The 72,089-nt window shown below is 34.2% G+C and overlaps 1 protein-coding gene and 1 long non-coding RNA gene across 2 annotated transcripts in view; one reads left to right on the forward strand and one right to left on the reverse strand.

Moving 5' to 3' along the window:
- The first annotated feature begins 20,523 nt into the window (after window positions 1-20,523).
- LOC123669977 lies at window positions 20,524-32,722 on the forward strand. The gene is made up of 3 exons (XR_006745838.1): window positions 20,524-20,609; window positions 30,122-30,124; window positions 32,712-32,722. It is a non-coding gene; the product is annotated as an uncharacterized LOC123669977 (long non-coding RNA).
- A 30,369-nt stretch (window positions 32,723-63,091) lies between these two features.
- LOC123670086 (serpin-Z2B-like) overlaps window positions 63,092-72,089 on the reverse strand; it is a 9,581-nt gene continuing 583 nt past the window's right edge. The window contains exons 2-8 of the mRNA XM_045603595.1: window positions 68,149-68,292; window positions 67,090-67,284; window positions 66,059-66,157; window positions 65,162-65,302; window positions 64,413-64,625; window positions 64,174-64,330; window positions 63,092-63,338 (exon numbers count right to left, since the gene is read on the reverse strand). Coding sequence (XP_045459551.1) covers window positions 63,181-63,338; window positions 64,174-64,330; window positions 64,413-64,625; window positions 65,162-65,302; window positions 66,059-66,157; window positions 67,090-67,284; window positions 68,149-68,292 — 1,107 coding nt within the window. The 3' untranslated portion in view covers window positions 63,092-63,180. The remainder of the gene's footprint in view (window positions 63,339-64,173; window positions 64,331-64,412; window positions 64,626-65,161; window positions 65,303-66,058; window positions 66,158-67,089; window positions 67,285-68,148; window positions 68,293-72,089) is intronic.

Raw genomic sequence — 72,089 nt, forward strand, 5'->3', positions numbered from 1 at the left:
GTTGTTCCCGGTATTTGTTCAAAATCTGATTGTACACGCAGCTTCACTCGTGATGGCGATTCATTTCATGAAGCTCGTAAAGATAAAATACGAATGCCTTATCGCTTAGTTCTATTTAATGATTACGAGTAGTATATATTAACAAGCTTTGTAGAAGATTCTGGACATGAAAAATATAGAAGCGACAATTTTATTTTGCAAGGCACGTCAATGTCTGTAGGGTCAGCCAGTTGGAAATAATAACACTAACTCAAAAGTTAATAACAACGCATTAACATACTCAGTTTGTCCTTAGCACACACACACACTAAGTTCAAATGCAATCTGTTTTCTCGTAAATATTTGACCATCATCAAAGCTCTAACGAAATAAACTCAAGCAACTCATTTCTAAAATTAAATAAACAAACAAGTGGACACAGAGATCGTTTATATACACAGTTTTACCCCTCGGTCAACTATTTGCATTGGAAATTCATAATAATCTCATTACGGGATGCCCTTTGATTGCCGTGACCCGACCGGTCAAACTGGCTTATTGATTTTTGTTATTTACCAATTGTGACAAAGTATCTGATCGCATTTTTTACGCTTTTGTGTTTATTTTGTCAATCAAAAATAGGGTGTTATGAAAGTGGGATATGTGCTCAAATATTTTTAAGAAATATTTATTTGCGCACGCTTGACTTGGGTAAGAAGCTGGTGAATGCGTGACGAGAGCTATACGTGTGATCGGGCGAGGCGAATGGAAGTTGAGAGGGAGATATAAATTAGTGAAGATAGAAAGGGAGAGAGTTAAGTTTCGTAAGTTTTACTTCAGTCGCGTGGTCTAAATGTAAAGCACAGTCTTTTTATTTTTTAAACTTTTTGTTTTAAAACGAAACACCTCTTCTCCTACACTGAGAAAAAGGTGCCTATGCCTATGTGGAATAACATGTAGGGTAAACAAAAATACGTAAGAATTTTGTGCTAATATGTTAAATAGTTTCATACCATTTCTCTTAACTCTAATCTGTTGTATAAATAATTATCTGTATGTGTACGTATGTTTAGAAAACAAGAATTGTAAATTTTTTAAATACGTCTTTTTGTTGTCCATGCGTTATGGAATCGTTCATGACATTATTTAAATATTAATAATAATTATCAAAAACAAAGATAAACTCGAACACAGCAATGCTTAAAACGATGACTCAGTATTTTTAATATTTGTGTAACAAATATAAAAATAATGACTTATTTAAAAATATTATAATTCTCTCTTCACGTCATCAGTATGTACTTACATTATTATACAATATTATAATAATTTCTATAAAATATGTTTTCAATTTTTTTTTTTTTTGACATAATGATTTACATGTAAAACGTGGTCACAATAGTGACGAAACACCGAGAACTCAGAACGCCCGTCAATATTTTTTTTACACACACAGTCGTCTGTTACTACGGTAAGCAACTTAATGATTGTGTTATGGGCTTATGGGTAACATACGACTGTTACAGCAAATTTTTTTTTGACAAATTAACTGAAATAATACACACACAACCCGCGGAGCAGAAAGCAGGGCCACTACAAACTGCGTCAACGGGCTAGTCAAACAACAACATACTTGTTAAATATCCCATTTTAAATGCAATTTATATACAAACTAGCGACCCGCCCCGGCTTCACACGGGTGCAATGCTGATACTAAATATACTACAGAATTTCTTTATTTATAGTGTGAAGCTAGCTTATAGCATGGTTATTACATAGATCAAGTAAAAAAAGGTAGATAACGCACCTAGAATAGAAAACTGAAGCCACTTTTTTAAAGATGTGTGAGTGAGTGAAGTGTTGACACGTTTTAAAAAAAGTCCCTAAAATTTTTATTAAACAATTAATTTAATATAGGTAAAATGGGTATGTGAAAATAAAAACCTGTTTATAGTTTTAAATAAATTTACTAAAAATAAAACAAAAAATCGGTAGAAAAATATATTCGTAAGATAATCGTATGAATGGACACTTCCTTTCCCCTCTGTTTATCTCTTTTCAGTTTGCAGTCGGTTTTTTTTAACTATTTTTCTTAAACCTAGAATCCTTTATGTTGTATAAGTTTTTTAAATTTTTGTCACTTAGAACTCAGAGTCATCGTCATTGTTTGCATTTTACTAATATGATGTAGTCTTATGTTCAAATATTTTTCAATCACTAATCGTATTAAATTGACTTTGTGCGCATGGCCAGCATAATCGTGGTCATTTTCTCAGTCTTACAGCCGCTACCCATTCACCTCTTATTAAAATATTCGTTGGAAACCTAAAACCATGAAATTTGATAGTAAAATATGGGTACCTAGTATCCCCAGGGTTGGACGGGGTCTTCCCGGCACTTCTAAAGTGGGGAAGTAACCGACTGATCCAGAGGCTTACCACTGTTTTGGCGGCCTGTTTAGCTCACAGCTACGTGCCGAGGCAGTGGAGGGAGGTAAAGGTAATCTTTATCCCCAAACCGGGAAAAAGTGACTACTCTGAACCCAAATCCCACAGACCTATAAGTCTTACATCTTTTCTGCTGAAGACTCTGGAAAGGCTGTGCGAACGGGATCTGAGAGAAAACGCCCTAGCTACAGTACGCCTACATCCAAACCAACACGCGTACAGCCAAGGTAAATCAACAGAGTCAGCTCTACATGCAGTGGTCAGTAAAATAGAAGAGGCCATTGAAAACAAAGCTATGTGTCTTGGCACCTTCATCGACATAGAAGGAGCCTTTGACAAGACTAACTTCAACAGCATCTCGTCGGCCCTAGTTAAGCACGGGGTACACCCGATGATGATTGACTGGATAGGTAACATGCTCAGAAAAAGAGTCATCAAACTTACATCAACTGAGGCACAACATGCACTGGTAGCCAGAGGATGTCCACAAGGAGGGGTGCTTTCCCCACTACTGTGGAACCTAGTGGTAAACGACCTTATAACCAGACTGAACCAGCACAACTACTTCACGATCGGGTACGCTGATGATATCGCTATTCTAATCAGCGGCAGTGTCAGCAGTACCGTGTGCAATGTCACACAGCAGGCGCTACGAATTGTGGAGAGATGGTGCATAGATAACGAACTCACCGTCAATCCTGGAGAGACGGAACAGGTAATGTTCACTAACAAACGGCAATTGGGGAGCTACAAACCCCCTAGACTGTTCGGTACGGAGCTACAGTTCAGCTCGGAGGTAAAGTATCTAGAAATTATTCTAGATAGCAAACTGAACTGAAGCAAGCATCTCAACAGCAAAATTGACAAGGCTACAATAGCCTTCTGGCAGTGCCGTAGAATGATAGGTAAGAAATGGGGTCTATCCCCAAAAGTCACTCTGTGGCTGTACCAGTCCGTCATCAGGCCAATTATCAGCTACGGTGCTGTGGTTTGGTGGCCGAGAACCAGACTAATCACCGGTGAAGCAAAATTACAACGACTTCAAAGGCTGGCTTGCATGGCGACTACGGGCTGCATGAGGACTACTCCGACAGCCGCCCTGGAAGCCCTACTGAACCTGCCGCCGCTGCACTTGTTTATCCAACAGGAGGCGGGAGCGGCTGCGGTAAGACTCAGGAAGCTAAACCTTTGGAGGAACGTAAAGGTAGCACATACAGGAATACTTGGCGAACTGGCAAACAGGGAACCGCTCGTCGAAGCGGTTACCGACAGGATACCCAAACAGTACGTATTCGACAAAAAATACAGAATACAATTACACGAAGACCCAGGTGAAGGCCTCAACCCTAGAGAGTTAAGAATCTTCACAGACGGGTCGAAAACATCAACAGGTACAGGTTCTGGGGTCTACTCAGAAGACCTGAATATCCACATCTCATCGCCATTAGGAATCCACAACACCGTCTTCCAGGCGGAATGTATGGGAATCATAATGGCAGCAACAGCGATCAAGTCTAGAGAGGTACAGGGTTTTCCAATCCGTATACTTTCCTATAGCAGATCGGTCCTGCAAGCCCTACAGAGCGACATTATGACATCAGGGCTAATATACGAGTGCCATCGAGCTCTGACGAAGGTAAGTGAAACAAACACCATTACCCTTCAATGGATAAAGGGACACAGTGGATCGCGAGGCAATGACGCGGCCGACCGACTGGCGAGGAATGGATCGGAGATGAGGGTCCACGGACCCGAACCCATTCTGCCTCTGCCATTCGGATGGCTGCGCAGCCAGCTGCGACACAACACCAAGGTAATGCACCAAGAATATTGGACAAACCTAACTACCTGCAGGCAGACCAAGGAAGCTCTTCCGACGATCAACCCAGGATTGTCCCGCAAACTTCGCGGTTATGGAAGAGCCCAGCTCCGACTACTGGTCGGGGCGCTTACGGGACATGACTTGCTTAACAAGCACTTACACAATCTAGGTGTTACAGACAGCCCCCTGTGCAGAGCGTGCCTGGAGGCAGAGGAAACGGCCTCACATATCCTGCTGGAATGCGGTGGTGTGGCGAACTACAGGGCACTACACCTTGGGACACCGAGGTTGCTCCAGGAAGTCGTCGGCAACGTGAAGGGTCTGCTAGGCTTCCTCAAGGAGCTTGGCTGGCACGAATAGTGCCCACCAGCCGATCACGCAAAAAAGGCGCATCAAGACGTCGAGTTGCGGAAAATAGCCCGTGTACAACATACATACAACATACATACATGGGTACCTAGTTTACTCAAAAATTGTAAAAAGTTAAAACATAAAACAAACGAGTTAATAATTCATAAATATATTTTGATTTTTTTATTTTCAATTTATGTAACATAAAATAACACGAGAAAAAAAACAATAACTATGTCTACTTTTTACTTAATTATTTTTCTGATTGCGTACAATTTACTTACCCACATTTTGGGGTATTGAAAAAAAGAACTACTGGCAACACTCCCGTGGTACGTCATTTCGTGACATTGAAATTATAAGTTCCGAATAACCTCAATATTATTTTGGAATAACAATAAATTTAAAGTTTTATATGTACTTACGTGTGAAACGATATTCCTTCAGATTTTTTGTTTACTTTGGTATTGTTTTTGCACCATTTAATCACACAAGCCGGCATTTTATAAGCAAAGTTACTATATGAAGCCTCGTGACATACTAACGAAAATGAGCGTAGTTTGATGCATATGTGTGCGTGAGCGCGTGTATTTACTTGAAGGAGCCGAGTTTTGTGGCTTCACTAACAACAAAGGCCGCGCATTATCTACTTTTTTTAATATATCTATGGGTTATTAACATAATAACAACAACATTCAAATATGCGTCGTTAGATTACGCGTTGTTACAGAATGCGTTGAAGAAATAAAGGTTCACTGCTCGTTCCCCGTAGGTGATAGCGTGATAATAGTAGCCTATATGTTGACCCGACTTCTTAATAATATTCGTGCCAAATTTAAAGTAAATCCATGCGGTACTTTTTGAGTTTATCCCGGACATACATACAGACAAACAAACAAAAATTCTAAAAACCATATTTTTGGCTTCGGTATCGATTGTAGATCACACCCCAAGTATTCTTTTAAAAAAATATTCAATGTACAGTTTTGACTTTCCTACCATTTTATTATATGTAAATATATAATACATAGAACATTGCACCCCGTCCCCTTCTCGAAACGAAATAAATTTTTCTATCTCCAATAGAGATGGTTCGTTTGTCGTCTCAGAGACAAAGCCGCTTTGCTTGTCTCAACCAACGATAAATCCATTGGTGTCCGGTGCAGCTTATACCTTTAAGAAGCAAACAAAAATTGCTTTTAAATAAATAACATATAAATCACGCTACTTATGTGTTATAAGTTCTATATTTGTATGGGATTTAAATACAAAATTGTATGTTTTTACATTTATGGTATTTATTATTGATATATGTATTATATGTATGATGTGTTTTAGACTAATAAGTATTTCTAGTAACTTCAGTACCCCCAATACCCGTGCTTATCATTTAATTGTATAATAATTGTGTTTGCCCTCAAACGAAAAAAACGACTTCAATTACATCGATAGTTAATATTTTCGAGGGTTTCCCTCGATTTCCTGGAAATCCATCACCAGATCCTGGTTTCCTTATCATGGTAACACACTTAGGATATCTTCTTTCCAACAATTTTTTTTAATCAAAATCGGTTCATAAGCGACAAAGTTATCCCCGAACATACATATATACGGTCGAATTGAGTACCTTCTCCTTTTTTTTCGGTTAAAAATGCGTCGATTTAAATGAAAGGTAGAAATGATATGTATGACTATATTATACCTTAGCTTGAACTTTGGGAAAAACTACATAAGATGTGAAAACACAGAATAAAAAAATACAGGTCTTAGAAGACAAAGAACGTGTAAATTAGTACATTAAATATAGAAACAACCAGATTAAAAAAAAAAATTACAAACATCTTCAGTCAATAGTAAAAAATCCATCGAATAATTCTATTACTTTCGTGTGATCAAAAATAATGTTAAATTATTATTATGCAGTAGGGTGCGATCAATACAAGGGCAATGTCTGAAGGGACTAAGCACCCGTCAATACGGAGTTGAATTATGTGTGTAAGTTTACTTCCAAACTAAAATGCAAATAATCAATAATATTAAGAAAAAATAATGTAATAAAATATTTAAATAGTGTTTTAAGTCTTTAAAATATATAATTTTGAGTTTCGTTAGATAAAGAAATGTTTAATTTTATGTATTTTTTTTTATTATAAAAGTTTTGTTATTTTTTCTTGAAAAAAATTGATTTTTAAAATCGCGTAAAAATAAATGAAGATTTTTTCGAATATGATATATTAGTTTGAGACATGTTTTTTTTATTTTAAGAATTTTTATTGCTTTATATACGTACATTTCTGTAGACTAAGGGTCTGTTTCACCAGTTGCGAATAACGCTGTTTGACGGATGGTACGAATTTGCAAGGTCGAATACCTTTAAATAAATTTTAATATAAACGTAATTTTAAGTCATTTTAAGTTCATATAGAAAATAAACAATAATAATAAATATAACACACACACACACACACACATATATATATATATATATATCTTAATATATATAAATCTCGTGTCACAATGTTTGTCCTCAACGGACTCCTAAACTACTTAACCAATTTTAATCAAATTTGAACACCGTGTGCAGTTTGATCCAACTTAAAAGATAGGCTATATTTTATTTTGATATATTATGTTATTATTCAGAAAAGAATAAGGTGATACGAAGTTCGCCAGGTCAGCTAGTATATATATATATATATACACCAAGACTCAGGCGGAAATCGAACCCGCTACCCTCTTTTAGTTTTTTGCTCACAGTTTGTAGCGGGCAAGGACACTACAAACTGTGCCAACGGGCTAGTCATCATCAGAAAAACAGATTAACTTCAAATTATAAATTTATCTAAAAATAATTACGAAACAAACCAAATAGGTAAAAACTCTGAGAATTTAGTACGCTTTAAAATCACCGCGTTAAATTGTGTAACCGCACGTCCCGGGCTGGACGAGATTGTTGTTTTTTGCAACACGCGTGTTGTAAATCCATTGCGCTAACGCAACGCAACGCATCGCAAATCGTGTTCAATGTCCCGTCACTAACGTTGCGACTAACGTATTTGTCGTTGCCCGAAATGGATAGTGCCCTCTCGTTAATTAAGGTTTCCATCTACGAAGTGTAGCGCTACATCCATAGACATAGGGCCTGTTACACTGGTCTTAGATACGTTTTATCCTGCACATAAGTTACGAATAGATTTTAACAGCAATAGGTAAAACAGAACGCTAGGATCTGTTTCGCCTCAAGTAACTACATTTTTTTATTTATATCACTAGATCGGCAAACAAGCGTACGGCTCACTTGATGGTAAGCGATGGGTAGCATATAGACGCCTGCAACACCAGAAGCATCGCAAGCGCGTTGCCGACCCTATCCCCAATTCCCCCAAGAGCTCTGGTCACCTTACTCACCAACATTAGCACAACACTGTCTAAGAGCAGCATTATTTAGCTATGACCTTCTGTAAGGTCAAGGTACTACTCGGGCTGCTCCATATTATAAGCAGGAAATTTCTTTCTGTACCCTACCTCAGTTTTACAATCGCGAATAGAAATATGCCACAAATATCATAGAATTCCATGATGAAAGAGAATAATATTATATCAAAAGCTTTTATCCGTTAGATACCATAATCTTTTGAAATGTGTAATTGGCCCACAATGTTGTAAATAGTTTTGTTGTTGTTTTTGCATTTTTGTAACCATTATGTATTCACAACAAACAATCGTATGAAAACAAATAAAGTAAACTAAGTTATCTTAATATGTAATATATTGTTATATTCAAAAAGTTTGATTAAAGAAATATGGTTTATTATTTCTATACATACTTCAGCTGAAATAACTTCTTATCGAATTAATACAAATTACTTAAAAATCGACTATTTCTATTGTGTTTGGTTCTACATGGCCATATGTAGTTAGAAACATTTATTAGTTTAAGCCTTAATTATCAGTACATTAGGCTATATTTTTAAAATCGTTACCATGCACCATTTCGTCACATATAGGTTCACGAGTTACTTATTTATTTTATTGTGAATAATTTATAGTTACAAAATTGCTTCTTTAGATTAATGTTAAGGTTTCTAAGTTACTCAAAATCCACAATAATTACCATAAAATTATACAGTTGACGATGATGAGTATTAGGTTCCATATTTGAGTATACAAGCTAAATTAAGTTAGAAAATTTACTAAATCTATCGGGTTTGCTGCATTATGCATCCAGAAGTATCAACCATTATTCGCTTATACAGCTTTGAACTTCTAGACTTCATGCAAACAGAACATTGTAAATAGCAGTAACACAAAATACAGTATAAATTTAATTTCTTAAAAGTCATATCTGTAAACAAAGTCGAAGAAGTCACAAAACATTTATCTTCTGCCACCTGTTTAGCATCTAGAGTCGGGAGAGCATGAGTCAGGCGATAAATAAGGGTAGCAAAACTTATTATAATTATAGCGGGGTGTCCGTTCACTCGCGCTTTCATTATACCCTCATAGCGTGTTCATTGTATCACGATATCAGGTGGTACTTTTATTATATTTGACTATCAAAAATCAGAATCTAATTGAAGCGGGAGAAAATTCATAGATACTAGTTTTAAAATGTCTTTTTTATTCTATATGACTAGTTGAGCTTCGTGGTTTTCGTAGCCTAATTTTCGACCCCTCGGAAAATTTGGGATAAAGAGTAGTTTATCTCTTATTTTGGATCTCTGAAGATTTGCATATTGAGTTACGATATTATCAGATCAGTAGTTTTATGTGCAAGAGTTACATACATCTATCCATCCGTCCATCCATTCGTTCCTCCATCCTAAGAAACTCGAGTTTATAATTGTAATAGGATCAAAATCGATAATGAATTAAAATAATCAAAATTTCTTTTTATACACAGAAAAAAAAAATCCACGTCGCAAGTCACGCCATCGATATCATCAACGGTATCACTATTCTTCATTTGAGCGCAGTTAGAAGTGATACTCGCTAAAATTCCTTCTTATAATGCTACTAGCAATGGAAACAGATCCGTCGGCACAGTATTCGCACGTGCCCCTAACGACTCGAACTGTTTGATTTAAAGACGCAACAATTGTGTTTACGAGCGACTCCTATACCTCGCGTTACGAGATAAAACTTGTCCCATTCTTAATGGGTCTTTGTTTATTGAACATTCGATTACTTGATTAGATTCTGATTCATTGATTTGTAGACTACCTCTTTGTACTTAATTTGTGACTGTTATTTATTTCTTTTATTTGTTGTTTAATGAAACAAATTAGTGTGAATAATCATTTCATGGTGCTTGTTACTAGGAAATAGTACGTTTATTTATTTATATAAATTAAATATAAATTACTATATACTATTACAATACTAGAACCAAATGAACATTTTCTATAACTACTAACATTATCTATTAAATATTGTTAATAATGCGTTTAAGTGACTATATTATATTTCAATAAATTATATTCCAGTATATTTTGTTATTTAAGTTCTTGTAATAAGGATCAAAATAGACTGTTGACATTGTTGTTGTAAGAATTAATAAAAATTAAACGACCAAGATTTGAACCCTGGGTAACGCCTGAGTTCGAAATAAACTGAATGGAGTGATATTCATCTATCATGACATATATTCGTTTTATTAATTTCAAGGAAATTTCTATTCCATTCGAATAAATATACAAAGATAATAAAAATTCTTGTTGAGAACTAAATTGTACAAAAGATGGTATGTATTTATTATTCTTCTTGTTTTTCTCTATGGTATTCATGTATATAACCATGCGTATAGGTGTCTGTATATGTACATTTTCCAGAGAGAATTTTTATAAATTACGAGCAAAAATATATTCGTCTTATAATGAAACGTTATAAATAATTTAAAACTTCCAAACAAAATTCATAGGCGCGAAAATGCGTTTCGAGAAATGTATTTTTAACCGACTTCCAAAAAAGGAGGAGGTTCTCAATTCGACTGTATTTTTTTTTTTTTTTTTTTTTTTTTTTTTATGTATGTTACATCAGAACTTTTGACCAGGTAGACCGATTTCGACAAATTTTGTTTTAATCGAAAGGTGGTGTGTGCCGATTGGTCCCATTTAAATTTATTTGAGATCTAACAACTACTTTTCGAATTATATCTAATAATGCGTTTTTACTTGACGCTTTTTTCGTCGACCTACGTTGTATTATACCACATAACTTTCTACTGGGTGTACCGATTTTGATAATTCTTTTTTTGTTGGAAAGGGGATAAGGATTGATAAGGGGAAGTTTGGTACCATGATAAGGAAACCAGGATCTGATGATGGGATCCCAGAGAAATCGAGAGAAACTCTTGAAAATCCGCAATAACTTTTTACTGGGTGTATCGATTTTGATAATTTTTACTTTAATCGAAAGCTGATGTTTATCATGTGGTCACATATAAATTTTATCGAGATCTGATAACTACTTTTTGATTAATCTTTGATAATGCGTATTTACTTGACATTATTTTCGTCACCTTACGTTGTATTATACCTCATAACTTTTTACTGGGTGCACCGATTTTGACGTTTCTTATATAAATTAAAAGCTACTATTCGTCACGTGGTCCCATTCAAATTTAATTGAGATTTGATTAGTAATTTGTGAGTTATATCTAATATTGCGTATTTACTTGACGGTTTTTTCGTCACCCTACGTTGTATTATACGTTATATCTTTTTACTGGGTGCACTGATTTTGATCTTTTTTGTATAAATCAAAAGCTAATACTTGTCATGTCGTCCGTTTTAAATATGATTGAGATATAATGAGCAATTTTTGAGTAATCTTTGATGACACGTATTTACATGACGATGTTAAGACGACTGTGGTCATGTTCAATACTTTGCCACAACGCCATCTATCAAAATGTAATGAAATTACTTCGTTCACTATCGATCAAATTACAATATTCCACTAGAGTAGAGAGTAGCAGTTTATTCGTTATAAATATATTTGAGCTTTTAATTTTTGAGTTATCGCTAATACTGGGTATTTACTTGGCTATTTTACGTCGACCAGCGTTATATTAACCTCATTACTATTTTACTGGGTGGACCGATATCGATGATTCTTTTTTTAATCGATAGGTGGTGCTTGTCATGTGGTCCCATTTAAATATAATTGAGATTTGAGTCGAACTTTTTGAGCTATATCTGATATGGCGTATTTACTTGACTGTTTTTGGAGTTTTCTCCTTAAGAATCGATTTTCATTTAAGGCCCCGGAATGAAAAAATTGAACAGTAAAATCTACTGAACGAATGACCTTGTTAGAGATGGCGTTCAGACGTTTTCTATTAACGCAATTAGGTTCCGATAGATGGCGTTATTGCATTCATTTATTTACAATTTGATATAGTAATAATATATTTCTTAGACTAGTAAGCCTTTTTGTGCCTATTTAGACAGTTGATCTGAAGGGGTAAACTCCAGTCGTGCATCGGAGCTGTGTGAAAACATGAACATTACATATTTTTAATAAAAAAGACATAAACCGTAATTCAATATAAATCCGCTTCAACTAAAAAACCCGCCGTAATAAGCGATGTCAGCGCTTCGCGCGAATCGACGACGGGCCTTTTATGAAATTTCTGCCTACAATCGCTAACAAAATGTTAGAAGTAACAGTAGAACATTATATAATTCTACAATTTTAGAATGTCGCGTTATATGGAATACGAACAAAGTATTACTATTTTTTCGTCGATCTACGTTGTATTACTCTTCGATGTAATTGAAGTCGGTTTTTTTTTCGTTTGCGAGCAAACACAATTATTTTTCCGTTAACATTAAGGCCATTAAAAGTTAAACTTAGTGAAAAATAAGGAAATAAGGCGCCTTAATAAACCAGTGTTTAACAAACAATTGAAAAACGCAATACCTCTCGAGATATTCCAATAAAATATGTATTAAGACCGCGGACACCGAGATTAGCAGCCAAAGGAAATATCGTATATTAGAGGTAGGCTTTACGACCTGTGAAAGCGATGCTGTAAACTTTACGAGGATAATTATACTTGACTGGGGTGTTAGAAATTACTTTAAAAATATTTATGTAGGTGTTGTTTTAAAGCTTTTATAAGACTTTGTTGAATTTTGGTTTAGAGAATAACTTTTTCTCATAAATACACTTTTGTTTAATCCATACGAATATTATAAATCTGAAGAGTTTGTTTGTTTGTTTGAACGCGCTAATCTCAGGAACTACTGGTCCGATTTGAAAAATTATTTGCGTGTTAGATAGCCTATTTATTGAGAAAGGCTATAGGCTATATATCATCACGCTAAGATCAATAGGAGCGGAGCACTAATGAAGTATGTTTCAAAATCGGGTTTTTTTTTCAAGTAACTATTCTACGCGGATGACGTCGCGTGCAGTATCTAGTGTAGAATATAAATCATTCATATTTTATTATATATTTATTTACTTTCTATTTTTTCAAATACTGAAAATAGAACTTTAAAATTTATGTTCAAAAGTACCATTTAATCTAGTCAACCATACAATAACTAAAACTATATTTCTCACAGGCTTAGTCTCGCTTCCAGTGATTGCCGAGCTCATCTCTAGGTGTGCGGGAAGCAAAGAATTTAATCTACAATGAAAGAAGTCGGAGGTTCTTTGTGCGTGTCACCTACCGACGACCCTCGGAACGTAGTGTGATCTTTTACAAGCAGTGAGGAAGATATAGGCTTCGTTTGATGTGACATTTGTGATTTACTTATTTTAATAGTTTATATTTTAAAATCGTTTTTATTGACTTCGGTTAAAGAAAGTCTTTACTATTAATTTTGTTAAAAGTCATGCCTATGATAAACTAACTTTTTTATAAGGGAAACAATTTATTACTTTATCAAGACAATGTCATATCATATGAATAAAAGTACCCTATACTAATTATTATACAATCTAAAATCATAGTACAAGAATCGCCTTATTCAAATTAAACAGCTGATGCTGAAGAAAAAAAAAAAAAGACAAAACTAATTTTTTCCATCCAAGTCTGTTAAAAATGTCATATCCAATTTTTTTTTAACGATCCAAGGCATCTTTCCTTACAATTCAATATCATCCCTTTGTTGCCGGTTTTCGCTTTAATAAATGCGACGGATCCCAATTTTGGTTCAAATAATATTGCCACCTCAAAGCTCAACGCCTCATCTTCTCCGTTGGGTATTTAGACTCATTGAGGTTTCAAAATGGTTTTTTTTACAAAAAGGTTCATTTTATAATTCCATTTCGTTGATCCATTTTTTCGCCCTTCAATCAAATTTTATTAGTTTGTAAGTAGATTTAAAATTATGCTACTATATTTATTTATTTTGTCGCTGAAAGCGCACACATTCACAGCTTGCAGCCCAGGCTTGTTGGTATAACAATATATTTTGTCATTAATGTATGTATGTGGAAACCCTTGTAATAGACTTTACCGTTTCTTCAATCGTTTGAGAGAACATAGAACAAAATAGACCAGCCAATAGGAGTTATCCTTAGACGAGTTGTCGACAACGACAACAATTGCGTTGCGAAGATGAGCTGAAACTTACTGCAGGACCCAAATGGTGGCTCAAGACAGGTAGCAATGGAAACTACTGGAGGAGGCCTTTGCCAAAAGGCACACTGAGTTGAGAGACATCCTATAGCCAAACGAATAAAAAAATACAGTTATAAAGATTAATCTCACCCAGTTTAATGCGCTAAATAAATAAATAAATAAATAATAAATAAATGATAAATAAATAAACAATGAATAAATAAATAATAAATAAATAAATAAATAAGACGAGTTTTAAATAATCTCGTCTCCTTCTTTCTGTGATATCAAAATTTTAAAATTTAAAAAGAAAAAATATGCCCTACAGTATCTCTCTTTTCACAGACTGTAAAAGCAATTTATCAGAGTTATGCCTTCATAATATTCTAATTAGGAAAAGTAATTTTACTTGAACAGCTTAATTAAAAATATCGCGTTCTCTCGATCGTTTTCCTAAATATTTTTGTTTAGCTCTCAATGACTTATTAAATTCTTGTTCGCTTCGACGGAATTACAGCTAAGATGTACGAATAATTTGACTATTAAAACATTATCAGTTGCTTATTTTTTTCGTACTAAAAATTCATACGATTTAACTTCCTTTAATTTTCTTACTTTACAGATTAATCCATAACTATGACTCATTCACTTTTTTAAGTGAAACTTCTTTGGAATTGTTGTGATTTGATTCTCGACGAAACTAAAATGCGTTACGATAAAGAAACACCTAAATGTATAGGAGAGAATAATAAATTACTGCTCAAAACGCCTAAGTGAGACGTTTTGTGTGGCGCTTACGACCGAATCACGAGACCGCGTAGATAGAACAAATCGCACCGGCCTATCGTTCTACGATTTTTCAGAAGTTTCACGTCTACCATGTGTCAATTACATTCACACACTTTTGTGTTATCTGGGGGCACGGTAGTGCCCCCGCCAAGACGAGCCAAAAAAAAAAAAAAAAAAAACGAAAAGCACTACCTATCTTTTCTCGAAGTGCTTCGTCGTTTTTTTGAACCCCCATAACTTGGGTTTGGATTATACTAGATAAACAAAATTCTCGGAATATAATGTCAATAGTAAACTTATTAAACATATAAAGTTTCAATTACATAGTTCTTATACGTTAGATTTTATTGATACCTAAAAAACCCCGATTTCGTCACTCACTGATGATCATCAAAATTCTTAGAGTACTTCCTGAAGTCCCAGAAAGCTGAAATTTGGTATGTAAGCTAGTATTAGTACACAAACAAGAAAAAAATTCTAAAACTTGGAACTTTTACCCCCCAACCCCTTAAACTAGGGGATGGAAGTTTGTATGAGACTTCCGCAAATTTTGATGCTAGAGGTCTGAAAATTGATATACGGACTCCTAGTTACGGACGTTACTACCGGCTGCCGATGTTGTAGATGACGACTTTCCTGTCTCATTTATATATATATATATATTTTCTCTTTTTATTTTTATTTGTATTATATGTACGAGTATATCAATTATTCTTCTTCTTTTTATTTTTTCTTTAATAGAACTATTGTATAACAGAAAAGTAATAAACAGTGAATAAATTTTTCACCTTACGCCCTCGTGAAGGTAGCGAAACGGCCAAGCCACATATTTTGACTAAGGTGTAGAGTTTGTGAAGTTAGGGCTTGTAGAGTTAGGACGTGTAGAGTTAGAAGCTTGGCTCTACATGAGATCTGATAACTTTTTGACAGTGCGAGTTATATGATCTCGTCTTGGCAACATTTTACATGAAAATGTTTTTAGTGGGATAAATCATTGAAAATTAATTAGAAAATAATCCCGAGTGGAAAGTGTTATTATTTATGTTTTAATATTTTTGTAATTATTACTATATAATTGAAACATGTCACGTCATAACGTAATATAAACACTGGCTATAGGCACTAGCTCTTTAAAATATTATACATCTTGTGATCTAGAGTAAGTTTTGCTTTTGTTAACTGGGTTGGGTTTTATACAACTAGGCTGGTCAAAAAGCGTACGAGTCACGTGTGGTAAGCGATTACCGTAGCCTATAGACGCCTGCGACACCAGTAGCATCGCAAGCGCGTTGATCCTCCCCAGAAGCACTGTATGAAAGTAGTATTATTTAGCTGTCATCTTCTGTATGGTCGAAGTCCTTCCCCAGTCAGGCTACTCCAGATTCTAAGCAGGATATTTCCTGCCAGTTATATATAATAATAATAATAATAATAATATTTTTATTTACATGAAGATTACATTATGAGGAAAATAAGTTATAAGTAATTTTTACACAAAGTTTTACACAAAGTTTGACAACACGATTAGCGAAGGACTGGTGCTCAAAAAAGGTATAAAATACCTGTACTATAAGTCACCAGGTCCTCCCCCCCCCAAAGTTAAGAATACAGGATCATGTGCTCAACTTGTCCAAATGGAGACAAGCCTCGCAGATGAAGGTATATGTAAACTTGTTTTACCAATCTATAGTAATTGCAAATATATATACAATCTATGTGTAATTAAAAATGAATGAAGACAATTATTTTTATTTCAATAGAATTAACACAAATAAAAATGATTTTTCGTTTTTCAAGTCCAAGAAGTCTTGAAACACTTGATACAAAACCCTTTTCTCGTAGTAAACGAAATGAAACGTCTTTAATAGCATATTAAAATTCACTGTCGGAGGCGATGAAATCTGAAATTTCACTTTGATTGTTTAAACAACCTCACTCCGGGCCTTGCCTTTGTTTAATTCGGGGGGTCTCGGATTCTTATTTACGATCCTTGTTTTTGAATGAATTGTTTATTCTCTAGAACTACATTGACTACTAACTACGTCGATTTGTTGTGGACTATCTAGAAAGTATTGTACTGAAAATGTTAATTAAAATTAATTATACGATAGAAAATAATATGTTCTTTATTGTAAATCACATTAAAATAATTTATAATTACTAAGTAATTTAAGTAAAATAAAAATAAAAATAGTAATGTCACAAGTCATGTAATGTGACAGTCAGTTTTATCTTCCAGGCAACCTTTCGATAGAAGAGAATATGTGAGAATATAAAATAAGAAGAAAATAATGTAAATAAAGCACAAAATACACATCATATTATATATGAATACTAAACATTATAAAAAATAATTTATTTTATTTAGTAAAATTACTATCGCATATGGCCATAATAAAAAAATCCTTCGTCTTCAATTATAATAAGGACAAAAAAAATATGACGTTCGTAAGACACAATTTTGTACAATTTTTTTTAAGTTACTATTTATAATTTTCTTTAAGTTTTAATTACTCTTTTAACAAATGTCTTTAAATAAATGATTTAAAATTTTATAAAAAAGTCAAGCCAGAAGGGCAAAATAAAACAGATTAGCCGACCATGGCCGTCCCATGGCGTGTATTAATCGTCTCGATTAGCCCCATGGACCGAGACCAGACAGGTGAACTATGGAGAAGATTACCAGCACAATCGACCGGTTACGCTGTGATTCAGGAAAATTACTTATATCAAGAATTTGTAACAATATCGATATCACATCTATAAATAGATTATATTTTGTGGGAACTTTATTAAAAATGTATTGGTATATATGTACCTATATACTTGTATTATTATTGTATAAGCCCTGGGTTGCACAGTAAATTTGCTAACAAAACTGATAAATAGAAAAAAAAACGAGCGTGCTTTAGACTAGTAATAATTATTATTATAAAGTTACACATTCTTGACCATTATAACCCGCTAAACCTCCTGACCTCATGGGTTATAAAATCGTAGATTAAGAACATTACGAGTACTTATCTGATAAGTTTACGAAGGTTTTTAATTACCAGCTGCAGCTCAAATCATATATTTTTACAGATCATCGAGAAAACTCCAAGAACGTGCAATCTTTAATATAATTTTTTTAATAGTACATCAAGATTTTGGTCATATTACATGTAGTTCAATATTACATTTTTTTATCGCAACGTTGTAAGACTTCCCGAGGGAAGGCATAAAAATTCTATCTTCTTCAATAAAATCGACTTGATATAAACAACGCACATGTTTTTAAGATAGGAAAATATTTTATAAGTTATAAATAAATAACTGGGTTTTAATTAATTTCAAAGTAACAAAATGGATACTCAATGTGTCAATGTGTGTCTACATTATTTAAAGTTTTTTTTTTAAATGGGAATTCGATATTAATTAGAAAAATTTGAAATCAATTGATGACCACTCTTTGATTTGTCTGTTAGCAAGCGGTTAGCTTTGACTACGAACGTTACCAGCAACTGGCATAACAACACGAGTGTCTTACTCCTACTGGTTATCTTATGGATCGCAGGATAACTTACGAATTATTATATAGTTGTGACTTTCTGTAAGTACATTTTTAGTCGGGATGCTCCCGATTTTAAACAATATGCTGCTTCATTTCTAATGGTAGTTAAAACAAAAAAAAAAAAATATCGTTTGTAATTTACAATCAATAATTTTTAATATTGTTTCATAAATTAAAACTAGTTAAAAATTTTTGAAATCGTATTAGTGATATAATCTAATCCTGTTTTGGATATCGTCTTAGGATGCAAATTGAAAGTATCGTTTCAAAGATTAACAATCGCCACTTGCTACTTCTCACGGAGTTTATAAATGCAGATGGGATACAGTTTCATCTAGGCTGACGTACATTAGCGGACCTTCACACGGATAATTGGTATTTCTCATATTTCTTAATGTTCGTAAAATTTTAATATAATAATTAAGAAAAGCAAATTTTTTATTAAGATATACCTAGTTAATTTCTTGTTTCTTTACTTTTTGTCGCACGTAAAGTTATCTTTGTATCGTTGTATTATTACAATAGTAAAATTATTTTGATCAAAAATATTATTATCAAATCTTCGTAAATTTAAAAATATGTATTTTTAGTTGAGAAGTGGCAGAATGAAAATGCATCGAAAATTTTAAATCAAATTGTATTAAATCAAAATAAATGATAATAATAATTCTTTATTTGTCTTCACAAATATCAGATGAAGAAAAATACAAATTTAACTCAAACAAAAAATAACAATTAATATGTAATCAAGTTAAAATAAAATATAAATAAATGAAATCAAACAAAATGAAACCATAATAAATGAAATCGCATCAATATTAAAAACACACGAAGTAATTTCTTATTCTTTTTTAAACAATTTAATGTTAGTTTTGGAATATAAGTATGTATAGATAATTTTGTATAAAAGTCATGCTATCTGTCCGTATGTGAGGGTGTACTTACGGTATTAATTATTCATCGGATCGGGCGAATAAACCAATTTCACGCTTCTTTGCTCGCGAATCATAGCCGCCGTTGCGGCTTATATAGCCTGATGCTCGCCTTTGATTTTTGTATATTTAGTTTACACTATTTTCTTCAAAAATAAGTTAATATTATCAGTTCCATTGAAAAATTATTAAATAAAATTGTTCATTAATAAAATATTTTAGTTAACGTATTTGTACATTGTTTTCTAATGTTTACGCGAATTTCAATCATTATAAAGAAACAACTTTTTCTGGAGGACTGTCCTCCCGTGACCATGGTTGCTGTAAAGTATCTGAAACGTCGGTAATGTAAAAAACTTAATAAACCGCGATAATTCAAAGAATGCTGGCAGCATTTCCCCGTTGAATCGCTACGACGATTCTCCGGGTAAAAAATGCACCAGCCTTCTTGTCACCGGTACGGGTAATAAGGCGACGAGTTAAAACTTTAAAACAATCCTTAGCACTATTACTCCAAAGTCCAAGTGTTTCGAATATAAACGGAAAAAAACTAAAAAAAAAATTAAAATATATTACGATAGCAATACATATATATAAACAAATTATAGTATCACTATTTTAATGTTAAAGTGATCATTTATGTTATTAATAAAAACCCATATCTCTCTAACACGCTGTACAATGATAACTGAACGTAGCCGTAAGCCCAAACCGCGCGATCAAATTTGCCGCGTCACCGCGCGCGGGTTGTGCTTTTAGCTGCGACTGTCTGCGTGTGTACTAACACATGTTTGAAAACAAACGTGTAATTAAAAAAATACATTCATGTGTATCATGTGTGTTGATTGTTTATATGTACTAATATACATAAATAATGAGTAGAATTTCTATGATGTTATTTATGTTGATATTGAAAAGCTGTGGAATTAGGTAAGATAGGATTTTATCCTAATAACAAGTATATTTCTTTAATTACGTTAATTTCATAAAAATATCTTTCAACAGATATATTGCTAGAAATTTCTATACTAATAAATATAAAATAAGCAAGCGAAAACTACTGAACCATAAGATGCAGCGTGTTTCGAAAAAGGTTTTAGTATATCATATGTTGGTGATTACTTATCGTGTAAGAAAATATGGACAGACAGAAGTCGTTATTCCTAAATATAAATGCAGAAATAATATAAAATAGAACCCAAATTTCACACACACACGATTGTGGATAAAAATTTAACGATAATTACTTTCAAAGATGTGTTTTATTTTTATAATATTACTGCTTGTTTGTATTTTTTTTTCTTTTTATTACTAAATTATATAATAATAATATATTAAAAAAAAACACGAATTGCTGAAGATGTTGCTAACAACAAAACACCAGAAAGATTAGGAACAATTTTTGCCAATAAACATATTTTTATACTTTGAAGATATCGGAAAATCGGAAAATTTCATATAATGTAACGATTATTTCAACACGTGCACTTGTTTGGCAGATCGCAAGATCGAACAATGTCTGATTGGTCAACTAGTAATAATATAAATTCTAATGATATTAATCACTTAACTTTTTTTTATATCACTAGGTTGGCAAACAAGATTACCGTAGCTTATAGACGCCTGCAACACCAGAAGCATCGCAGGTGCATTGCCGACCCAATCCACAATCCGCCCCCAGGAACTCTGGTCACCTTACTCACCAACAGGAACACAATACTGCTTGAAAAGAAGTATTATTTAGCTGTGGTCTTCTGTAAGGTCGAGGTACTACCCCAGTCGGGCTGCTCCATATTTTGAGCAGGAAATTCCTGCTGTGCCCTACTTCAGTTAACTTGTTTCCTTTGTGTTCTTTCTTAAAAACGCATGGTCATTTCCCCGATTCTTCGCCACTATTCCCGCCTGAACTCACGTTATTAATGATTCATAAAGAGACCAAGACATACAAAGAGTTTGATAAAATTTATACCGATCTCTCGATATAAATTTCATTTCAGTGATTGTCAAGACGGGTCTCCTGAGCAAACGGAGAGAATCCGAATTAACATATATATTAATTGAATATATTGTCTCGCGACTTGTTTGAAAATGCAAATATTTCTTCCCTAACTTCGTTTTATCTACATTGAGATTGTTTGAAATTGTATAAAGTTGTTATACAGCTAAGTTTTACTTTATGTTCAAAATGTGATATATTGTTGCGAGCTTATACAGAGTTTTTATAACTTTTACTTTGGTCCTACACACGTTCTCCTTAAATAGCATACAAGCCTAGCTAGACGAGTCGCGAGCAGATATTGATTGGTAGCTGTTCAGTTATGAAGTTTATCATAAAATATTTGATCCATCACGATTCAGACTGTGGAGGAGAAGTTTCGGAGCTTAATCCACCTCGCTGCACAACTGCGGGTCGGTGGATATATTCCCTACTATGAGTAATGATTGCAATCAGGTTTTTATGGTTATAACAGGAACCGATAATTTAACGTGCTTTCCAAGATACGATTGGAACTCACATGGACAGACATCTAGACCTGAAAAAATATTTGCACAAATAGAAATATCCATTCAGGTCATGGGGATGCTAAACAGGAGGAAATTTTGGAAAATCTTGACGTCAATGTCCATTGGTGTAAGAAGATGGTAGCTAACGCTTCGCAAAGCTTCTTCTAAAATATTTATTTCTTTATCTTTGACTTTCACTCTTTTTGGCCGTTTAGTCATGACGTTTTTTTTATTATTGGAAATCGCAAAGCTTGAAACAAATTTTCAGTTTTAAAATTTAGACTAAATTTATCTAAACTCTAGAATCTAGATCTCCATACTCTATCCATTGTGCTATCTTATCTAATGAAAGTAATCTTACGAAAAAAAGTATTCATTGCAAGGTCTTTAACTACTACTATACCTTATCAATCTAAGGTTTATTGATTGAATTATATCGCTCCATTTTCGATATAAACATCTTCATTAGTGTTATATATAAATAAACCGAAATTAATCAGCGATTACTAATAATGACTTCGACACACATTAATATATATAATACTAGCTGTATCCTGCGCGCGTTGCTACGCTTTTTTTGGTCGTACCAATTCAGAAACTTTTGTGGGCTCATGCAGAACACTTTGCTGAAGATCATGACATGATCAAATGCTTAGTTTACGATTCTATAAAGGACATACAGACAAACATTCATTGTTATATATATAGAGTATAGACTAGCGAACTATGTCCGTCCATGTTGCGATAAGTACCACATATCAAAGCTTTCCTGAAACACCCTGGATTTTTTAAAATAGTTTTCGCAGTATCACTGAACGAAAAATTGGCTCTCCGTTTATTACTATAGAATATGATAACACGCTTTTGGCTATTCTATTTTTTTCTTTAATTATAATAGCTTATGTCGTTTAGAACGTAACATTCTACTGAATAAAAAATTTTAAAAATCGGTTCAGCAATTTCTACATTTATCCATTATAGGTAAAAAAGTGTGTGTCAGCTCCAACGCACGACCGGAGTTTACTCCTTCAGACTGACTGTCTAAATAGGCACTAAAAAGGGTTGCTAGGCTAAGAAAAAGATTAATATCATATCAAATGGTAAGTAAACGAATCAAATAACGCCATCTGTCTATCCAAGACGGCGTTATTAGAAACCGTCGTCACACCATCAATCGGAACCTCATTAGTGCCGATAGATGGCATTACGAGAAACGTAACGAGGTCATAATCTTATATGAAAAACGATTCTTAAGGGGTAAACTCCAAATAATCTTTTTCCTTAATAAGTTTTAAAACAGACAAAAATTAGAAATAAATGTTTTTCAATTATAATAAAACATAAAATGTTTTACTAATTTATTTGACAAACAAAAGACAAACGATTGCCGTGTCGTTCACGAAAGAAAAATAATTAAATTAGTCATTAAAACAAAATAAATAATTATTTTATTTGAATAGCAAATTAGAACGTGTCGTAACCGCTTACCGGGTATCTTCACCGGCTGAAGGATAAAGACTTTGAATTTAGAAGCGTCCCGGTTATTTTTCCGCTTGACGGGACTTTATTTAATTACTACCCGGTCCCGCCGGAACGCGGTACGAGCTGTCTTTAAGGCGGTTTTATACTTTAGATGTTTACATTCTTATGATTACGTGAAATGTTAATAATCAAAAATGATTTTTGTTAAATATTTTTAATTGGATATTTTTATTACACGGCCCCTGGGAGCCTTCAGGATCAAAGTGGCTTTGTACTAAAATATTAATTTTATTAATGTGATTAAAAATGAAATTATTAAATAAGTATATATTGACGTGGGTTACATATGAATTAGTACTCCTAACCTTTAATGGTTTTTTTCAAATTGATATTAGGTGCAATTAGCTTTGAATTTAGCAAAATAGAAAAACATATTTTAAAATCATTTCAAAATTAAAGATTTTAAAAACACATATTACACAAACCTTTTATTTAGAAGATTAGAATAGAGAAGATTTTTTTAAACAACTATGTCATAAACAAGCACACGGCTCACCTGATGGTAAGCGATTACCAAAGCTTACAGACATTTGCAACACAAGAAGCATCGCAAGCGCGTTGCAAGCAGTATTATTTAGCTTTGATCTTCTGTAAGGTATTATACCAGTCAGGCTGCTCCATATTTTTAAGTAGGAAATATTCTGCTGTGCTACCTCACTACCTCAGCAATGTACTAGCGGCGGCCTCATCGTTAAATCAGAGATGTTTTTGAGTACAGTCCTTAGGTTAGTAAAAGAAATGGGTACACAAAATGTATAGAAAATGGTATATCTAAAGATACCTTATTACATTATACATTAGGTGCTAATCTAAATTCGAATTCCTTAAACGTAGTATTTATCTGATAATTTTAATTTTAATTAAAAATATTCCGATATAATAAAAATGCCATTACGTGAACCGAAAAGCAAATTCCCAACGAAATATTTAAACATTATCCGTATAATAAGCTTAAGAGTTTATTTCTATTTAATAAGCGTTGATATTAATTTGTCCCCGTCCCTACTTTGGAAAACCTTGAAACTCTACAGAAGTTAGTTGCAAATCCATCATGAGTTAGTAAAAGTTAATTTAATTTAATTACATTTTGTATCGTACTTACGACGGCTTATGCTTTGATTAACTTATTCAGGCAGGAAAGTTGAATAATTAGATGATAATGTCAGGACACAAATACTTGATCGGAGAAGACTTATAAGTTGACGTATGAATAAAATTATGATGACTAAGCTATGACATATGGCCATGTTATGATCAAAGAAGACTACTAATAAAGAAGAATATTATGAACTAGCGACCCGCCCCGGCTTCGCACGGGTGCAATGCTGATACTAAATATACTACAGAATGTCTTTATTTATAGTGTGAAGCTAGCTTATGACATGGTTATTAACATAATAACAACAACATTCAAATATGCGTCGTTAGATTACACGTTGTTACATAATGCGTTGAAGAAATAAAGGTTCACTGCTCGTTCCCCGTAGGTGATAGCGTGATAATATGTAGCCTATATGTTGACCCGACTTCTTAATAATATTCGTGCCAAATTTGAAGTAAATCAATGCAGTACTTTTTGAGTTTATCCCGGACATACATACAGACAAACAGACAAAAATTATAAAAACTATATTTTTGGCTTCGTTATCGAATGTAGATCACACCCTAAGTATTCTTTAAAAAAATATTCAATGTAAAGTTTTGACTTTCCTACCATTTCATTATATATATAGATATGAGTAGATATATGGAAAGAGGTATAGTAACATAGCAATAGAATAAACATTATTATTTTTCACTATATCTGGTCAGTTGTTTATAGTAATAATAATAAAGGAACAGCATCAGTTACAGTGCTGTAATAAGGCGTAAACAAACATCGGGCAGTCGTTAAATAAATGCAGTGTCAAATGATAATGTTAATCCGTCGCGTCGTGTGCTGTGCTGTTCCGTCCCACGGGGATCTGTGTAGGCGCAGACGAGCGGAAACAACGCTGTTAGATATTTTTGTTTTCTTTAAATATTCGTTTTTTTTAAATATTTTTAGGGTACAATGAGTGCAATACAATGCACTAAAAGAGTTCACAACTGTTTTCAATTTTTCTAAGTAAACAAATTAGTAATTTACAAAGTAACTAGTATAGCGTGCAGCTTGTAAAAATCCTGCGTTTCCGACACAAATATTATGTCAGTCTGCAAGCACAATACAGCATAAAGTTTCCAATCCAAGAATAAATATTTTGAATTTTCACAGCTGCTAATATACAGCTCACCTAAACCAGTCTGAGACCATAGGGCCAATCTTTTGTGGTTGTTTAGTTGATAAGTACATTTTATCAATTTGATATCTTAATTTGAATTCAGGTAATAAAAAGCGAATAATTGAACAATAATTCATATGTGTATTGCAACTTAATTACCAAACATAATTTATGTAAAAATACATTATCATCACTTTAGCCTACCTGCTGGACATAGGCCAAGTTCGCGCCCGACCTTATGGTGCGAACTCATGTGTTAGTCACTACGCTGGGCAGGTGGGTTGGTGACTGCAATTAAAAATACATATCATTAATTGATTCATTAAGTAATGAAACAAAAGCGTTAAGAAATCGCTTGTCTGCGGCACATAAATCAAAGGAATGCGTGCAAAAAGGGGTGCGAAATGACACGTGTCACGCCCCCTGATTGGACACATCGCCTCGAACCCTAACAGCGCAATTACTGCGTATAAGCTGATTTTGTACGAATGCACGAATACTGCTTGTTACACCCGTGATTGTTCGGAATAGGCTTTATGTAAAACATTTTGATGTTCCCCTGTTCGCGTACAATGACTGACGGCAAGCTCTCAATTATTATGGAATTTGACTTAATTTCACTTTCTTGTCTTAATTTTTCTTAATTGAAATGTTAATTATAAAAAGATTGTTTATATTTCATCACTTCAGCCTATTGCAGTCTACTGCTGTAGCTGCCTCCACAAGTTCGCGTCAAAAATGGCTTGAACTCATGTTTTTGCCCATATCCACCACCCTGGGCAGGCGGGGATAATTTATATTTAAGTAACCTCAATAATAGAAAGAATAAAGATTAGATTTTAGGGACTAAAGTTTATTATTATTATATTTAAGTAATTTTGTGTACGTTATTCATCGTCCTCCCTCATATCCTTCCCTTCGTTATCAATCTTTGATTGTTCAACAATTGTTATAATAGTTTTCTTTTTGACCTTTAATTTTTCTTTCAAACTCAAGGATAGAATGGATCTTCTCTCTTCGTATGCTTCGATCCTATATTTATTTGCGTGTATTTCACGTGACATCTTGTATATTGTATTGGTTTTTCTTCGATTTTTCTGATTCATTTTAATCTTTTAAAAGTTCATTTACAAAGAACATTTTTTTTAATTAAATTAATCTAATTAATATCACCAGTTTGGAATGTAGATTCTCTAGAGAAAAACTGGTTAAAGCTAGCTACCAAGCCCACGCGTCTTTATCATTTATTATTCCAACCATTCATACATCAGCCTTTAGGCCAAGAGTCTACTACTGGACATAGGTCTCTTCTAATATTCGCCATTCCGGTCCTGCGCCCTCTGAATCCAGCGGCTACCCGCTGTCTTCTTCAGGTCATCAGTCCACCTGATTGAATGGCGGCCTGTACTTATTTTACCGAAACGTGTATCGAGGTTTACAACTCATTTATAAGATTTTAATGTCTACAGTGTGATTTCGTTAATTCTCCGAAGTCCACCACCTAACTATTTCAAAAATTAGCTTTTTATACTTAGGGGTATCGAACTTAGTTTTTTAACCGACTTCCAAAAAAGGAGGAGGTTCTCAATTCAACTGTATTTTTTTTTTATGTTTGTTACATCAGAACTTTTTACCGGGTAGACCGATTTCGACAAATTTTGTTTTAATCGAAAGGTGGTGTGTGCCAAATGGTCCCATTTAAATTTATTTGAAATCTAACAACTACTTTTCGAGTTATATCTAATAATGCGTTTTTACTTGACGCTTTTTTCGTCGACCTACGTTGTATTATACCGCATAACCTTCTACTGGATGTACCGATTTTGATAATTCTTTTTTTGTTGGCAAGGGGATATCCCTAGTTTGGTACCATGATAAGGAAACCAGGATCTGATGATGGGATCCCAGAGAAATCGAAGGAAACTCTCGAAAATTTGCAACTTTTTACTGGGTGTACCGATTTTGATAATTTTTAATTTAATCAAAAGCTGATGTTTATCATGTGGTTACATATAAATTTTATCGAGATCTGATAACTACTTTTTGAGTAATCTTTGATAACGCGTAGCTACTTGTTGTATTACTCTTCGATGTAATTGAAGTCGGTTTTTTTTTTTCGTTTGCGAGCAAACACAATTATTTTGTGTATTTCTTTCTAAATTTTGTATTCGGTTATTTTAAAATTAATTAAATAGTTTGTACAATATGTCTTAAAATAATTAAATAATTGTTAAATAATTGTTCATATAAAAGATACATCGTTCTGCGCTGCTTACCTCCTAAGTCTTCTATCAATCTTGTTTAATAAAATCTTGGATAAAGATATACAAATGAACCAGTTGACTTTATATATTATAGTAAATAATCTTACAGTACAGTAAAATATTGATGTTTCGTAAATTATTTTTCCGCCGGTACGTCTGGAATTGTCACGTGTAGTTTAACCCTCATAATAAGGGACCGTGTCAACACAGCCGGGCCCTTAGACCTATTGATAAACCCTTTCAATGCCCGACAATGACGGTTCGTTATTATAGTTTTGTGTGACTTACCTTTTGAAGCTTAGTATTTTTTTCTTAGATTTTCAATGGAAATAATATGGCAGTTAGGGGTCATTGCTATCTTTAAGTCACGTTATTTTCTCAGTCCGCGCTTCAATACTAGTCTTAAATAGCTAGTATATCCGTTTATTTTTATAGATTACTAGCTGACCCCGCAAACATTGTTTTGCCATATATTATTCCCCTTATTCCCCCGTATAACTAAGAGGTATGAAAAATATATATTGGCCGATTCTCAGACCTACCCGATATATGCACACGAAATTTTATAAAAATTGGCAAAAATTGGTAAAAATATTTAACAACAAAATATCAATTGACATTTGCTGCTCGTATCAGTAAATGCTGTTATAATAATAAAAAGGACTGTGCTTAGACTACACGACTGAAGTAAACTTTATATCTTCACTAACCTTATATCTTCCTCTCAACTTCCGTTCGTCTCACTCGATCACACTTTTCGTAACGCTCCCATCATGCATTCACCAGCTTACTCCCCAAGTCAAGCGTGCGTAAAGACGTTTTACTTCAATTATATGTATATTTGCTACAGCTAAAATCGTTGTAAACTGTCACTCCCAATGTCACTGAGCATCTGCGACAGTTGTTTCTCTATTCACTCCCCATATTATTTCATACCGCACGCATTATATGGTATCTTAAGGAGTGAACTCCTAAAAGCGAGCGACAAATAAAGCAAGTTCATAAAAATTCTTTAAATAAAACCGTCGAACCTTCTAAATAGAGGAAAGGGTCACGAATTTCATTAGCAGCATTTAAAAGGGCCCTCCCTGGGGACGTCGTATTTCGCCGGCCGCCATTGTGTGTCGATTCTATTAAATTTTAAGACCTACACGTTTAGATACATATTTGTGTAAAGCCTAAAGAAATATTGACAATGTCAAGTAAATTTTTAAACATCTATATTTCAAAAATGTGTACCTTGAATGACTGTGTGCTGTATTATAAGGTTATATAAATGTCAAAGACAATCTAAAACACTATATCGACACGGCGTTTACTGTTTTAAGTCTTAGTTATACAGCTGAATCAATACGATGAATAACATATGAATAAATTTAAAATAATAATATAGCTTTCTGTTCCGCAGGTTGCGGGTTCGATTCCCGCCTGAGTCTGGGTGTAATATTGGTATTTATTTATTTGTATATTTATTATTTCTATATATAATTATCTAAAAACATGTATATATATATATATATCGACTCGAATTGATTACCCTCCTCCTTTTTGGAAGTCGGTTAAAAAGCGCCTAAAATTCAACTTTTTCGTAATACATTCTTTATAAAAATTGTGTTTTACGTGTTTTATTGTTTTACCGTACGTAAAAATAAAAATAAAAAAAAAAATTGTACACGTTTAACCGCCATAACTTACACTATCTCAATGTCAACTGTTTGTTTTTCAGTTGTCAAATGTTTGTTACTTATTTAAATAGATCGGCCGTTGTCGAAGTTCGAAAATAATTAATTTAAATTATAAATTTGAACTAAATTATTAAGGTTCTGTTGTCAAAGACTATACTTCTGTAATAATAAACAAAAGAGTATGAATACGTGTGTGTATCAAAAACATAGTAGTGCATGTAAAATTTTTTTTATTGATGTACTTTTTATGCATAATTTAAAAAAAAATAGCATTCTGCACTCTTCTATAGAGACTATAAGTGTGGGAAATTTTATCCTACGTTCGCGCAATTTTCTTAAAGAGGCGTACAAAGTTTTTGCTTCACGTATTAATATATAGATTTTAAAAAATCTAGTAATACAACTCCTTAGGCTGTCGGTCACTAGATTGGAGCTCAGCCTCTCTGCCGTCTTTATTATAGTTTGCAATGTTTTTATTTTCTCGTTTTCGTAATCTATCAATTTATCAAAATGCATTGATTGACAGATTCGTTACTACTTAAATCGGATAATCCACATATCGTTAATTGAATCTTAATACAATGAGGGAGTAACAAAAACTAAAGCCGGTAGCTTGTTATTGTGTTACTTTTATTTCTCTGTGTGTGTAAGCTTGTATTGTGCGCGCGCGTTGATATTCTGTTTTTTTTTTTTGTTTATTGTTTTGCAGTAAGCCTGTGAGCTTTTTCTAAATAAATATAGGATCAATGCATTTATTTTTAATAATGGTTGATTTTTTTTGTATTAAAAAAGTTATTTTATCTATATCATATTTTGTTCCAAATTATTTAAAAGTATTTGCTGCTATACCAGTTCACTTTTATACTTATCAATGTTATGCTAATCGTATTTTTATATATGTTTTTTGAAAATATGAAATTTGAATTATTGTACTAAAAAGTATTTATTATATAAAAGGTTGCATCCATAATTACGGTCAGCATCCGAATGTATTTGTAGAAATTTTCCCAGTAACAGTAGTAATTTAAAAATACACAGTAACGGAAATAAAAACTACATTTTTTTATCGTTCGCTTGGCTATAACTTCATCAAAACGATACAAAGCAAAAATGTCCCGCACGATCGACTCAACGCCTTCACAAAAAGGGACACACGCTTTCCACGCGAGCGCGCCTCGACAATAGCCAATTTGACACTAAGTGAAAAAAACTAAAATGGCCGACAATTAGTCCGTTCAACGTTCAGGAAGCAAGTGTTTAAATTTCCATTAGCCTTTGAATCGTGCTAAAGTTGGTAATTGGTGTCGACCAAAGCTTTTTTCGTTTTAAATTATTCGATTTCAGCCCTTTCTTCTCGAAGACAATTCGTAGCGATTAATGATAGATTAAAAATGCGAAAACGTCTTTTTTGTTCGCGGCCTTTGTTATTAAAAGTAGGTATTACAAAAAATGTGAAATCTAAAACTAAATGTCAATGTTTTTTTGGTCAATTAAGTTTTTCGTTTTCGACGCTGACAGTCACAGAACAAATGTGACGTCACATGTCAAATTAGTAACGGTTGCGTAGGTCAATTTCGCTTTTTTAAATTTCAAATGCCGGATGATTGGCGGTTGGTATCTAGTGCTCTCGTCTGGAAACGGATGCATTGGCCAATAAGGGAATGTTTCGGTTAGTCAATTTTGTTGTCTATTAATAAAAAAATATGTTTCCAGATTATCGGGTAATTGTTATCAGCAGATAAAGAAGACATATTTTAGACAATACAAATGCAAATAAAAGTATTAAGAGCAAGTAGCTGTGAAATATTATCACAGGCGTTTTGGTTTAGATTTATTATAGCCTCTATCGATGATAGCTTAACGTAGTGATCACAGTAGTGGCTACCTACGGCAGAATTATTTTATGTGATATTTTTTTAAATAATTTTGCAAATTTTTTACATATTTATTAGTTATTCATATAGGAAAAAATATCGAAATGGATATTTAAATCAATTCTTAGGATCTATGTAATAATATGCTTTGAAATCACTTTCAATATTATATTCACGATACAAATGTGTAACTTCGTAGCGGTCTCTTTATTCGATAGTAAATCTTAGTTTCATGCAAATTTATTTGTTGGCAAAAAAAAAAACTTCCGGCCAGACTGCGGTGCACGCAAAATGGAAAACTTTGCCTTCTTTAGCAATATTGCAATATGTTTACGAGATGAGAACTATGATAGACAGACGTGACACATGTGCTATTTTCTGTAAATAAATATATAGTAAACTAGCTTTCCACTTAAGTCACACACCAACCCGCTGTAGAGTAGCGTAGTGGATTAAGCTCCGATCCTTCTCCTACTACAGACTTAGTAAGAGGCCTATGCTCAGCAGTGAGATGTTACTGGCTGAATCGTGATGTTGTAATCTTCTGTATTACTTACACTGCAATGGCGTTTTTATTATCTGTGGTTATAGAACATTCACAACATTCATACAGACGGCTAGTGTTGTTTTAATTGTAGTAGTAAATTAGTAGTGTAATCACTAGGTCAACAAACAGGCGTATGGTTCACCTGATGTTAAGCAATTACCGTAGGTTATAGACGCCTGCAACACCACGCTTCAGTCTGTAATATCCCACTACTGGGCATAGGCCTCTTTTCCCATGTAGGAGAAGGATCAGAGCTTAATCCACCACGCTGCTCCAATGCCGGTTGGCGGATATATTTCCAATAAAATATAAGTACACGGTAAATAATACACACATACATATATACATAATAATACACACATACATATATACCAGTAGCATTATTATTTAGCTGTGATCTTCTGTAAGGTCGAGGTACTTCTTTAGTCAGGCTGCTCCAGATTCTATGCAGAATATTTCCTTCTATGCTATGTGTGTGTATATTGTGTCAGATATCAGGATCGATATCAGATATTAAAGTAATATTTACCACTTCCTATTATTATTTATAGTCTATGATGTATACTTTTCAAAAGAAAAGAGTTTGAGGTATGCCGGTGGGTTCAACGTAATTTAATTTCATGAGTGGCCTACCGCTACGCAGAATCGTAATAAGCAAACTTTCAAACTTTGATAGGATCCAGTGATTGCTGGTTTAATAAATTTTAATAGTCTCGATCTAGCTAAGGATCCTGTATTTATAATTAGTGTTATGGAATATTCACTAACTCACTCACTTACTTTGTATGTTAACTCCATTAACATCTACACATTCAATATTTTTTGTAAAAAAAAGAAGTTTTCAAATTCAATTGTTGCGTCTTTGAAAAAAAAATTGGCTAAAAATGAAATATAAATTCCAATTACATAATAAATATTTTAACTGATTAGTTTTTAAATCGATAGGTTACATTAAATAAATATGTACAAGTACACCGAAAGATTTAGAAAAAAGTTATTAAAATGATTATATAGTTTGTATATGACTTATGTACGACCAAGGCATTCAAGCCATTCATACCCCACCGAAATGAAATATGCATAATTTTTTTTTAAATTGATAAAAAAGATATAAGAACTTATTTGTATACAATCTCTTCTCGATTTGTCACTTTATTTTATTTGTATTATTCGTCAATTTAGTAACGCACTTTCTACGATCTATTTTTCAAAAGTCAATTTATTATAATTTCGAAGGAACAAAAATCCGAGTTAGATGAGCGAATGAGCAACGCAGTCTTAGGGTTAGGGTAAGTACCCTTTTAGTAGGGAATTCTAAAAGGGATAAAACAAATGTAGCGGATGTAGCTCGTTTCAGGGCGTGTCCGATTCTGTCCGATTCTGTCCAGCGAGTCAATTAGCTACTGCGCGTCCTGCAACGAGATGTCAAACTTTTTGCAATACCTACCTGGTTTTCAAAATAACAGTTATGGTGACGATACACTGTCTAACAAAGTAAAATTATAATAAAGAAAAATCAAGAAATTAATGTTAAATTACTTGTTTGATTTCTATAATATAATATGTATTTTATTCAAATACAACAATGACCGTTTCGCCAACGTATTGTCAGCAGTAGTTGATAGCAGGGAATATCCTACTTAAAATCTTGAGCAGGCCAACTAGGGAAGTGCCTCGAACTTACAGGAAGTAAGGTGAGAAGTGCTTCTAGGGGAGGGGATGATTGGGGGTAGACTCGACAACGCGTTTGCGATGCTGCTGGTTTTGCTGACGTCTATGAGCTACGGTAATTGCTTACCATTAGGTGGGACATTGTTTACTTGTTTGTATATATAGAGTATTTTTTAAACAAATTATTTTTATAGTAACTTATTATATTTATACTTACGAAATTTTATTTATGCCGTGATAAAATCCAATAACACACATCGAATAGAGTGTATTTTAAAAGCAAATTCGTCTGATGTTAAGTTCAATTGACTATATAAGATTTTGCAAAATCTCGAAGGTCCGAACTAAACGAGGTCGCCAAACAAACGTCGGGTCAACGAACCGTGTCGGTCATCTATGAAATAGGATTTTCTGGGGGTTTAATTTTAATACTAGGAGTATGACGGTGATTCGATCAACGTTTTAGTGTTAGCTTTTTGTATTCTTGTCAAAATAATATTGTTATGATGTATATATATGTAACACGATATCGACAGTTGATGATGATAGTAGTAAAAATTTTTTTTTTATGGAGACTCTTTCTATCCCTCACTTCTCCTGTACCTATAGTTCGGTACTATAAAAAATTAACTTCTTAAATGTACTAAGGGTATTACGGACACTTTTATATTATCTATACTAACATTATAAAGCTGAAGAGTTTGTTTTTTTGAACGCCCTAATCTCAGGAACTAGTGGTCTAATTTGAAAAATTCTTTCAGTGTTAGATAGCCCATTTATCGAGGAAGGCTATAGGCTATATATTATTAGGCTAAGACGAATAGGAGCGGAGCACCAATGAAGAATGTTTCAAAATCGTTTTTTTTTTCCTTTTGAGAGCTTCCCCAGTTACCCCAAAGAAACTGTTCCACGCGGACGAAGTCGCGGACAAAAGCTAGTTAAGATATATAAAATATAATTTAATAAGAAATAATAAACCTTAATCTACTTTCGTATATGTTAAAATATAATTTACTGTATTTATTTTCATATACACGACAGCTGTGTGTAATTGCGTATATAAGTAAACGGACAGAAGGCAATTTACATATTGACAGCTGATAAAAAACACCAAAAAAAGGAAAAGTCGCTTTTTCCAATGAGTCAAAAGCAATTTATGTGCAATGGACCAAATCAATGAAATTTTAACGAATAAATCAGGAATCAAATGAGATCGACAGAATAAGTTTAAAAGGGAAAATTAAATACTTATTATTTTAAAATGCATCTCTACCAGACTGAACTGATTGTACGGTACAAAATATATTAACAGTTTTTACATGTCGTCTGACTGAAGAGTATAATCAGCCTCTGTGTATGGCGTTTTTGGAAAACGAGAAGCCTTTGACTCTGTCGAGACCTTGGCTGTCCAGCATTCTCTGCAGACATGTCATATCGACTGCCAATATAATCTGAGGTGTATGTACGACGCGGCGACGATGAACGTCCATATCCAAGAGCAGCGAATGAGACCCATTTTTCTTCATCGTAGGAAAAGATAGGATGGTGTAAAGTCGCTGAGACTATTTACCACTGTGCTGGAGAATGTCTTTAAGACGTTGTACTGGGGGGGACGAGGCATCGACGTCAATCGAGTGTATTGCAGTTGAGTGTATTGCTATACCATAATTTATATAAGACTTGAAAATAATTTATTCAGCTTAAAATATTTATGTTTTGATTCCGAGTTAAAAGGCTTAAAACCATATTTTTCTTTTCTTTAACGTTATTTTTAAATATTTTTAGTTTCGAAACGTTATTAATGTCATACTGTAGCTTCTAATACTTTTTAACCGACTTCAAAAAAGAAGTTAGTTGAGTAGGTAGTTAGTAGTAGTAGTGAGTTGTTAGTATACCTCTTAATGCTGATGAATCCAATTTGGCAAGTAAACCTCTTTGGATATACTCTGAGGTATTATCTTTACGTAGCCATTCGTAATGATCCGAGTGATGCATCAGATCAAAAAGAAAAAAGAAAAAACTATGTTCAGCTGTAACAAATTCTATACTATTTTTAACCAACTCCAAAAAAAGGAGGAGTTTACTCAATTTGACCATATATATATATATATATATATAGTGAAATTGACTGTACTGGTACTGGTTGTACCGATTTTCATGATTTTTTAATTTAATCGAAAACCCATGTTTATCATTTGGTTACATTTAAATTTCATCGAGATATGATTACAACATTTGGAGTAATCTTTGATAATGCGTATTTACTAGACTATTTTTTCGTCTACCTACGTTGTATTACTTGTCGATATAATTGAAGTCGGTTTTTCTTCGTTTGTTGCAAACACAATTATTAATTTACTTTTTACAGGTTAAACCCATACAGATTATTCAGCTTAAAATATTATGTACGTATCAATATTGAGTTGAAAAGGCTAAAGAAACATATTACTATCTCCACACTTAATATTTCAGTCCTTTTAACCTAATTTAGTTTCAATATAGCGTCATCACCAGTTCTAGTTACAAAGGAATTACTCACACAAGAAAATTAGAACCCATCTATGTGGCGTTGATATCAAAATGATAGTAAAATTAAAGTTTGCATAAGTAACACGTCTGTGTTTCCGTCATCTCAGCCCCTGGGCGTATGCAAATATTGCGCGCCAATTGCCTCGGTATAACTTTGATAATCATCTCCGTGGTACAATCAAGTGTAGCTCTATGTGTACAGGGCCTCATGTTTACATACACTTGAGACCATTGTTAACTGTAAAACATAATACTATGGGAGAGATGTGGTGTTTCGTTTCGATTGAAGGTTGAATTGTATTTGTTGTTTCTAAGTTGTATAATTTAATTTTAAATGCTTCAATGTTTCATTCTTCATTTTTTAGTATTTTTATAACGTTTTTGTTGAGTAGAAATTAAGCATCCGGTCCGACTGATGGCGAGCGGTTACTGTAGTCTCTGGACATTTGCAATACCGTGGTCATCGCAACCTCATTGTCAACTCTACCCCCACTGTCAAGACAGCGTACACTAGGAGCTCTGGTTATTTACCACGTGATTATAACACTACTTAAGAATATTAATATTTGGCCGTGATTTTCTGTAAAGTTGAAGTTATTTCGTTATAGTTATGGTACAATTGTTTTTGCTTGCATACGAAAAAAAAACCCAACATTAATTACATCGAGAAGTAATACAATCTAAGTACACACAAAATAGTCAAGTAAATGCGCGTTATCAAAGATTAATAAAAAGTAGTGATTAGATCTCGATATAATTTAAACAGAACCAGAAGAAAAGCATCAGCTTTCGATTAAAATAAGAATCATCAAAATCGATATACACAGTGAAAAGTTATACGGTATAATACAACGTAGGTCGGCGAAATAATAGTCAAGCAATTACGCATTATTACACGTAACTCAAAAAGTACCAGTTAGATCTCAATTAAATTTAAATGTAACTAACGATCAAAACCAAAATCATTAAAATTGCTCTACCCAGTCAAAAGTTCTGAGGTAACATATCCAATTGAGAACCTCCTCCTTTTTTGGAAGTCGGTTAAAAACCGTTGAAAATTTCACGCGTGTAAAGTACCAGCAAATCCCTCTAACAAAGTTTGTATCAAAATCAGAATTAATGTAATTAAAACGTAACCAAATATTAAGGGTTCGTGTTATAGATGTAATGATTCTGTGAAGCGACGCTACAATCAGGAATATACGGAATTGTCAATAGTCGACTTAGTAAATCAGTTTAGCAATTAGTACCTTACGAAGTGTTCTTTGTTGAATATGAGGAAATCTGCATTCAGTCTTCTTGATTAGTCTTCATATAAGTTATTATTAGAAGTCAGTTATTTATTATTTTAATGGCTTTTTTCATGTTAAAAGAGCACAGATGGTTATTTTGCTTATTGTTTTAATCTTTATTAAGAGAAATACATGTTAATGATTAAAAAAACTCCATTATTTTAATTCCATTATTCGGTTCATGTATATCTTATATAAGTGTGTTATTAAAACAATGAGCAAAATTTAACTTTTGCCAAAAATATGAAATAAATATATACTAATATTATACACTGCTGGACATAGACCTCCACAAGTTCGCGCCAAAAATGGCGTGAACTCACGTGTTTTGCCCATAGTCACCACGATGAACAGACGAGTTGGTGACCGTAGGGCTGGGTCTGTCTTCGACCTGTGTATTTCAAAGCCAGCAAACTAACCTAACGTTTAAAGTAGTTGGTTGTTATTAAAAATTACTTAATATTATATCAAATAACAAATAAAATATAATTTAAAAATATCAAATCAACTTAAAGTTACCCAAGAAGAAGTTAAATTGCATGTACAATGATAAATATAATGGCACTTCTTTGTTATTTTAAACAACGCCTATCCACCTAACGATCATTGTCAGGGTGACACGGAGACGTCTTACAAATAATTCAACGGGAACTTTAGGCGCAAATACCAGTTTATGTTAATTTTAAGACTTCTTCAACATTCAAATCCGCTCTTCGAGTGTCTCAAATACGGACCCTCGGAACAAATTTTACTTAACTTATGCTGAATATCTTTCTCTACGTAAGACGTGTTTGCTTTTACTCGCCCTGTTATTTCGAGGTCTTGTTACCGATATATACTGAATTAGATAGAAACAAAATTATTCAAATAGTGTATTTTTTGGTTACTATTGTTATCAATTGTATATTGCGAATAAAGAAACGGTTTTTTACGCGATAATATATCTAAGAATCACAAACTAAGATCTCAATCTAATCTAATCTGGAAGATTGCGTGACAATCTCTTACATTTTTTTGTACAATAAAGTCGGAAAAAAGGAGTAAGCGATTTTAGTAGCTTATATACACCTGCAACATTAGAACCATCGCAAGCGCGTTACTAACTCTACCCCCAATCTCCACAGCAGCTTTGCTCTCCTTTCTTACCACAGCAACACAACACTTTTTGAAAACAGTATTTAGCTGTGATCTTCTGTGAGGTCGAGGTACTGCCCCAGTCGAGCTTTTAAGCAGGATATATCCCGCTATGCCTTACATAAGTTAAAACATTATATAAAATAGTTTAGTGCAACAAAATAATGGCTTTGTCTACTAGAATTTGTATTTTTGTAAAAATATACTTTCTATTATTCATCATCATCATCATCATCATTACAGCTAATACAGTCCACTGCTGGACATAGGCCTCCACAAGTTTACGCCAAAAATAACGTGAACTCATGTGCTCTGCCCATAGTCACCACGCTGGGCAGGCGGGTTGGTGACCGCAGGGCTGGCTTTGTCGCACGGAAGACGCCGCTGCCCGTATTCGGCCCTTGTATTTCAAAGCCAGCAGTTGAATGGTTATCTCGCCACCGGTCGGCTTTTTAGGTTCCAAGGAGGTAGTGGAACTGTGTTATCCCTTAGTCGCCTCTTACGACACCCATGGGAAGGGAGGGGGTGGCTCTTGACCCCAGTCTAGCTCTAGAGCAGGGACAAGGTCGAAGATGGAGTGAGCTCGCCCAGAAGAAGCCTGTTCGTTCGCGCTTTAAACATGTTCGGGTTGTATGAACTCGGAAATACAGACGCCGGCAGGGAATTCCACTGCTTGGCCGTGCGCATTAAAAGAGATGATTCGAAGTACTTTGTACGTATGAAGGGTATATCAATCAGGTAGAGATGAATGCCTGCAGTGCGTTTGGAAGTCCGATGGAAGAAAGGAGATGGGGGTATGAGCTCGTGCAGCTGCAGGGCACACTCCCCAAAGTACAATCTGTAAAAGTTCCCACTATAATTATATAATAAAATATTTAATTTAAATTTATAGAAACAACACCTTAGCATTCAAAGGTAGAATTATATACTGCTATTAGTAATGAATACCTTCAACTAACCTACCTTCTAAGTAAACGTATCTTTTGATAGGTCATTACACAATTCAAATTCCCTTAAACGTCGGGGGCGTCTCCACAGTCAATTGACCCATTCAAAGAGCCTGGGTATTGCTGCCGTCGACTCTCACGCGTCACTGGGCTTATTATAAGGGTGTTGAATTAGCTTTGTACCGAATTGGTCTTTAGAATTTTCTTTCGACTGATTTGTCTTATCTTGATGTAAGATATATTTCTTTTTATGTATGGGATTATGATTCTTATAATTTTATTTATAATGTGTATATAGCGTATGTGTTTATGAATCTCTTTGGTTCGGTTTTGCTTACAGTATTTTTATAAAACTATATGTATATAGGCAAACAAGCGTAGGCCGTAAGCTCACATGACAGCGATTACTGTAGCTTAAGACGACTGCAACACTAAAATAATCGCAAGTGTGTTGCCAACTCTACTTCCAATACCCCCACGAGCTCTGGTCACGAGCTAGCATGTGTTATGATATATTTTTTCCAAAAGATACAGAAATTATTATAATATTTATTTTGATTAACAGGTTAAATTTAAAAATGAAGCTTACATGCTTTCTAATTTCTGTAACCATATGAATCAATTCGTTCCAATTCGTGATTTAAGTTTAACAAAAGAATCCCGATCAACCGCGACGCATACATTCAAGAGAGGTTCATTAAATCTTCAAAAGGAAATCTTCAGCAAGTTGTATGAATCCACTTACCGAGGCGAACAGTTAGAAAGTGCAAGGCGAGATTTTAATCGAATCTATGGGGATCATCTAGTGTGAGAACTTTGATTGCATACTGAGATAATGGAATTGCTTTGAGTGGAGCATTTTGGTAGTCGCTGTTTATTCGTCAGATTTAACGATTTTAGCTTTGAAGATTATATTTTTGTATCATTTATTTTTATAATTAATATGATAATGTACTGTTACGATGCAGCCTGTTACATCCCACTGTTGGGCAAAGGCGTTTCTCCATGTAGGAGAACACACACTGTTTCTATTTCAGGTTTGTGGTAGATACTACTATAATAAGTCTTATAGAGCAGAAGGATGTAACAGCCAGTGATAATTCGGCTTTTGAGCATCAAAGTTCTCTAGATAAGGAGGTTTTAAGGCCTACTCATACACGGCATACGTATCTTCTCTGTGGCGAGAGTTAAAGCCTAGTCAATCACGCTGCTCGACTACACATTCGTGGATATCTTATTTTACATCTCTAGACAATTTTCTATAATGAAGAACAGAAAATTTATTACTTTCCCAGTCGGACTGGTCCAAATTTTGAGTAGGATATTTCTTGCTCCCCCCTACCTCAGTAAATAGTGCATACTTGCCATACGCAGTAGTTCCATTATAATTCTTATTTAAAGCGCTATTACATTAAATTACTAAAATAAAAATAAACGAAACTAATTTGTCGTCGTGAAGAAAAAACCTTTATCAAAAAATACTCGAGAGAATAACACGTTTTTTGAAGCATTTCCAATTACACGTGAGGGGTATAATAAAAAGCGTCTGCCTTGTTTCTTTCAATCCGCACTGCCCGATTATTACGGCTAAATGACCGTCTTAAAGCTTCGTCTGCGGCGCAAGTTGTAAGAGAAAGAGTTTTAGAAGATTGTGTTAATTAATAATTAGAAAATTTATATATCTTTTATTTTAATTTGATCAATATATCCAATCACATTTCACAACTTAAGAACTAAATATTGACAGATCGTTTTTTTTTTTTTTTAAATATACATCAAGGTTGGCAAACAAGCGTACGGCTCACCTGATAATGAGCGATTACCGTAGCTTATAGACGTCTGCAATGCCAGAAACATCGCAAGTGCGTTTGCGACCCTATCCCCAATTCCTCTCAGGAGCTCAGGTCACTTTATTCTCCGACAGAAACACAACACTGCTTGAAAACAGTATTATTTAGCTGTGATCTTCTGTAAGGTCGAGGTACTGTCCCAGTCGAGTTACTCCGTATTTTGTGCAGGAAATTTCCTGCTCTACCCTACCTCAGTTATATATAGTACATATCATGTCCGCGTGTAATGGTGTCAAGAATGTTGGCAGTATTTCATACAAAATAGAGTGCCGAAATAGATAGTTCAGTTACATTTATATAGTTACATAGATATTTATTTATTTATTTATTTATGTAGTACATAAAACTAATAAATTAACTGTATACAGACAAAATACAAATAAAAAATAAATAAACAAAGTTGAAGAAGATGATAATAAAGATGTGCAAAGGTGGTGCTGTGTGGCTACGGCACTAAAGAATTTAGCCACCCCCTCTCTTCCCGTGGGTGTCGTAAGAGGCGACTAAGGGATTTATTTATTTATTTATTTATTTAATTAGAACCACCAACAGAATTGCATGTTTAAAAAATTTACAATTAGATATATGCAAAGGTATTAAGTATATACATATAATTCCTCTTAAAGGTAGTTACAGCATGCGCTTTAGACAATTGAGTCATCAGCATCAAAAGATTTTAAACATATAGGATTTAAATTTAAAAAAAATACATACAAAATAAAGAACTAAATACATAACTATTACTATTATAAATTAAGATAAGTTAATATTAGTGCTACATAACTTTTGATTTGAGGAATCAAATGACTTTAATAGTTTCTTTTTAAATACAGCTAAGTTATCTGCAAAGATGTCTAATGACTTGTTTTTAACTGTAAATTCTCTGTAGAGCCTACTCAGTCTAGGGATGAGGGAATAATAACCGAGGTTTGTTCTCTGGGTTTTATAAGCAAATAGTGAAAGGGGATATCGTGGTATGCGAGAGGGAACGTTAATTGAAATTTTGCTTAGGAGTTCTGAATTATCCACAGTTCCATTCACTAGTTTGTGTAAGAATACCATATCAAGTAGCTTGCGCCGGTTAGAGAGTGAGTTTAACCGAAACTTATTTAGCCGTGAGTAGTAGGGCATTCTTTTGTCCTGTCCAATAGAATAAAATTGCGTAAACCGTCTCTGTATACTTTCCAATCTATCTTTATGGGTCTGGTAGTTCGGGTTCCAAATGAGCGTTCCATATTCTAGCTTACTCCTTACTAATGTAGGTGGTAGGTGGTTGTGTAACAAGGTTCCACAACCACCTTGGAACTTAAGAAGCCGACCGATGGCGGGATAATCATCCAACTGCTGTCTTTGAAATACACAGGCCGAAGACGGGCAGCAGCGTCTTCGGTGCGACAAAGCCAGTACTGCGGTCACCAACCCGCCTGCCCAGCGTGGTGACTATGGGCAAAACACATGAGTTCACGTTATTTTTGGCGTAAACTTGTGGAGGCCTATGTCCAGCAGTGGACTGTATAGGTTGTAATGATGAAAGGTGGTCTTATCACCTGAAGAGCAATTTCTTCCAGAGAATTTTTGAGTCATAGTAAAATGTACGGAACCATTTTTATTTCGATTCAGTCTGTAATATCTCACTTCTGGGCAAAGGCCTCTTCCTCAGTGTAGGTGATGGATTTGAGAGGGTTGAGGATTTTTATTTGCAATATGTGAAATGTACAGGAATAGTTTTTTAAGTTAAAAAGTAAAGCAGTAAAACGACAATATCTATTACAACCCAAATAAGTGTCATCACATAACGATAGCCGTTCCCTCTGGGAAAATTATAAAACAGTGTGTGCTGCGGGAAATATCACTATTTCAGCGCTAATTCTGCTCTGGTCACAGTTGAATCAAGCTAAATTTAGACATACATTCGGAAACCCCGGAGCGGGTTCGTTTATTAGGATTAAAGGTATGCTTCGTATTTATTCGGCGTGTTAGCTATATATACTGTATTAACCGACCCTAAAAAAGGAGGAGGTTCTCAATTCAATTGTATTTTTTATGTGTTATCTAAGAACTATTTACTGGGTAGACCGATTTTAATGATTCTTTTTTTAATAGATAGGTGATCCTTGTCCTTTAGTTTTATTTAAATGAAATCGAGATTTGCCAAGCTATTTTTGAGTTATCTCTGACAATGCGTATTTTCTTGACTATTTTTTCATCCATCAACGTTTTATTACTGGTTTATGTATTTCAAGTCAGTTTTTTTTTCGTTTGCAAGCAAACTCAATTATATAAATTAAATGGTTGAATAATATTTTAAAGATTCAGTAAAAATATCAACACATCAAGTTTATTAATATGAGTCTCCTTTTATAATTTATAGTACAGAGCAATAAATGTTCTAATTTAATATTAAATAACATTTTTTAACATTAAATTTAATAACTTTTAAATAAAAATAAAATAAAAATTATTTATTTATTTATATTTCACTGGAAAACAAACAGTACATTGAAATATAAATAATAGTTTTGTATAATGTTTAATAAACTATTTTTTATTTTAACCGTACAATACACACGAAATTTGAAATAATAAAATGATAACGCATAAACCTGTCAAGTTTCTACTAATAACCACAGATAACCTCCAACAGATACTAAATATTGAACATTTTGTTCAATTTCAAATCATCTAACATTAGTGGAACGCGCGCAATGAGCTGGTAACGTCTTGTTTGGCTAGTTCAAACAAAACGTTATTTATGTATTAATAATGATAATTAACTTAGATTTATCGGAGATAAGATCAGACACTAGAAATGGCGCTCAGAAAGTAATATATTATTTTTGTTTTTTAAAGAGAATCGACGATAATACACATATACCTATAGAGCACTTTCAGATACTTATAAAAAAAAAAAAATTAAATACAATTTTGCTATAAAAAAATTAGTATAGATAACTTAAAAAAGCTAATACATAAGCTTACAACTTGCACCGCACCATCAAAGAAGGCGCAAGCACGGAGGGCCCTGTATTGCCATCGTTATGGGAACTCATCTCGCGATATAGAGAATTGATAACTGAGCCTTTTTATTTGAGAGAAATGCCCGCCATCGGAAACATCTTAGTTGTATCTATTTGCGACTGGTTCTGACGTTTTCTTTTGTAAAGAGATCAATAAAGATGCAGGTAGAGGAGAAAATACTATGAATAGTTTCTTTTCTTTATGTTTTTTTGTTAACCGACTTCAAAATTGAAACTAGCTTTATTTAGGTAACAGCTCCTTTTTTGAAGTTGATTTTTTCCGTCAAACACAATTATTTGAGTATTCGCTAAACTCGCTGCAGCCTGTAATGTCCCAATGGTGGGGATAGGCCGCTTTGTCCATGTAGGAGAAGTATCAGAGATTAATCCACCAAGCTGCTCCAATGCGGGTTGGCGGATATATTCCCTTCTATGAGTATTTTTTTTTTTTTTTTTTTATCTAGACCCCCCCCCACACTTGGGTGTGAGGCTGTCCTAATCTACTCAAACATACCAGTTCTCGCATTTATTCCTCTCGTACTTTCATTCATCATACTAGTTCTTTCTTTCATTCTGTCCACATTCACACACTGGGTGGGTTCCCATCTATTCTATTTCTTACTATGTTACTAAAACTAATAAACACTTGGGAAATGAGTGGGGTTTGGGTACAATAATTTTATTTACAAGTTTTCTTAATACTATTTTACTTTATTACACTAGTTGTACATTCATAGGTTTTCTTACCTACTTATTACTACTTCTAATAAAAATTAAACTAATTTTACATTTGGAAGCTATTCTAATCTCTTATTCTATTCCTACTTACAAATCTTATTTACTTATGTTATACTTAATATACAATTATATTTAGAAAACACAATTTTCTAGGTCTTATTTCTTATATTTACAGCTTTTACTATTTTCTTGCAATACTGTAGGAACAGTTCTCTGTTTTGCTTATTTTTAATTATTAGTTCCTTTCTTCGCCTGTTTCATATTCTAAACTTAGCCTCTCGTAGGCAAATGTTGGACACTCCAGGAGGACGTGGAGGACGGACTCGGAACACCCAGGGTCGCAGACGCACGACGGACTCTCCTTACACTTGAAGCGGTACAAGTATTCGGAGAATCCGCCATGCCCCGTCAACGCCTGGGTGACGAACCAGTCCACCCCTATTTTGCTCGTGATTCTGTATGCGTCTATCGCGTCAGGGAAGAACACCCTGGTGACACCGGCCGTTTCGCCGGCCCGATACTGCTGGTTCCATTCATCAAGCGATTGCATACGAATGCTCTGCCTGATGAACGAAACCGGGCAGCTGTCACAGTCAAAAGCGCGTTTAGACTTCAGCGCAGCCTCCTTGGCCAGATGGTCGGCACGCTCATTGCCCTCTAGCCCTGCGTGGGCTTTGATCCAGAACAAACTAACACGTTTGTCCCGGAGCAGAGCCCTTCGCAGGTGTTCCCGCGCTTCAACGGCCAGGGGATGGGGGTCTACCGGGTTCTCCAGCGTGAGCAATGCCGACAAGGAGTCGGAGTAGATCCCGACTGATCCAGCCAAGGTGTCCGCGGCCATCCGTGCCGCCCGACATATCGCCAAGAGTTCCGCCTGGTAGACCGTACAATAGGACGGCAAAGCAAGCTTGAGGGTTTTGGTTTCGGCGGCGCCGGCCCATACGGACAACGCCGCGCCCACTTTGCCCTGAATCTTGCTGTCGTCCGTGAAGATATTAAAAGCGTGCTCGCTGTTAGCGGTGAACTGTTCTTGGTCCGCCAGGCGCTTGAACTCGAGGTCGATATGAGAGGCGGGGTTCTATGAGTAATGACCGCTATCAGGTGTACATGATTACAACCGGGACCGACGGCTTAACGTGCTCTCCGAGTCACTCTGGGAAGAGCCACAAGGACTGCACAAACACCCAGATCACGGCAAACATCTGTATGGCTAATACAAATGTTTGTCATGTTCGGGGATCGAACCCGCAACCGCCAGGACAACAGCCATAAACCAGTACTGTGACCTTTGCGCCATTTTATTAGTCGTAATATATTTGGTTAGCATAGTATTATTACTTCTCCGCTTCTATGGATTTTAGAAGGAATTTAATTACAATCTTCATTAGTTAGATTATTAAAATAAAAAAATATAATATATCCCTTATTTCATTTGTTAAGGCTTATTTAATTATTTATTTATTCGTATAATTTAATTTTATGTGCCTACACAATTTCTAACTTGGTATATGTCATCTAATATTATTCATTAGTAATTGACAATATTGAGCAAATCATTTATTGTTAAATACATTTACATAATTTACGATCTAGGATGTATAACATAAATACATATAACGACACTCAAACAGACAAAGAAACAAATATAATACGACAAAATGTACAGTGACATCACAATACATAAATAAACAACGTTCAGAGTACCGGATTAAGTTGCAACGTAAATAAAGCGATGTATCGGAACGGGGGTCGCGTGAGAAGTCACGTGTCGGGCATATATTATCGATAACTGGCTATCGATAAGATATTCGATTTATTTTCGATAAAAAATTATTAAGGGTGGTTTTTTATGAGGGTATTTTGATTGATTGAATGCTTTTTTATTTTTATTTAAATAGTGAAAATCGACTTTAGATTTAATCTTTACATTTTTGAAGGTCGTTGTTAAGTACCATTCTGTTAACAATTCTTTCTATTTTAATTTTTAAATATTATTTGGCAAGCAGTTAATAGAATGTTCCTATTTTTTTTTAATGTTTGATGACTAATATACTAGATCGTTCAATAAGTCCCGAGACTAACCTGGAAATGGCGTATATATTAAAAACTCTTTTGATTTTTAAAAAGTACTGGCTATCAATACAAGAATATGTGTCAAATTTTTAAAAATGGAACAATAAAATTATTGATTTTGAAACATTTAAGTGACGCTACGGTTGTAATTTCGATACAATGGAAAAAAAACGAGTTTCGCGTGTTGATAAAACATTGTTTTTTAATGGGAAAAAATACCGTTGAAGCACAGCAATGGCTTATAAAATGTTATGCAGGATCAGCTCCCTCTAAAGCAACCATTTGTCGGTGGTATGCCGACTTCAAACGCGGTCGCATGGACACCAATGATGGGGAACGCTCAGGTCGTCCAAATGAAGCAGTGACTCAACAAAATATTTACCAAGTCCTCAAAATCGTATTGGAAGATCGGAAGGTAAAAGTGCGAGAGATAGCCGAGATAGTGAAGATTTTAGCTGGTAGTGTTTTCACTATTTTACATAAAAATTTGGCCATGAAAAAGCTTTTTTTCTAAGTGGGTGCCGCGTTTGCTTACAATTAATCAAAAGGAACAACGTATCAATGATTCAATGCGATGTTTGGCGCTGATGAATCATAATAAAAAGGATTTTTTACGTCGGTATGTAACAATGGATGAAACCTGGATATACCATTTCACTCCGGAATCCAATCGGCAGGCAGCGGAGTGGAGAGCGGCTGGTGAAAGCCGCCCGAAGCGTCCAAAGACTCAGAAATCGGCCGGTAAGGTTATGGCGTCTATGTTTTGGGATGCGCATGGAATACTTTTCATCGACTACCTTGAAAAGGGGCAAAATATAAATAGTGACTATTACATGTGCTTATTGGAGCGATTGAAGTACGAAATTGCGGATAAACGGCCTCACATGAAAAAAAAGAAAGTGGTGTTTCACCAGGATAACGCGCCTTGTCACAAGTCCGTGAGAACGATGGCCAAAATTAACGAATTGGGCTTCGAATTGCTTCCTCATCCCCTTATTTGCCAGACTTGGCCCCCAGCGATTACTGGCTGTTTGCAGACCTCAAAAAAATGCTTCAGGGTAAGAAATTTGACTCAAATAGTGAAGTTATCGCAGCAACGGAGGCTTATTTTGAAGCCAAAGACAAATCGTTCTACACACATGGGATAGAAAAGTTAGAAAAGCGTTGGAGGGACTGTATCGCTCTTGGAGGAGACTATGTTGATGAATAAAAATTAATTTTATAAAAAAGACCTTTTTTTAGTACTTAGTCTCGGGACTTATTGAACCACGTGTTATACATATATTTTTTTATATTATTAGTACTGTGTATGTACTGTGTGGCTACGGTACTAAAGAATATAGCCACCCCCTCTCTTCCCGTGGGTGTCGTAAGAGGCGACTAAGGGATAACACAGTTTCGCTACCACCTCGGAAATTAAAAAGCCGACCGGTGGCGGGATAACCATCCAACTGCTGGCTTTAAAATACACAGGCCGAAGACGGGCAGCAGCGTCTTCGGTGCGACAAAGCCAGCCCTGCGGTCACCAACCCGCCTGCCCAGCGTGGTGACTATGGGCAAAACACATGAGTTCACGTTATTTTTGGCGTAAACTTGTGGAGGCCTATGTCCAGCAGTGGACTGTATAGGCTGTAATGATTATTAGTACGACTGAAAAAATTATAGAAACCCGTCAAAACAACGATAATATCATTATGCACGCGTGTTCACCACAAATGCGCTTCATTTGATTTCGCAAATTATAATTGGTGCTATTTCCCGCTTTTTGAATGGCGCGCTACGTGCGCTGCATAGTCGCTTAACACGTTATGCTGACCAACCATTGATGTTTTACTGCCGCGCTGCGCAGCGTTGTTAGCGCTTTTTGTGCTTATGTTTTTATTAAATAAAAAAATTAAATATAGAAATAAAATTATAATTTAATTATAATTTAAATTATATTTTTTATAATATCTGTGAATGGTATTTAAAAATATGACATTTTTAAAGATTTATACCAATTCATGTTATTTTGAGTTTGAGTAGTGGTAGAGTTTGAGTTAGTAGTTGAGTTGAGTTTCTACTATTATACTAAAAATTCAAATCTTCGTAGGAGTATAAAAGAAAAAATACTCTATTTCATTGTCATTTACTAAAGAAGGAAATGAAAGCTTTTTTACACATTTAATGCATTCTTAAGCATGCTGTTTAAATAAATTAAATTTTACTTTCTATTTATTTATATATTTATTTATTTATAGTACATTACTTAATAAAGTAATTTAATAAAAACTCATTGTCATAAAATAAGCTGCTTACAATAAATGTCTATAGTTATTTTTTATCGATTTTGTTTATATGATTTTATATTCTGTGCTATAAATCAGCTGGAAGGTAAACCTTAAAAGAAATAATTTGTAGCACGTCCACGTAGACCTCTTTAACGCGTCTGATTGAGTTTTTAATGCGCCGCTCAAATTTATTTACTTTCGTTATTAATTGCGTCGATGTTCAGTTAATTGTAATTGAATTAAACGAGTCGCGTTTGTGCAGTGAACAATTGGTTATTTATTGATGGATTTTTGATCTGTTGTAATATTATTCTATAGTACAAAATTTAGTCACGTTTTGTTTAGAACGTTTTACGAATGATTTTGAGGTTTACTGCTTGCGCTCTTTTGTGGGCGTTAGACTACTTCATCAAAAAGTAAAATAATAAATGATTAAAAAACAAAACCGTTTTTTTACGTAGACCAGTATAGTGTAATATACATTTTTAGAGACAACTCAAAAACTACACGAAATAAACAATTGCATGGTTCCGAAAAAAAAAGTGCGTGCGTACAAAGTACACATGTAAGAAGCGAAACTTCTTTTGCAAACTAATTTTTAAGTCTCGTTTATATTTATACAAATCTAAAGACTAAGATTCCCGTCCAGCGCCATCTAGTAAGTTTGAAATGTAATACTATCGATATTAATGTGTGTGTGTGGGTCTTCCTGACAGGCCCGAGGGTCTGTCTGGATACGGGTCTCGAGGTTGCCCTCTTTACCCGGGCTTTCTTCACCAGGGCTTAGCCTCCGGGGTCACATCATTTTGGCCCTATTGGGCCAGGGTCTCATTGCCCTTGGGGTCTTCGCCATGGTCACCATTCGTCATTCATCATTCGTTATTAATGTAACAAGATTAATTTGTAGTTTCTATAGTACACGCTAGGTGGCTCTGTTGTTCGACATAAACTGCACACATTCGTGACGCTAATATTATTATTGCGTTTCATTCGTAAAAATATTATGCCCCTAAATAGGTTTTACTTAAAAAAAAAATCAGTATTTACCCAGTAAAAAGTTATGAGGTGGCTTTTCCTACAAACATAAAAAAGAATATGTCAAATAAAGGACTCGTCTCGTTCTCGTTTTTGAATCGTAAAAAAAAAAAAAAAACTATAGCTAAACTAGTTTAAGTCAATCAAACATTTAGTCGTAAAACACAATTGCAGCGCTAATTCCGCTGACGCATTAAATACGTATAATTTTAACGAAAAATCGACAAAGCACGCATAAACGCGACGTATGACAAATCAAACAAAATCGCTGATTGCGATCCCACACAGCGCCCGATGTTTGTGGTCGCTAACAAGTTGACAGATTGCATTCTACGTCAGTCCCACCGATGTAATTTGTGATCATAATAGCGGGTTTTACTAGTATGTATTTAACAATATGAATACATATATCCTGGATGTACATAGTCATAGAAGTTATATCACATTTACTTGTATACGGTTTAATTTTGCAGTTCCACAGAATATTCATTCCAAATCAGTGGTGACTTTATATTAAAAATGTTTAAAAAAGGAATGTGTAATTATATAATTTTAAATTCACGCTTCATAATTCTTTTGAAACCTATTTGGATAAATATTTTTGATTTTGGTATTAGATTTTATGTATCAAAACCCGAATCTGCCTTGTATTTTCATTCGCGCTAATGGTCTTGACAGATTATCTAGAAATGTTAGATGAAGTAATAGCAAAAAATATCATACAAAAAATCTGCACTGGAGAAGTACTTCAACAGCTAACAGTGCGACCAAGCATTATTGGGATTTTAAAAAAGTCAATTTTTTTCCTTCAACACTTGTGGATTCCTTTTTGAAGAGAAGTTTAGCTATATTAGCAGTATAGCAATCATTAGAGAATTTCGAGCAATCAAAGTGTGCAATTTTTGCTAGTTATAATTATGAGTATTGCTGTGTGATTTTCTAAGTGGAAATGCAGTTCAGTAATTGAGATATGCTTCTTTAGCTGTGCTCTTTTAGATTGTTAAAACGATCACTTAATTATTCAATGATATCTTTCTGAAAGATATATCTAATTTAACACGGATTATTCTTAATTCTAACTGCAACAGTACAATTCAAAAGCACTTATCCATTTCTCTCATCCGTTTGTGAGATACTTTTCACGAGTGCGCGTATTTAAAGACAAACATCAACTATGCAGACGGTCCTGTCTGCGATCCATTTAATTAATAACGATTTACTATTTAGTTGGTAAGCGCACGGGATTCCTAATTCGGTTAGTCTGCGATAGGTACTGGGATAGTTTCGGTGGTTGAAGTGTTATAGTTATATTTTCATTATGAATAAATTGTTTGATTTGGATGCCAAGTTGATCGAGTGAGTCTTTTTCAGATTAATTTGAAACGAAATCAACGGCTTGTCGGTTATTTTTAACCGAATTCAAAAAAAGGAGAAGGTTACTCAATTCGACCGTATGTATAATGTATGTTCGGGGATAACACCGTCGTTTATGAACCGATTTTGATAATTCTTTTTTTGTTGGAAAAGAGATATCCCTAGTTTGGTACCATGATAAGAAAACCAGGATCTGATGATGGGATCCTAGAGAAATCGAAGGAAACTCTCGAAAATCCGCATAACTTTTTACTGGGTGTACCGATTTTGATAATTTTTAATTTAATCGAAAGCCGATGTTTATCATGTGGTCACATATAAATTACATCGAGACTTGATTACAAATTTTGGATTAATCTTTGATAATGCAAGTAATACTACAAGTAAATACTTGACTATTTTTTCGTCTACCTACGTTGTATTACTTGTCGATATAATTGAAGTCGGTTTTTCTTCGTTTGCCTGCAAACACAATTATTTTTTATTTAATAACAGTAATAAATAAAATCGTACAAAATAATTGTGTTTGCTCGCAAACGAAAAAAAAACCGACTTCAATTACATCGACAAGTAATACAACGTAGATCGACAAAAAATAGTCATGAAACTACGCGTTATCAAAGATTACTCAAAAAGCAGTTATCAGATCTCAATAAAATTTATATGTGACCACATGATAAACATCAGCTTTCAATTAAATTAAAAATTATCAAAATCGGTACACCTAGTAAAAAGTTATTGCGGATTTTCGAGAGTTTCCCTCGATTTCTCTGGGATCCCATCATCAGATCCTGGTTTCCTTATCATGGTACCAAACTAGGAATATCCCCTTTCCAACAAAAAAAGAATTATTAAAATTGGTACATCCAGTAGAAAGTTATGCGGTATAATACAACGTAGGTCGACGAAAAAAGCGTCAAGTAAAAACGCATTATTGGATATAACTCGAAAAGTAGTTTTTAGATCTCAAATAAATTTAAATGGGACCAATTGGCACACACCACCTTTCGATTAAAACAAAATTTGTCGAAATCGGTCTACCCGGTCAAAAGTTCTGATGTAACATACATAAAAAAAAAAAAAAAAAAAAAAATACAGTCGAATTGAGAACCTCCTCCTTTTTTGGAAGTCGGCTAAAAATAGTATTCAGTTAAAAAATTACATATCTTGAGAATATTTATGTGTAATTATTTTTTTGGTTTAGTTTTGCTCCATATTTTGAGCAGAAAATTCTTGGTGTGCCCTACCTCAGTCAAAAGACTATCTGTTTTAGAATAAAATCTGTTTTTGTGGTAGACAAGCCTGATAAGTGACACAAGCCTGTGTGGTAATGATACTTGTTCAGTTAGCTGATCCAGACTATCAGCAGGAATTTGAAGACATGTAACGTATGTATTACAAATTTAATAAGAAGACTTAGTTCCAAATTATCCAACTTTTAAGTCATTTCCGCCAACCCGCATTGGAGCAGCGTGGTGGAGCTGTGATCCTTCTCCTATATGAGGAGAGAGACCTATAGCAGTGGGATATTACAGACTGAAGCGTATCTAATTTCAAACTTGATAAAAATCAAGATTTACTAAATAAACTATGTTTATTTGTTATTTAATACATATTTAGTTAAATATCAGAGTATTGTGTGAAGTGTTAGCTAGTTTTCGTCCTTAATGGAATTAACGAGGATTGTTTTCATTCGAAGTTTTCTCGTAGTCGGTTTAGTTCACGGGTAAATTTCGACCACTTAAAATAACCAGCGGAACCTATGCAGTTGAGTTGAGCTTGTTAACTTTTAACTGGATTTTATTAAAAGTTCTGTTGTAAGCGAGTTGTATTTGTAAATCATATTGCATATTTGATTTGTATTATTTATGGCTTGATTCGACATTTTTCAAATATTATCTGTAAGTGATTTATCTAAGTAACAATAAAGTTAAAGACTGCTGTATTGTTTTATTACATTTGGTATTACCGTCGAATGATTTGCAAACAATAAAAAAAAAATAACAAATAGCTATTTATTGTTACTTAGATAAATCACTTACAGATAATGTTTAGAAGAATGTCGAATCAAGCCATAAATAATTAATTAGGATAAAAGAAGAAAAATACACTAACATTGATTGTAAAATTAATTTATATTTGGTCGGAAGTACGGGTCTTAAAATTGATAGTATTTTTGCATATACTCGTACAAATAAAATTAGGTTATCTTTACTATATGATAAAAATTAAAAATATTTTTTTCGTTCGTTACTTTCGAAAACACTAAATAATTGTTTTAATTATTATTATTTTCTTTTTGTATTTATTATTTTTAAAAAGAACCCAATACTTAAGAGAGATTATTCGTATATTTTATATAGAATTAATATTTAATACGAACACCGTAAGGTAGAATTCATTTTGGATTATAGTAATGTTTAAAAGAAGGATGCTTTTTCTCTTCTGTCGGGGGTTCGGAAACATACACAATACACAAGCACAAACACCCAGATTATGACAAACATCTATATGGCCAATACAAATGTCTGTCGTGCGCGGGGATTGAACCCACTAACGCCAGCGCAACATGTACAACTACAATACCCATGTTCTTGTAAACGATAAAAAAAAAATATTTTTATTAAATATTTGAATAGTAATAAATATAACAATATAAGATTAACAAATTTTGAGACACTAGGACAGGATTACAACGCGATTACAGGCAAAGGGAGTTGTGTGAATACCTTATGACCCTGTAGAGTTAGTACGTGTCATACATTAACTAAGATATAATATGTCTACATGTATGTGTCATATGTAGTGCATAATGTACTATAAACATGTTAAATCGTATTACATAATCGAAAATGAACACTATTGTATATTCAACCTAGCTAGTATTTTGTATGTATGTAGTTAATAGGACGTCAATATATAGAGAGGGAATTTGATATATTGTACTATATATAATATTTTTGTTATATACCATACTTTATAGCCAATGTATGTGCATTGGTTATTGAAATATGTACTCACCGGGCATGGCTGCTTTGGTGAATACTTGTGTCGGACGGCCCAAAGGGAGCCGACGACTGGATGTCACGATTATGGCGCGGCGGTGAACTCGGCCCAGCACACCCTCGAGGTGTGCCCGAGATAGGTGGCACTGCGTCACGATCTGACGACAGTCCTCGAAGGGGACTTGTCACTGCCGAGCGTCATCACCGCGATACTCGGCGACGACGAGTCCTGGAAGGCGATGGTCTCCTTCTGCGAGACAGTAATCTCCCAGAAGGAGAATGACGAGCGGATGCGAGAGGAGGCTGCCGACGAGGCCTCCGTCCGCAGGCGGCGAACGGGGGTGCGTAGGTGGCGCTACTTAATGCGCCTATAGTAACGCCCCTGTGCCCGTGTCGGGCCGGGATGGGAACCCGGTCCTACTAGACATGGCGTCGTTCGGATTGTTCAGAGGTGAGCCGGACAGTCCCTATGGAGGAGAAGTCTAGCCTTTTCGCCGAGGCCAGCCTGTTACTGGAGGGATCCTGTTGCCTGCTGATCCGGGACCCTCCAATTAAAGCGGCTGAAGGCTCCTGCAAGTCGGTATTGCACCCTCAAGTGCTGAAGCCGACATACGGTCTAGGAATGCCTACCCGGGCATCCTGGATATCACACGTAAATGGGGTTTCCTTGCGATACCAAAAAAAGTAGTTGATGTGTTATCACTGTACCCATCAGCCTTGATCGGTACAGTGCTGGAAATAGATCTCCTCTATAGTTCACCACTCCGTCCGGTCCTACGCGTTCTGAATCCAGCGGCTTCCCGCTGTCTTCGTAAGGCCATCAGTCCGCCTGGTTGGGCGGCCTGTGCCCATTTTGCCGACATGTGGTCGCCATTCTAAAACCTTCTCTCCCATCGGCCATAAAATACAACAAAATAATATTAAAAACAATCTATTTATTAAATAAATATACAAAACATTTATGATCAAACTTTAGGTGTCGAAAAATATTAACGACATTTTTAGGAAATGTCAAGTAAATTGCTTTTGTTCTAGCAATCTATATTTGTATGTGCCATTCAGATGGTTGTCTTCTTGAATAGACATATTCCTCTCTTTTCTTTCTCTCGCTATATGGACGTTTGTGGGTATGTCTTTTGTTTCGAAATTCCCGACACAAAGTTTTACCACAATATGGGTGTTAAGTTAGAGGCGCTTGAACATTTCAAGGTTGTCGTGACGTTGACCGACGCGGGGTCAAAATCGGACTGGAGTTTGAGTAGTATGTTTTCTTTTGTTTTTGATGAAAATGAGTATTTGAATGTAGGTTATGTTTTTTTTTTTTAATTTACATCCACGGGCTTAAGATGCTTATGGCTTTTGTTAAACATGCATTATAATTATATTAATACCACAGTCGATTTGTCATACAAACTACAGATCGACAGTCCTGTGACTGCCTAGTAAAATTAGGACGTGGTCCGACGCTAATAGTTTTTTTTTTTTGTACGATATGTTAGTTTAGAACAAGAGCAAACACTAATTATAGTTTAGTTTAACATGTTATTACCAATGTGAAAGTCTTCCAAGCTCTCAGATGCTATTCAATATAAAGTAAAGTAAGTAAAATTAAAAAATTTAAATGAAGAATTATATAAGAAGACTATTTGTGCCCGTGATTTTTTCCACGTGGAATTTAACAAAAATGTTATTGTTCAGTTTGCAGAGTTACACAATAAATAAATTTTTGAAATAAAAGTAGATTAAGTTACCCCTTACTATATCGGCTATCTGCCAGTGAAAGTCCAAATAAAATCGGTCCAGCTGTTTCAGAGATACAAATAGCCGAAACAAACAGACGACAGAGACACAGACAGTCAGACAGACTATATAGTAAAAAATGTTATTTTGGTATGTGTACCGTGTATACATTAATATGCATTAAGTAAAAAGCGATTATTTTAATATTACAAACACTCCAATTTTATTTATTTGTATAGTAAGAAGATTTAACATATTTTTACTTAATCATCACATAAGGAAATATTATCACGTTTTTTTACAATAATAAAATAGATCGTAATTTAATTTTCGATAAAAACAAAATCTCCTACATATACGGAAACAACAAACTCAGTTTTAAAAAAAACAGTCTGAAATCGCATCGAGTAAACAACGTGTGTTCGTTATGGGCAAGGAGATTTTTATCCCACTGATTTATTTAAACGGAATAAATAAATAATTGTTAACAGTGCTCCTAAAATTAGGTCTGAAATACGACTAATTCAATCTTTGTGCGATAGAGAGGTAAATACGAATATGCATATGCGTGTAAGAGATGGACACACTGTCACCCTAGCACGAGTGAATGCATCCACGATACCGTTCGCAGAAATACGTGCCATTGTTTCAATATTCTTAAATTCTATGTACTTTCAAACGTCATTTTCAAATCTCGAAACGAAATAAACGCTTGTGATTGGTGGTTTGTTTTTTCACTTTTCATTGTATTATTCTATCATTTTTTATGATAAAAAATCGTGTCATAGTTCAAAAATAGTTGTATAAAATTAATACAAACAAACATTCAATAAAAAGGTAAAAAACTGCACGCGGTTCTCTCAAATGGTTACAAGCAGAATGTACGCTCATTACAGCGTTACGTGCGTTTTAAAATATGAAAATTTTCAAAATTTTATTAAAATATAACCGAATGCAACGCAATAAATCGTCAATGCCGACGGTACAGTCACACGTGTGGCACAACGAGGCTTATAATGAATAGCCGTCGCCTGCCGCGATATTTCAACGAATTAACAAATGGCCCGCTGTCGGACGGCGCGCTGGGTTCAATTTTTCTGCGCGCCGTACCTAACTACCTGATGTACATGCGGTTGATGCTTCGCTGATGGCTGATACGACAAACAAATGTACATACACTGTCGTTTTAGTGAATCTTTTCGTTTGGAGGTTTGCATATCAGATGTTTTATTTACAAGAATATGTTTGGAAAATATACGTTAAGATAACAATCTTATGAGTGTTCAGTTCACATACTGATTTCAAAACTGTTTGGATAGTTATGTTCTGAAATGTTCCATCGCTTCCTAAAATAGTAGATAATAATAGATGTAAAAAATCACAGATTAAATATTCATTACTATTATATTTGTAGATAATGTATGTAAAACTTAAAGTTTGTGTTGGAGCTAATTCCCTAAACTTAAATTGATTTTATAATTAATTTTTCCACATTTTTCTGGGTGTAATAACTACTTTTCAAGTTTCAAGGCTTTTTTACCAAAGTTGCTACACCTCTTATTTCCAAACGTTGCCTGCCGTACTACGAAAATGATACTTTTAAGCATATCTAAAAAGGATCAAAAAAGGTTTCAAAAAAGGATTTCAATTTTTATCGAAAAGTAATATTAGCTAGCAAACGACAAAAATCGACTTCAATTACATCGACAAGTACAACGTAAGGAATCCAGGATCTGATTATGGCATCCCAGAGAAACCGAATGGAGTCTTCGAAAATCGTAGTGACGACTAGTGCGTTTGTTAATTTTGTTCGTCTACTTACGATCTATGCTGTGTGGTTACGGCATTAAAGAATATAGCCACCCCCTTCCGTGGGTGTCGTAAGAGGCGACTAAGGGATAATACAGTTCCACTACCACCTTGGAACTTTTAAAAAGCCGACTGATGGCGGGATAACCATCTGACTGCTGGCTTTGAAATACACAGGCCGAAGACGGGCAGCAGTGTCTTCGGTGCGACAAAGCCAGCCCTGCGGTCATCAACCCACCTGCCCAGCGAAGTGACTATGGGCAAAATACATGAGTTCACGCATTTTTGGCTCGAACTTGTGGATGCCTATGTCCAGCAGTGGACTGCGATAGGCTGAAGTGATGAAGAGAGTTTTTTTTTTTACAAGTGATATATATACATCGACGGGCTTATGAACCCATATCCTTTTTTATTCTAAAAACATGCAATTTTTATTTATTTGTTTTTTTTTTATTACAAGGTAGGCGTTACTCAGCAACATCGCTGTTCAAGTTAGACTATGTTTTTAATGTCTCCAAAAGAGATGTGAGTCCACCGACCGGTTCTTATTCTAATTATGGTACAATTTCTGTTTTTTTTTTTTTTTTTTTTTTTTTTATTAATATTATATTTTTAATATTATAAATATATATTATTAATCTTACATTATTTACATGCGTAATCGTTTTCTTAAAAATATATTTTTTAATATTATCTATATTACCACCACCTTACTCCTTCCAAGCAAAGCAACCTATTCGAATTTTATTTTGACATCTCGAAAATATTCTCAACGACGGCGGTGTCTCTATTATGAATCGCCATGTTGAGACTATGCTCGAGGATGTCTTTTTCTGTATGATGAAGAGAGTAGATAACGATCAGAAAATGGAAACTGTATAGAAGGATATATTCTCTAATAATACTTTATTTTATTGATGTGATGATACCTACAGCAACACCTATATCAGGATCCAGGATAAGGATATGTCCAGTAGTGGACTGCGAAAGGCTGATTTGATTACTTTCTATATATATCGATGTATACTTGTCGATGTAATTGGTCGTTTTTTTGTTTGTATTTTTAGTCTCTTAAAGTATATGTAGCATCATCGTATAAATATAGATAGTAGAATAATTGAGTAAATAATACGGATATAATACAGATTCATCTGCATATTTAGTGCCACCGCTGCCCGCTCAGAAACGCCTTGATAATAGCTTGTGATTGTTATTATGGACATTTGAATATTGTAAAATTTAAATTGCCATGCATACTGAGCGGGCGGTGCATAATATCATAGGGATTGTACGGGGTGTAAACGACGCCATGACTTAATTAGGTGATGGGATTTGAATGAGATTAGACTATCAATCGTATAGTCTGAATGTTACCACGATTATATGTCTTGCCTTTTTAAGAATTTTAATGATATTTAGGGGATGACTCTATATTTTTTAAACAAAAGCAAATAGTCGACTTCGTTATATTAAGTTTTTAGACGACGCGTTGGCGCAGCGGTCATAGCACTGTCTGTTGCGCTGGCGGTCGCGGGTTCGATTCCCGCTATCGACAGATATTTGTATTGACCATATAGATGTTTGTTGTGGTCTGGATGTGTGTGCCTGTGTATTTTATGTGTTTCCGGACCCCCATGACCCACTACACGGGAGTAAATCCTACACATCCAAGACGGGAGTGTGATGGGTTTATTTATTATTATTTATTTATTTTTAACTTTTTTGGTATTCTGTTCATTTAATTGATATTTTTTAAGGCATTCCGCTAAGTTATCTTGTCTCGAGTTTGTTTATTTTATCCATAGTTTTTTTTTTTATAATAGTTTCAGCCGAAGTAGTGAAATATGTGTGTTATGGCTTAAAAATATTATCCTGAATGTAAGGCAAGCAACTGAATTATTAGATTACTATCAAAGTGTTAATATTGGTATACGGACGACGTATATTAGAGGATTTTCGAAGTAAAACTTCTTTACGCACTCTTAAATTGAGGAGTAAACTAAGGAACGGAAGTTGAGAGGGAGATATAAGTTAGTGAAGATAGAAAGAGAGGGAGATATAAGTTAGTGAAGATAGAAAGAGAGGGAGATATAAGTTAGTGAAGATAGAAAGAGAGGGAGATATAAGTTATTGAAGATAGAAAGAGAGGGACATATAAGTTAGTGAAGATAGAAAGAGAGTGAGTTACGTTTCGTATATTACTGTAGAAGCGTAAGATGTTTTACTTTAGTTGTGTGGTTTAAAACATACTCGTTTTTTTGTATATTAAATATTATCATATACTGAGGTATACCTGTAACTGAGGTAGGGCACAGCAGGAATTTCCTGCTCAAAATATGGAGCAGCCCAACTGGGGTAGTACCTCGACCTTACAGAAGATCACAGTAAAATAATACTGTTTTCAAGCAGTATTGTGTTCCTGTTGGTGAGTAAGGTGACCAGAGCTCCTGGGGGATTGGGGATTGGGTCGGCAACGCGCTTGCGATGCTTCTGGTGTTGCACGCGTCTATAAGCTACGGTAATCGCTTACCATCAGGTGAGCCGTAAGCTTGTTTGCCGACCTAGTGACATAAAAAAAGGTCATATATAAACACTAAACAGCCGATGTGCTACAATATTTTATTACCACTGTAGCACTAAAAATACTTGACCAGTCATACTTGAACAGACTTCTAAGTCTTCTAAGACTAGCAAAGAAGACTTAGAAGTCTGTTTATTCGTGGAAAATATCACTTTCATGATCAACAGTTCTTAAAACTACATATACATAAAAATTATATATACAATACACTCGAGCTATCGATTCAGTCTGTAACATTCCACGGCTGGGAATAAGCCTCTTTCTATACGTAGGAGAAGGGGAAAATGTGTACATTAAAATATAATATAGTCAATATAAAATATATCCTCAATAATAATTCGATGTTGTCACGTATTTCAAATTAATGAATGGGGGGTAGCTCTTTCGAAAATCCTCATTCCTCATCCGACAGGTGAATACCCCTGGGGGTCAATTATTTCCGTAGAAATAGACGCTGCAAGCGGATTGGAAAGGATCGCGGAATGGATTTATTTAAAGTTGGGTGAAAATAATCTTTAAATTATTTGAATTTGAAGATAAAGCTAGAGTATTGTAAAGTTCTCTTTGATTTATTGTTCGATTAGATAATCTTAGGATTATTTCTCAATTCTCAAATTTCATTTTTTGTTGTTTTATAGGGTTATTTTATCAAGAATGAGTTGTTCTTTTATAAATGTTAAGAAGAGCACACGAGAGTGAATATATGAGTGTTATCGCCACTTTATGAATTGCCTAGTTTATTGGAAAGAGTCAACATAACGTTTGTCCTGAACGATGTAAAACAGCACAGCATGTCCAATTTGTTAATAAAACACGTTTTTAAAAATGACTTAATTCAATAATCGAAAACGAATCGTACGACTTAAAATTAAATATTTACATGTTGAAGTATTCAGGCAACGGTCGAACATGTTTAATAAGAACAAAAATATCAAAATATATCCACGGAATTATCGTTCATAAGACTAAAGAAATAAATCCGAGAATCACTCGATGGAATAACCGAACAAATCGTAAGTAACTTCATTTGCATGGCCATTATGCATTTCAATAACCTTTTCATTTCGTTCAAATAATGCGTCGTAATTGGTTGGGAGTCTGTAATTTCAGCCCTTTGGATCGCGACGATTATTAGGACGATATTATCAATAGTGGGCACGTGACCGCCACGTGACCTCTAGTTGCCTATTACTGTTACTTTTGTAGCATTATTTAAAGCAATTTGACGTTTGATTGCGTTTATTGTTCTTTGATGATTTTTTTAGTAATTGTTATTTATTTTAGGAGTTGGTAATCTTAAGGTTATTGTTATTATTTTTATTAACTGCACAGTATAGGTCATTTTTTCTCATGTAATCATATTGTTGTAAAAATTTAAATTTGTGTATAATATTCTTATGACAATCAAACGCCTTTAGATAATTTATTTTAACCACTTAACGCTAGCGCTAACGGCTCAGTCTGTAACATCTCATTGCTGGGCATAGGCCTCTTTCCCCATGTAGGGGAAGGACTAGAACTTAATCCACCACGCTGCTCCAATGCGGGTTGGCGGATATATTCCTTACTATGAGTAACGATCGCTATCAGGTGTACATGGTAACAACCGGGATCAACAGATTAACGTGCTCTCCGATCCGAGTCATGTTGAGATGACCCACAAGGACTAAAAACCAGACTAGTTACGAATTCTGACTAAAATTGGGTACGGGAAGATATCGTAATAGTGTATATATAATATTATGACGATATGACGACGTGTTGGCACAGCAGTCATAGCACTGGCTGTTACTCACGACAGACATTTGTATCGGCCATATAGATGTTTGTCGTGGTCTGGGCGTTGTGCTTGTGTATTGTGTGTGTTTCCGGACAGGAGAAAATCCTACTGGGGGATCCGTTAAGTATGAAGCGTTTATTAATTATTAAAAAAAAATCCGTAACAAACCAATATGCTTATTAAGTGTATTCTCAAATTCATGTCTCAATGATCTGGTCCATAATAAACTCCTGTAAAAAGTTCGTGCATATCCGAAGGATCGGACAGGTCCGGTTGAAGAGTTATCATGAAGTAGAACGGATGGTCTACGATCATTTCTATGGATCTTGAGTCTCTATGAAAATGCTCATCGTCGAAGAGTTCTGTAGGAAATAATATTTTTTTAAAATAACGAATTAAAAATATATGGTATTTGGGGCAGCAACGATCAGTCAAACTACGGAGATCTTCGAATAAAACAACGTAGACTATTTTGAAGTACTTTTAATATCGCGATTTACAGTTTTTCTCAAAATTTATACAAAAGAAATGTTAGGGGCGTTTACTTTAATTTCGAAATTATTTTTCTGGTCACCATCTAAATGAATTTACGCAAAAAAGAAACCGAATCGATTGCTTTAGCGCCACACAGTGGACAACGAAGGCAGCCATTCAAATCTTCACGGGTAGCCCCCCCACGTGCACACTAGATGGGGTTGCTTTTGTTAAGTCGCGACAGTGTTTGTTTATGTCAGAAACTTCTCAACTGATTTTGTGTTAGTCAATAAATTAATAGACAGATAAATAAACAAGTAATAAATAACCAAGTCCTTTTCTTTTTTGTAAATTTTGTTTGGGTTTTATGTAAGACTTAGATTTAAAAATGCTTTTAAACGTACCCTGTAAACGTCTGAAACGCTAAGAATATCACAAGCGCATTGCCGACTTTACACCGCTGTCAACACAGCGCTTCTTTAGAAGTATTGACTACCTTACTGATCACAGGAACACAACAATAGTTGGAAAAAAATTTTTTTGCGGATAATCTTTTGCAAGGATATGGGACTTCTTCAGTCAGGCTGCTCGTAATTTCGAGCATTTTTTTGCTCTGTCTTAATGTATCATTGTTGAACGTTAATATTATGCAAGTGTGTGTATGTATGTTTTAAGAGAGATATTTTTCAAGTAATTCAAATCTTAGTAATTTACAGAAAGTACCTCGTACTGGGGTTTGTCTAAAAATTCCCATTTCATCAACGTCAATAAAACTCTGCTGCTTCATTTTGCTTATGTACATGTTTTTAGCTTTACTATTTTCTTTTAAAATTGTACTTAAGCCCGACTCGCTTTCATTGAAAATTTGTTTCAATCCAATCTGAAATGACTTAATATTTTTATACGTCAATGGAGCAAACGCATATCCAAAATAAATTTTCTTTTTAGAAAAACATTTTCACCTTTTTTAAGTGTTTATTCCATTCAATATTAGTTTTAATCTTGAATCTCGGCAACATTAAGTTTATAGTTTCATATCGCATTCTTTTGTAAAATTCCTTGAGAAGATCTGGATTATGTGACAGATTCAACAAAAATTTCTCCAAACCGTTAGAGATCTGTGGTACCACAATCGTTATTGACAATCCGAAGCTGGCCAATTTAATATTTATACTCTGAAATCAATAACATATTTAGTAACCAAACTAAGCTTTTTTAGAAGACTAACATATCGAAGAACAGTAATTAAAATTTTTATTTCCATCATTGTAGGCTAGATGCATGTTTATGTATTTTTATAATGGAATGTGAATCATCGCTTGGCTTACTACTTAAGTACGCCTTCCACAGACTATATTTTCAAAATTAAGGACTCGAAATTTTAGGCTAAACATTTAAAAAACATTATGATATGAAAGTGGTAAACAAGTTTACGGTATATTTGATGGTAAAACGATACCATAGCCTACAAACGTTTGTAACACCAGAAGTATTGCAAGCGCGTTACCGACCCTCCCTCAGAGCATTGGCCACCTTTCTCACAACAGGTACACAACACTCATGAGTGCTGTTTGGCTGTCATCTTCGTTAAGGTCGAAATACTTCCCTGGTCGGGCTGCTCTCAAAATTTTGTGTAAGATACTGTATCCTGTCTCAATGAAATACAAGTTGTTACGTTTTTCATTTGGTTGTTCTGTCTAATTCTTTATACCTGTGTGTTAGTCATATCATCGTTTAAGTAAGAATATGAGCTAGTTTTCGACATCATCGGAAGCATGGAAATATTTCCATCGTGATGGCGAAACTTCATAGTTTTCGTCAGCCTTATATCGAATGGAAACTCCCAAGTGACCTGGAAAATACATACAGAGTTAAATGCCTGTGTAGTCTGCGATGTTTAACGTGATGGGTCACGTATCTTTTATGTTACTATCGTATTAACTTTAATTTTGTTGTTTTTCAAGTCATTTTAATATCGGCTCTTAATACTGCCCTTTTGTAACAGTACAAAGATGTAAAGATAGGAAAACCTGTTATTGGCCTAATTATTCTTAATATTATGTTAAATTATATATACGAATTGTTACGCTGTTGGTTTTAAAAAAAAAATGCATTAGTTATATGGTTGTATTGTGCTTGTAGAATAACTTTAGCCTTTTTATTTTCAATCGAGTTTTGAATTTATTTGACACATTTTTTGTAACTAAGTTCGCAAACGTAAGGCTCACCTGAATGGTAAGCGATTACCGTAACTTATAGACATCTGCAACACCAGAAACATCGCAAGCGCGTTGCCGACCCTATCTCCAAATTCCTCCAGGAGCTCTGGTAACATTACTCACCAAAAGCCAACAAACTTACTCACTATTTTGAACGGAGGGTTTCCTGCTTTACTCTAGCTCAGTCAAAATGTGTATAATTTATGTAACCCATATTAATATAATTATGTAACCCATTGAAATAGCTTGAATATATTTAGTAATTTCTTTCTTTATTTTTGATACTTGATTAATGCGATTTACAAATAATTTTTAACCTAACTACCAAATAATTTCCTGCTATACCCTACCTCAAAACTTACCTAACCCTACCTCAAAAAATCGTGTACCTTTAAATATGCTGCACTTATGACTAAGATTGAGGTTTTATTATTAATTTCTTTTGGATCCAGTACTTCGTGTATACGTTTCAGTGTTGCTCGTTCAATCTGAAGGAAAAATAAAATAAAAGCAGTTTTTTGTTAAATCATTTTTAGTTGCGTAGCCAAAACAATACCAGAATCGGGTAATTTTATCGTGTCACGAGACAATAATTAGTAGATTTTACTTGTAACCGATTAACTCATACAATAAAAGATCAGTCAAATTATATTAATGTTAATAGTTAAATCTGTGGTGTGGCTACGGCAGTAAAGATCATAGCCACCCTCTTTCTTCCCGTGGGTATCGTAAGAGGCGACTAAGAGATAACATAGTTCCACTACCACCTTGGAACATAAAAAGGCGACCGATGGCGGGATAACCATCCAACTGCAGGATTTGAAATACACATGCTGAAGACGGGCACCAGCGTCTTCGGTGCGAAGTCAGCCCTGTGGTCACTAACCCGCCTGCCCAGCGTGGTGACTATGGGCAACACACATGAGTTCACGCCGTTTTTGGCGCGAACTTGTGGACGTCTATATCCAGCAGTGGACTGCGATAGGCTGAAATGATGATGATGATGGTGACATAAATATATAATTTAAAGATAGAAATATATATTTAACAAACACTAATGTACATAAGTGGTGACAAGTAGCAAATTTTTCCAGAGAAGCTTTAGATAGAAAAGTCTGAATAAAGAAAAAATGAGAAGTTCATTGTTATTATCAATTAATTATTGTCCGAGTAATTGAAATGCAATTGTGATTAGGACGTTTCACTCTGTAAAGTTTTCTTCCTAAATACGATTTGGTTAAAAAAAAAATACGTAAAATAGTAAATATATATTGTGTCTGAATAAAAAAGAACCAATTTAACTAGATGCGAAATGAAGGAAAAAAATATTTTTTAATAATTTTTTTATTTAGATAGGATATGAGAACCTTATTGGTTAACTATGAATAAAATATGTGAAATAGTTATCTATTTTACTTACTCCTTTATTTATAAACGAAACAGCCGTCTGTGGGTTATCAAAACCGACCTTATCGACTCTTACACCATAATCCGGGCCATGAATAACAAACCGAGGATCGACTTCGTTCGTGTAGTTCAATATTATTTTGTTTATTAACATCACATCGATGTCTTTAAGAGGTGTAATCACTTCTTTCAGATTCATAAAACAGTTCTGTGCATGAAATTAGCAATTAACATTATTTCAGTCAGTCAGTCAGTTCAGCCTATTGCAGTCCACTGCTGGACATAGGCCTCCCCAAGTTCGCGCCAGACATCCTAGTTTTCCGCAATCCTCATCCAGCCTACACAGGTAATCTTACGTAGATTAATAATATCGATCAATCAATAATTCTCTTTTATGGAGATAACCCATAATTTTTTTCTTTTTTTTTATATTTCTTCTATTTAAAAAAAATCGTTTTTCGTATTTTAAAAACCTTGTAATGCGATGTAGGATGAATGTGTGAGAAGGTGTATTAAATAAAATAAATAGATATTCTTCTGTCAAAGTCTCCCGAGGACAAGTGATAGCCACATCCCATAACTACGTATAACACATAAAATTAAAATAGGACATTGCTAAGCTCCCTTGACTGGTAAGTGGGAATGTATAATGAGAATAGTAGAGAGACGAGGATGAGGAAGTTGGGGAGAGAAGAGTTGGTTGTTGATTTTCACGTTTCTAACGAATCTAATTTTAGCTTCGAGTACATGTCGGGCCGGGATGGGAACCCGGTCCTGCTAGACATGGCGTCGTCGGGATTGTTCAGAGGTGAGCCGGACAGTCCCATGGAGGAGAAGTCTCGTCTTTTCACCGAGACCAGGCTGTCGCTGGAGGGATCCTGTTGCCTGCAGATCCGGGACCCTCCAATTAAAGCGGTTGAAGGCTCCCGCAGGGGTTTTGGTCGGTAGTGCACCCCCAAGTGCTAAGCCGACATACGGTCTAGGAATGCCTACCCGGGCATCCTGGATATCACCCGTAAATGGGTTACTCTGCGATATCAAAAAAAGCTTCGAGTACATGACGATTACTTACTGTGTTACTAGATTTAATTCCCAGTATCGACAAAAGTTCATTCCTAGAACTTCCCGACGCCACTGAAGTCAGCTTGCATAAAGGAAAACGTACCAATAGAGATGAAACCACAAGATTATGTTTAGGGTTGTCTAGTATTGCTTCCTGTAAAACAATAAAAATTTACAATATCAGTAGGTTTTATTAAATTTCGACACTTTTCGTTTCGCCCAGTAGTAAGATGTTACTATGGCTTATGACGCCTGCTACGACAGTACCATCACGTACGCGCTTTGCCGACCTTAACCCCAATGTCAACATACAATATCACCAAGAATCAACCTTACCACTGTTACACGACACTTCTTCAGAGCAGTAACATTGAGGTACTTGTTTTCTAATGTTTACGCGAATTTCATTCATTGTAATTAAATGAATTTTTCGAATTTTATCGCGGTTTATTAAGTTTTTAAATTACCCGACTTTTCAGATACATTACAGTAACCATGGTCATGAGAGGACTGTAAAGTATCCGAAACGTCACGTATTTAAAAATTAATAAGCCACGATAACATCCGAATAAGTTGTTTCATTATAATTGATGTATTTTTCTACAGCTTACATTTCTTTCATTAAATTCCGATTATTTTTAAATAATTTAAATTAAAACTCACCAGAGCCAACCTCTTGTTTAAACTATTAAACGTTGTTTCACAAAAAGTATTCATGATCAAAATAAATGAAAATAACACTGAAAAAGTTTATAAATTAGCAGATACATTCTTTTAATACAAAAATGTGACAGAATATTATTTATTTTACCTAATCGCGACATATTTAATTATATTTTATTGGTGAAACTGCGCATGCGATTGCTATGCCGATGGCTACGAGTTTGTTGCGAAATGCCACCTGACTGAAAACGTAGCTGTCACCGTCCCATTTATAAACCATTAAATATGACCCATAGTCAAATTAACATATAAATACTAATTAGTATATTATGTAGTAAGTACAACTGCAAAATGCAACGGCAAAAAGATAAATTTGAAAGAATTTTCAACAGTCCAGTTACGATCAGATTTTTTTGAGATCTTTGTCCAACAAGTCAAATATCAATGAAAATATAATATTTGCACATCATTACAGCCTATACAGTCCACTGCTGGACATAGGCCTCCACAAGTTTACGCCAAAAATAACGTGAACTCATGTGTTTTGCCCATAGTCACCACGCTGGGCAGGCGGGTTGGTGACCGCAGTACTGGCTTTGTCGCACCGAAGACGCTGCTGCCCGTCTTCGGCCTGTGTATTTCAAAGCCAGCAGTTGGATGGTTATCCCGCCATCGGTCGGCTTCTTAAGTTCCAATGTGGTTGTGGAACCTTGTTATCCCTTAGTCGCCTCTTACGACACCCACGGGAAGAGAGGGGGTGGCTAAATTCTTTAGTGCCGTAGCCACACAGCAATATTTGCACAAGTTCAGAAAACACGAGAAAGAGCCGAATAAAAATTAAATTCAAGAAAGACACAAATAAATTGTCAAAACGCGTGATATTTAATAAAATTGTAAACTTAATTTTTTCGTTTTTACGAGTAAATATTTCGAACGTTTTTAAACATTTTTTATATATATTATATAACTTTTGAAAATTCATAACCTGTTTGAAAAAAAAATGCCTTTAATAAAAGCAACAAATACACGTAAAATATTTCGACCAATAATAAAATGAGTTGTAAAATTTTATTATCGAGTTTATTATTTACGCAGCAGTTTATATTCTGCTATTTTATGGGAAAATGTAAAATACGAATAGAACGCCGAATGACCAAATCTTGTTGGTACTTATAAATTCCTATTGTGGTTTATGTTAGTGCCGCATTAAAAGTTATTGAATATAAAAATTTCAAACAGAAAACTAGCAGTGACTAATTGAACTAGTATACCTGAACACTGTATGTTATACATACAAGCTGTACAAACGACTTGGTTTGCAATTACACGGTTTGGTTGTATCCCCTTTTCTGAGGGTACTATGTCGAATTTCGGGATAAAAAGTATGTGATATCCTAGCTCGTAGTATAGATTCAAATGATGCCAAAATTTATTGAAATTCATCAAGCGATTTCGGAATGTTACACGTTCAATTTGCAGATGTACTGATTAAAAAAAATATACAATACAGTATTAGCTTTAGTATCGATAATAGAGAGCTCTTCAAGGAATTTCTAAAATATCTTGTAAAGAATTATACATATTACAGATTTATTGTAACAATAGATAAAAGTACACATGCCCCAGCAACAACTTTAGTGGCTAATTTATTATGCTAAGATAGTATTAAATATCCTTTTAGTAAGCTCTGGACCTCTTTTAAAGATCAGCAGCAAATGACTCCAACAGCTTATTTATTAATTAATTAATTTATTTATTTGAGGCTCATCAACGCAAAGTACACAGCAAACTATCTTGCTTACGTACATTTTGTTAAAATGTTCGTGTACCCGCAATTACAGATGGGCACAGTATTTACAATACTGACGCTCGGATAATTAATCAAATAGTAATACATATTCTTAAAATTAGTCACATTTAAATGTGATTGTACAATAATGTTAGCAAATTTTCAAAACGTCGCGTTTGTTAATTATATCAGTAAAATATGGTTATTCTAGATTAAAAATAATTTACAGTTTGGCCAACTTAATAATTTAACAATTTCTTAGGTCTTTAAGACAATGATTAAAAAAAATAGTAATAATAAATATAACAAATAGAGAACACAGAAAACATCAAAAGTGTAACATAGTCAATAAATGAGCAATTGTAGTTGATTTGATTACTAACAAAAAACAATAAACAACAAGAACAAATATCTAAAATCTGAGAATCAACTATAATACATAACAAGATCAAGAGAACCCCTCCATATTTCAACAGATATGTTACACAATTATACAATGGTCAATAAAATTATAATAAAAATATTAAATTCACAATCGTAATATTTTCAAAATGTCACAACATGTTCACAATTAATGACCAAAAATAAAAATAATAGAAGTTTAAAAAAAAAAACTTATTTATAGCCGATTTTCCATGATTTCGTCAATAGTAAGTAAAATTAAATTTAGAATTTAAGAAAAAGGAAACCATCACCTACACCTATTATTTATCAAGTTATATAAAAAATAAAGTATACCTGCAATCATTTGTAATGTCGGCTTTTATGATAAGATTAAATTACAATGTCATTCTTTATAATTATTTAATATATTATACTGTCGTTCTTTATAATCAATTAAAATGAAATAATTAATAACGTCACATTATTTTGCCCATTTTAATTAAATAGAGAATAAAAAATAAATTAAAGTACAGTTGATTCAATCAAGGTTAAAATCTAATATTAACTGTTCCGATTTATAATATTTCCATATTTTAATGTCACAATATGTCGTAATAATAATTTACTGACAAAATATTGTTAATTATTAATATTTTTTATAAATGGCTTATTAATCTCGCAGTAAAGAAACGACTTTCACCAAGATTGCTCCCGAGATAAGAGACTCCCGGAGTCGATAATGTAACCGTAGTCCGCTCGGCTCGCTTTGACGGGCGAATCAAATAAGTCGTCGCAGAGAGAATAGTAATAAAATTGAATTGAGCGCCTGCCCAGATGTAGCTACGGATTTATCGCTCGATAAATGTCGAGGTACACTTGGTTATTTTAATACTGTTTATTTTTTTAGAAGTATAGTTTGTATGTTTGTTTTTTTATACTAAAATTAATATACATTATATTAGGTATTTTTAAATTAAGATAGATTATGTATTTGAAAGTTTATATATATAATAGATATTTAGGTTTATATAAACTTGAGTATTCGTGTAAAATGTGATACGTACAACGACTAAACACTTTTAGGGCCTGTTCTCCCCTTGTCTAGTTAATCCTGC

Source organism: Melitaea cinxia, chromosome 4, assembly GCF_905220565.1.
Source record: "Melitaea cinxia chromosome 4, ilMelCinx1.1, whole genome shotgun sequence".
In the NCBI taxonomy this organism is placed as follows: domain Eukaryota; kingdom Metazoa; phylum Arthropoda; class Insecta; order Lepidoptera; family Nymphalidae; genus Melitaea; species Melitaea cinxia.